Source organism: Strix aluco, chromosome 5, assembly GCF_031877795.1.
Source record: "Strix aluco isolate bStrAlu1 chromosome 5, bStrAlu1.hap1, whole genome shotgun sequence".
NCBI lineage: Eukaryota > Metazoa > Chordata > Aves > Strigiformes > Strigidae > Strix > Strix aluco.
Genome location: NC_133935.1, coordinates 19,076,835 through 19,148,699, shown reverse-complemented (window position 1 = coordinate 19,148,699; position 71,865 = coordinate 19,076,835). Strand labels below are relative to the sequence as shown.

Here is a 71,865-nt window from a genome sequence, read left to right as displayed (position 1 = left end):
TCCCATGCTCATATTGAAGGCACCCACGAACACGCCGTGCTTGCGAATTTAGGGAGTGCCGCAGCAGTCACGTTCTCTGGCACACGTTTTTTGGGAAGGACCTGGTGGCACAGGGCTGCGGAGAGCAGGGGGGCGCTGAACTCCCCAAAGAGGCTGGGGTGCCACACTGGGTTTTTTCCTGCTCGCCGTTGGCAGGCAGTGCGGGGGGCCGGGCGCTGCTGCCTGCCACGGGGCCTGCACACCCCCGTCCCCCAAGCAGAGCATTCAGCGGGGGTCTGTCGGGGGTGTCCGATCCCAGCTTCTGCCTCCCCTCCCGCTTGGAAACCCCCACGTGGTGTCCCCCCGCCGAGAGGCCACCGTGCCCAGCACCTGGAACCAACTGTGACTCTGTGACATCAGCCTCGTTGCCAAGGGCACCGTGGGCAACGTGAGCCCTGCGGCCACTCTGTCAGCTGCTGCGCTGGTGGCAGCAAGCCCTCGCTTCTTGCAGTTGGCACATGCCACTGGCAACGATGCGTCTACTCCTCCTCCTCATCCTGCTGGCCCTGCGCTGGCCTGCACACGGCGCATGGGAGAGCTGTGGGTAAGTGGGCCGAGGCTCTGGGAGGGAGCCTGGGCAACCTGATGGGGTTCCCTGGAGGGTGCCTGCTTGTCCCCCGTGGCCACACCACGGCTTCCCCAGCCTCACGCGCGAGCCTCGGTTCCTTGCAGCACCCGGGCTGCTGGCACAACTTGCCTGCGGGGCTAAAGCAGAAACGGGGGCGGACGCCCGCCCGCCCCACGGGGTCCCCTGGCCTCGCTGTCCATTCAGCGCCTCGTGGGGAGGGCAGACGGCTGACCTTCAGCCGGAACAGCAGCGAGCCATCGAGCAGGACGGTGATGAGTTTCTGGTTACAGGACCTGCGGGCTCCGGCCCATGGATGCTTACTACGGCGCTTACTACGGCACGTCACGCGTTGTGGGTGGCACAGGTGCCCAGCCAGGGGCCTGGCCCTGGATCGTCAGCATCCAGGATCCCTGGGAAGCAGGCACGGGGCATGTGTGCGGAGGGTCCCTCATCAGCCCACAGTGGGTCCTCACAGCAGCCCACTGCTTCCTCGAGGCCAGGTAAGGAGGGTCAGGCACGGGGATATCCCCCCAGCACTCGCAGGTGCCCCATCCGCAGCACCACGTGCTACTCCCGTCCCCTTTCTTTGTGGTACGCCAAGTGCCTGGGCACTGCAGAGCCTGGCTGAGAGACTGCTTGGGAGAGGGCTGGGCTCTTGCCACGGCTTCCTAGCAGCCTCCAGCTCGACACGCCTTGAGCCCAAGGCGTGCTAGGGCAGTCGCACCCTCCGTAGCACTGCTTTCCTCTCCCCCGTGTGAAGCAAAGGGCAGGGAACTGCTGGACTGCTGCAGCACGTGGCTCGGCTCCCTCTGAGCCCTCTCCCCATCTGCCTTCCAGGCACATCGCCATGTGGCGCGTGGTGGTTGGGGCCAACCACTTGACTCAGCCGGGCCCGGAGACCCAAGTACGCAGTATTAAGCGGCTGCTGGTTCACCCACGCTACAGCAACATCACCAAGAGGAACGACATTGCGCTGCTGCACTTGGACCAGCCTGTGCAGTGCGGCTACTATGTACAGCTTGCCTGCGTGCCCGACGCCTCGCTGAGAGTGTCAGAGCTGACAAACTGCTACATCAGTGGCTGGGGGGCCACGACGGCGAGATGTGAGTTCACAAAGAGCGCTCGCGTCCCGAGCGTGAGCTCGGCACACGGGGGAGGCGGGCTGGGCTTCCTGACAGCAGAGGCGAGAGCCACAGTCTGGCTGTGGGGACGTATGCCCACGGAGACATGGGCCTGGCCCAGGGCCCAAGGCGAGACAGAAGGGCAACACCAGTACAATGTCTCTCACCATGCAAAGCCAAGCCCCAGCAAAGGGGTTCACCCAGACAGGGCAGGAGACCTGGCAACGAGCTGCCGCGTGTTAATTCCTTTCTGTCCTTGCAGCCGCAGGAACAACGGATGTCCTGCAGGAGGCCAAGGTCCACCTCATCGACCCCAACCTCTGCAACAGCAGCCGGTGGTACCGAGGGGCCGTCCACCCCTACAACCTGTGCGCTGGCTATCCGCAGGGCGGCATCGACACCTGCCAGGTAGGAGCCTGCGACAAGGCAGCGCCCAGCGGCACACGCAGCCCCGGCACAGCCGCCCAAACGCACCCCGGCGTGGGCTTTGCCCACCAAGTCGCCCTCCCACCCCTGGGTCCCCACCGCTGCTGGGGCTCCCCTTCCCCAGCTGCATGTCCTTGCCCAGGGCCCCACTTGTCCCAGAGGCCCACGACTCTGCCCAGAAAGCCCATCCAGCGCTCCTGGCAGCTGCGAGCTCCAGCTCCCAGGCCTGGAACATCCCTCTTCCACACAGCCAGCATCGCTGTGCAGAGATGAGCGCCAGTCCTACCCCACGGGCCCACGACCCTCTCCCAGACAAGGTCCTGGAGGCCCCAGCACCTGAGCAGAGCCTCTCCGTGCAGCGCATACAGCTCTGGCAGGTGCTGGCAGAGAGAAGGAGCCGGCCCTACTGCTGCCAGCGGCCACCCGACACCACCTTGACCCTCATTCCTCTGCTGCAGGGTGACAGCGGTGGTCCTCTCGTCTGCAAAGACAAGACTGCTGACTACTTCTGGCTTGTTGGGGTGACCAGCTGGGGCAGAGGCTGTGCCAGAGCAAAACGGCCCGGAATCTACACCTCCACTCAGCACTTCTATGACTGGATCCTGGTACAGATGGGACTCTACTCAACAGCAAGGGCTGCTCCAACATCATGGCCATGGAGTCCTTTTATCACCACCTCAACCCCCTTGCAGAGGCCCAGCCCAACACCAGCACAGTCGGGCTGGTTTAGCTCCTGCCCCTTTCCACTCCAGAAGCTGCTGCAATTCTTTAGCCGGCTGCAGGAGCTCCTGCAGATCCTAAAGGGGAAGAAGGCTTGAGCAGCAGGAGGAATGGGATCCAGCGCAGGCTGCAGTGTACCACGGCCATCTCCTGCTGGGGCACTCACTGCCTGCGCACCCAAAGGCAGCCTCAGTGTCAAAGGCCTGCTCCGTCCTGCCCACGCTCCTCTGAGCGCACACAAACGCTCAAGATGACTTACTTCTTCAAATAAAGGTTCCAATTTTCACAGCTAACCACGCTGCAGTCCAATTCAGTCTCCTGTGCAAGGCAAGGACTTCCATGCCTGCCACCTGCAAAATGAGGCCGCAGGCAGCCACGTCGGCCACAAAGGCAAAGAGTCACTCCAAAGGGCTGAACCCGAGCCTGGTCCGAGAGGAGGGTGCTCAGAGCCACCACGGCACGGAGAAGACCGACACATCGGGGCCAGAAAGAGGATAGGAAAAATCCATGCCACACGCAGACAGCTCTGGGGCACGTGCGCACGCACACACTCCCGGGAGACGCACGTCTGGAACACAGAGCGCAACGCGCAGTGTTCACACACACACACCCCCCGAGCGTGCGCGCGCACACGCAACACACGCGCACAGGCAGCGCGTGCACACGCTGCAGCACACACGCACGCGGAATGCACACACCCACACGCCCCGCACGCACGCACCCCGCGTGCACCCACCCCTGCGCCCACCTGCAAGCTCACAGCGTGCACCCAGCGATGCGTGCGCTCATAGAACGCACCTCCCACGGGGGCACACGCAAACTCCTTCACAGGACATGCTGCAGACAACAGTTGAGCCTTTGCACCACCAAAATGAGGCTTTGGAAGCCAGAGCTAACGCTTAGGAAAGGAAAAGGGAGGCTTCAGACGCTGTCAGTGGAGCTTTGGACCCTAAATGGCTGCGCTCTGCCCAAGAAGTGAGGGTTTAGACGCTAAAAATGAAAGTCTGGGCTCTACAAAAAGGCTCTGGGTAATAAAAGACAACTTGGGACCCTAGAAATAAGGGTCTGCCTTCTAAAATTGAGGCTTTGGACCTTCAAAGTCAGACTTTGGGCTTTCCAAATGATGCTCTGGACCCCTGAAACCAGTCTGTGGCCTTTAAAAGCTGGGGTTTGGAACATATAAATGAGGGTTTGTACCCAAAAAATGAGGCTTTGGGTTCCATGAGAGGGGTTTGGAGCATAAAAAGGAGGGTTTTGGACACTCAAGATGGCAGCTTGGACCCTCAGAATGGCTGGCCGCATCCTAAAAATGCTGCTTTGGAGCCTGACAATGAGATATTGGAGAGTCAAAATGCCGCTTTGGACTCTAGAAAGGAGACTTTGCAAACTACAGTTGAGCCTTTGGACTGTAAAAATGAGGCTTTGGAAGCCGAAACTAAGACTTAGGAAAGGAAAATTGAGGCTTTGGACACTATCAGTGGGGCTTTGGACCCTAAACTGATGCTTTCTGCCCTACAAGTGAGGGTTTAGATGCTGAAAGTGAACCTGTGGGCCTGAACAATGGCAGGGACTCCCTCGGGACCCTCATGTTTACCTTGACTGGCAGGGGCACAGGCACTGGCTGGGCAGGGCACCGCCAGGCTCACACGTGTAGGAGGGGTGGGGTTTTGGGTGAATTTGGGGGATTTAGGGGGCAGTACTGGTGAGGAATGCAACACTGTGGTCGGTGACCGTGGTGTGGATGGGCTGGCGGAGGCCGATGGGGCGCAGGGCCAAGTGGGCCACGTCCAGCCGCAGGTCGTACACCTGCCCCCTCTCTGCGTTCAAAGATGAGGCGGGGGGGGGGCGGGAGGGGCTGAAATTGGGGTGTCCTTCCCCTGTGATGAGAAACTAACCGCTGGTCGTTACAGTAAACGTGTATTCGTATGGTCAAAGTGTACAAATACAATACCTGCACCGTGATCTGTTGTGGCAGACAGGCAACTCGACGTCGGCCTGTTAGCTCTGCGCAGCCCCTGAGAAGCAGCAAGGCTTGGATGAGAAACAGGCCTTGGGAGAAAGATAAGGAACTGCCGAGTTGTGCCAAGGTGGCAGGGAAAAACAACGGACAGCTGCAACACTGAACTGGGAAAAGTTACCGCCGCGTGAACAGCGCGTGAACGAGAAGATGATTGGTCTGCGCAGCGCGTGTTAGAGTGGTCTTATGCTGCTAGGAGAAAAGGTTGATAGCTGCCTAATTGCTGATTTGCTAATTATGAAGTAAGAGCTTTGACCAGAGCATAAGTATGTCCTATTGTAATAATAAAGGGTCTTTCCTTCTGCACTTCATGGAGAGTCCGTGCCTCAATTGCCACAAATGGTGCCCCGTGTGAGGAGGGCGATTAGTGTGACCTGCTTGGATCACTCCGGTGGCAAACTCCTCAGAACTTCAGAGCTGCTGTGAGGAAGCAGAAGCCAGCATTAATCACCGTTGCAGGGTGAGCAAGGTGAGCTGTGGGGAAGCGATGGGCAGGTCAATACCCTCGGAAGAAAAGTCAGTGGTTGCACTGATGGAAAGACTGTTAGCTAAACATAAAGCGCATATTAGCTCGCATGCCTTGAAGAGAATTTTAAAGTGAGTAGCAGCCGCGGTTACTATATTCACTGTTCCGATATGGGACAAAGCAGGAGGAAGACTGTGGGAGTGTGCAACGTGAGGGAATCGGGTTGCGGCAGCACTCTTACTGACATGCAGATCTCTTTTTGAGATAATAAAAAGACAAGATAAGGAACGCGGCCAGTTTGTTAAGACAGAGGATGAGGACACAGAGGGCGAGGACACATGTCCTGAACCCCTGCAGCAAGCTTTATGTGCTGGGTCTTTTGACTGTGATAATCTTTCAGACCCTGACACTGTAAATCCTAAAAGAAAACCTGGCCTGTGTCCTCCCTTAGCTGGGGATGATCTGTGAGTAAAAGCAAGGCAAGAAACCTTGGCGCAAGGGGATACAGACATGGCGAGAAAGATTGTTGCTCCTGGAATTTGGGAGCTGGGATGTCAGCCACGTTGGGAAGGACTGCAATTTTCTGTTTTTAAGGAACTGCAGAAAAGCATTAGTGGGGATGGGCTTCGAAAATCATTTACAACAGGTATACTGGAGGCAATCGCTCATGGATATCAATTGATCCATGGGATTGGCTGGCACTTTTAAAAATGGTATTAACGCCGGCACAGTATTCTATCTGCAAAACCGAGTGTGTGGATCTCTGTACTCAGCATTCGCGCCCCCACACCTGCAAGCGCGGAGTTGGTGGCGGTGGCCCCGGGCCTCCCCGAGCCCCCCACTGCGGGGCGACCGCCTGCGGCCGAGCCCGGCACCGCGCTCTCGGCCCGCGCCCGCCCGCCCCCCGCCCCGAACACCAGAAGCGGCAGTTTTTTACAGAAGGTGCTGACACTGGGATGCGGCGTCCCTTGTCAGCGATGTACCATTGCAAGCCTTAACTGTGTTTACTGATGGATCTGGAAAAACGGGAAAATCAGTCATAGTATGGCAAGATCTGCACACTCAGATTTGGCAATCAGACATTACTCAGTCCCCGGGATCGCCACAGATCGTTGAGCTAGCTGCAGTAGTCTGTGTATTTCAACACTGGGACACCCCAAATAACATTGTTACTGATTCTGCTTATGTTGCCAATCTTGTACAGCGTATAGAAAATTTGTGCTTGAAGGACGCTAATAATCCACTGTTATATTCATTAATGCACACCCTTTTACGATTATTAAATAATCGCAAGACTTCTTGTTTTATTGTACATATCCGAGCGCATACTGCACTACCTGGACCTTTGGCTGAAGGCAGTCGACGAGCAGACGCGTCGACTCTGGTAGCACAGGTGGTACCTAATGTCTTTGAGCAAGCTCGGCTTTCACATGCATTTTCCCACCAAAACACCAGGGCAATACAAAACCAGTTTGCTTTATCAAGGCGTCAGGCTAAAGTCATCATTGCCACTTCCCTGAGTGCCAGAAGGACTCCCTCTCTTCAACAGCTAGTGGTGTCAACCCTCGGGGACTCGCCTCCTCAGAATTATGGCAATCCGATGTCACTCACTTCGTGGCATTTGGAACGTTAAAATATGTACATGTGTCTGTTGATACCTTTTCTGGAGCAGCGTTTGCGTCCTGCCATACAGGTGAAAAAGCACGCGATGTGCAAAGACACTTTTTAGCTGCATTTGCTTCCTTGGGCGTGCCACGACAGATTAAGACAGACAATGGGCCTGCTTATGTTTCTGTTTCTCTTTTTTCTTTCTTTCAACAGTGGGGAGTCAAGCATCTGACCGGCATTCCCCACTCACCGACCGGACGGGCCGTTGTGGAGCGTACGCATGGCACGCTAAAGCGTCTATTACAACAACAGAAAGGGGGAGAGGGAGGGTATCAATCTACACCTCACGAAAGGCTAAATAAGGCATTATATGCCATGAACTTTTTAAACATTTCCCCTGTCTCACAGGTGCCACCAGTATTGCGTCACTTCTCGTCGCAGATACCAGATCAACAACAAGTCCAGGGCAAGGCTCAAGTGTTAGCAAAAAACCTGGAAAGCGGTAACTGGGAAGGACCAGATCCTTTAATAACCTGGGGAAGAGGTTATGTTTGTGTCTCCACAGGTCACGGTCCCCGGAGGTTACCGGCAAGGTGTGTGCGACCACACCTGAGGCGTGAGAGGCAGCTTTTGGTGGACGCTCAGGAGCCGGCTGTGGGTGCTGTGGGTGCCCCTGTACCGACAGTTTGCGGTCTCTTCGACTGATCATTTAAGCAGAATGTATGGGTAATGCTTGCTGCTGCAATAGGACAAAATACACTATGTCTGCCCTTAATCACACTACAGTTGCCAACTCTTTTAAGAGAAAATGCTGACAGTAATTGCAACTCCTTAATGAAATATATAGGCTTACTAGTCACTAGTGAAAGATGTAGCTTAGACAAAATGCAGTTATTAATAAGGATGAAATGCTGTAAGAATGTGTGTATTCAACTGTCTTTGTCTAGCAATATTAAGAATTAAGAGCTCAAGCCTTTAACCTTATTAGAAACTGCCTTGGTTTTCCCCCGTGAGTGGTGGCCAGGCTCTGGGTGGAACCCAACAGGAGGATGAAATCAGATGTTTCCGCTCCAAGAAAAGTGCCAGTTATTTTGGCCTGCTGTGGTGGTGCAATTCTTACCTCCCCCCGCCCCTCTTTGTTGGGCTGCTTGGTGCTAGGTGCGATTCCACCCACATCCCCCGAGCTATACACCAATCTGTGGAGATAAGGACTGACAATGTTAACGAGCCTGGCTCCTGCCCCTCCCGATTGCTCGGAATCAGTTAAAATGGCCCATCAACTCCTAAGGGCCTGGCACACCTGTGCCTGGGATGTGGTCAAATGGGAACAATAGCACAGTCGCACATTAATCAAATTCTTGTGTAACTGCTGGAAGGCACCAGAAGGTATTTGACAAAAGTCAATTATCTTGGACCCTATAAATGGCGACCACCAGGGAGACCCTTTTGAGCTCTCCTGGATCGCAGGGGGCCTGTGACCAGCAATCTCCCCTGAGCTGGGACGCCTCTCAGGTACCAAACCCTTAAGGTGTCGTCTGCTCCAGACAGAAGGTCAGGGCGAAGTCCCCCACTCGAGTCTCAATTATCGCCTGTTGAGGAATGCCAAGGCACTGTGAGTATTTGCTCTAAACTCCAGAGGGAAATTTTCTTTGAGCTAGCTTCTCTTTACTGGGGGGGGGGGGGGGGGGGGGGGGGGGTGTACACGCACCCTTGTTTGTGTGTGTGTGTACATACCCTTGTTTGTGTGTGTGTGTGTGTGTACATGTACCCTTGTTTCTGTGTGTGTGTGTGTGTGTGTGTACATACCCTTGTTTCTGTGTGTGTGTGTGTACATACCCTTGTTTCTGTGTGTGTGTACATGTACCCTTGTTTGTGTGTGTGTGTGTGTGTACGTACCCTTGTTTGTGTGTGTGTGTGTGTGTACGTACCCTTGTTTGTGTGTGTGTGTGTACATACCCTTGTTTGTGTGTGTGTGTGTGTGTACATGTACCCTTGTTTCTGTGTGTGTGTGTGTGTGTGTGTACATACCCTTGTTTCTGTGTGTGTGTACATGTACCCTTGTTTGTGTGTGTGTGTGTGTGTACGTACCCTTGTTTGTGTGTGTGTGTGTGTGTACGTACCCTTGTTTGTGTGTGTGTGTGTACGTACCCTTGTTTCTGTGTTTGTCTGTTCTGTGTGAATCTTGTCATTTTAGAATCTGAATAAATCGCTTTTCTTTCTTTTAGTATTTATTATTATTTTATAACAATAAATTGCTGTTAGTTATTAATAAACCTAGATTTCTTACTAAATATTACCGTGTCAATACTTTCATCCGCGACACCTGCTGATTTAGATAGATGAGGCTGGACCTGCTTGCAGCGACTTTGGATGCCTCACCTATGGGTGGACGCACCACGTAGGATTTCCAGTTTGCAAGGAAAGGTACTCCGAATCCTCGCTGCATCCAGGGTTCCCCAGCAATTGCGGATCTGAATATTAGTACCCCATTAAGTAAGTGTGCTATTCCATATTTTCCTTACCCTTTATTTTCGTAGTATTTAGTCATATCCCTTAATTATGGGCAGTGAAATTAGCCTACTTTTTTTAAGTAGTAACTGTAAATGCTGTATTGTTTCTAGCCTTCTGTAGAACTATTTTGAATATGCTGTGTTTTTTGAAGTTTGCCTAACCCTTAATTGATAAAGTCTTGAAACAAGTCTTGCAGGTGCAGCTGCAAAACAAAGAAAGGGGAGATGTGGGAGGCATTGGCCTGTCAGCCTTGCACAGCCTCTGAGAAATAGCTTGGCTTTGATGAAAAACAGGCCTTGGAAGAAAAATAAGAGGCTGCTGAGCTATGCCAAGGTGGCAGGGAAAAACAACGGACAGCTGCAACACTGAACTGTGGAAAAGTACTGAACTGTGAGAAGTTACTGCCCCAAGAACAGCGCATGAACGAGAGGGTGATTGGTCCGCACAGCGTGTGTTAGAGTGGTCTTATGCTCATAGGAGAAAAGGTTGATAGCTGTCTGATTGCTGATTTGTTAACTATGAAGAGCTTTACTGACAGCATCCGAGAGCATAAGTATGTACCAATGCAACAATACACTCTTTTTTCTTTCAAGACTTCATGGAGAGTCCATGCTGCAGTTGCCACAGTAAAGCACCGCCAAAGCACGAAGGTGGGCACGGAAATGGGAAGTTTCCAGAAAAGAGCCTCCTACTAAAAGGCAGAGGCCAGGAGAGGTAACAGGAGTGCAGATGCAGTCCGCCTAAGTGCCAAATAAGAGAGGCTGGAAGCTTTTTTATTCTGTTGTTGTTTATTGAGGTGGATCCACCTCCATGGGCTTGACACCGTCCTCTGGTGCGCTGCCACACCTGGGCAGCTGGTAGGGAGCCAGTGGATCCACCTCCATGGGCTCCACGCCGTCGTTTGATGGGCTGTCACGCCTGGGCAGCTGGTAGGGAGCTGGTGGATCCACCTCCATGGGATGCACGCTGTCCTCTGGTGCACTGTCACGCCTGGGCAGCTTGTAAGGAATCGGTGGATCCACCTCCATGGGCTCCACGCCGTTGTTTGGTGCACTGTCACGCCTGGGCCTCACACCATGTCTCGGCAGATAGTCACGGCGGGGCCCCATGCTGTTCCCCCGTGTGTCCACAGCTGTGTGATGGCCAACGCTGGTTGCATGAGAGCAGACAGTGGTTCTCATGGCACGAAGGCTGGTGTTCCTCCTCCACTGAAGGTCCTCTTTCAGACGCCTGGGAGGTGCCTTCCTCTTTGGCGGTGGTGGGAAGCTTCTCTCTGCTGCCACCGACAAAGGTGGGTGGCCACCTGCCTCGCTGCTCTGGCTGCTCCCTGGCAGGCACACACGCTTGGGCCCCACGCTGTTCTCCGCTGGGCCTGCATCCAGGTGCCGCTTGCCGCCAGAGCGAGTAGCGGGGTCGATCGCACCTGTGGCACGAGGGGTGATGTTCCTCCTCCACTGCCACTGCCTCCTCATCCAGGGAGGTTGCGGGACACGGCTCTGTGATGCCACCGACAAAGGTGGGCAGCCATCTGCCTCGCTGCTCCAGCTGCTCCCTGGCAGGCACACACGCTTGGGCCCCACGCCATACCCTGGTGGGCCTGCAGCCAGGTGCCGCTTGCTGATAGCGCGAGTAGCGGGGACGATCGCACCCGTGGCACGAGGGGTGATGACGTTCCTCCTCCACTGCCACTGCCTCCTCATCCAGGGAGGTTGCGGGATGCGGCTCTGACGCAAAGGTGGGCGGCCATCTGCCTCGCTGAACACACGCTTGGGCCCCACGCCGTACCCTGGTGGGCCTGCAGCCAGGTGCCGCTTGCCAATCACGCCCATGGCACGAGGGGGGATGTTGTTCCTCCTCCTCCACGGACTGCCCTCCTTCAGGCTCCTGGCAGGTGCCTCCCTCTTTGGCGGCGGTGGGATCGGTCTCTGCGCTGTCCCACGCAAAGGTGGGCAGCCATCTGCCTCGCTGCTCTGGCTCCTCTCCTGTCCAAGCATGCTTGGCTTCTGAGGGCCTGTAAGCTCGGCAACTGGTGGGCCAGCTGCAGGGTCCCTCTTTTATAGGGCCCCATGAGGTGGCTGGTGACAGAAGCCATTGTGATGTCGATTGTGACGGCGGCCAATGGGTGTGGCCAACTGTGGCGGGGCTGGCCGTGGCAGGCCTGTGGCCTGAGAGATGCCCAAATGTGGGAGAAGGAGGAGGGTTGCGGGCGCTGAGGGCCCCTTTCCTGGGGCTCACTCCCACCTGCCATGGTGCTTGACCAAGAGAAAGGCTGCCCCTTGGGCACAGGGACTGCCCTCCACCTCCCCTCGTGAGCCCTGGGCTCCAGCCCCCTCCTCATCCCGTGCCTGGGTTCCCCTCGACGAGACGGTGGCAACCATGGTCCAGGAGGGTCGGGGGTCCTCAGCGACCCTCCACCGAGCCAATGCCTGGGACGTGGCACAGCCCCCCGTGCTCGGCAGTGCCTGAGAGGGGGCAAAGCATCCAGACATCCCGCCGGCGGGCAAGGGAGGCCCAGCCGGCCTGCGCAAGGTCTGCCAGCTCTCCGCAAAGAATTGCTGATTGCCAACTCCAATATTCAAATAAAGATAAGCTCTGACACACAAATAACTGTTTAAAAAAGTTGGTGTTGTAGAAGAAGCAGCGTACATAGGTAATTGCATGAGTGCCATATATAATTAAAGGGCTAGGCTCTAAGATGCTATGGTGCAAATCTGCTTCTGTGTTACACTCTGTCAGTTTGCATGGCACCGAGAACAGAACTGTTTGTTTCAGCACCACATTATGCACTTGCATGATCTCATGAATTAGGGATAGTCAACTGCAAAATTCCTACAGACTTTGTGGCATGCTTGACCCAAACCATGTGTGTACAATCCTGAACATTTTTTCATGGTTGCAGGTAAATTTGGAAAAAGAGTAAAGATTAAGCGTGAGCAAACCAATTGTTTTCTGAAATTTTCTTTCAGTATCTGTTTTTCTTTGAATTATTCTTTGAATAACTTCTTAAAGTCATGTGTATGTAAAGCAATACAGAGAAAGCTGTGTTTACGGAGAACAAGGATTTTTGATACAAAAGAAAAAGGAAATACAGGTGAAGATAAATCCCTTTTTTTTTTTTTTTTCATATAGGAGAATATTTAAGACTAAAATAGTGGTAGGAGCACGTCACGTGGTTAGTGCTACGAAAACAATCAGCCAATAAATACTGCTATCTATCCCACTAGGATAACCAGGTGACTGTTACTGTCAGTTTGGTTCTGCAAATGTTCTGAAACAGTTGCAGCATCTCTTCTAGAGTTCTAGACTACATTCTACTTTTTTTTTTTCAGTAACTCAACCGAAGCTTCCCTTTCCTCAATGTCAGTTTAAAAAAAAAGTATCTATTATTCCCAGTTTTAGACTAGGAGGAGGTTGTTTAATTAAGACAGACTCCTTTTCAATTCTATTCCCATCTCGTAACATACACCACAAGTGGAGCTTATAAAATTTCAGTAAGGTCCTGTTAAATCCATTCCTGTGACAAGAGAGATTTCTGCAAGAGATACTCCTGCTACTAAAGAACATACGTTGTGTGCAAAAAATCAGTCCAAACATAATCAGTGAAGAGTTATCTTTGAAAAATTCATCTAAGAGACATGACTAATGTTGCAGTAAAATAAACAGGAGCACACGTTTTGCTTTGCCTAAGCATTAGTTTTACACGCCGGAAGATTACTGTTTTCTGTGGGAATTGTATCACCGCCCCATTTTCTCCATCATTACTGCCAGGATGCCACCGCAAACCAGCTAGATCCTTGAACCGCTGAGATTTTCTTTCTTTCTTTCTTTCTTTGCATGGTAGCTCATTTCAGATGTCTTTAAATGTTAGTAAACAGAAATTGAAAAACCAGTAAGAGGCTCTCGCAGCCATTAAGGCACTGTAGGTTTTCTTCCTATCCAATCTCTCTTTGACTTTCTGGCAAATTTCAGTTAAGGATATGATTGCTGTTTCCTCTTTGGAGACAACTAGTACTTTCAGGAACTTGTAGAGAACCAATGAAAAATCTGATCCAATTGGAGATGTACATGGCAAATGAAGAAAATGAAGCAAATAACGATAACCCTTCTGAAACGCTAAACAAGCAGGACTCATCCTCCTGGCATTACAGAACAGACTTCCACTAACACGTGTTTCAAGGCATCGCTCAAAATACTGATCTGGGTTTAAGACCATTTCACAACGTCATTAGGCCCCACCAAATTGGAAAGCTGCAGTAACTTTAAGCCACAGCCATACCCGTGCGCATGCACGCCTGTGAAAGTATCGCACACGCTAAATCGCACGGAAGCCGTGACAACGTGCAACTTAGTAATGTGCAGTATCTCCACCAGAGCAAGCAGGTGGGAGCTTCAGGGAAGAAGGGTAGGGTGCATTCAGGAAGAGAACGACGTGCTGCTCAGGGGAAGGGAAATGGTTCAGGCAAAGGTGTGCATGCTACTGCTTTGGAGACCTGTGAATTGGGGAATTACTGCTTCATCCATTCAGGAGAAAAAGAAAAATCCAGACAAGAGCACCACCTTCCCGTTTCCGGGGTAAAGGACCTAATTTTCCTACTTATGCAGTGAGGTAGGTCACTTAGGAACTAACTTGACTTTACAGAACCTTTCTGAACAAAGCAAATCTCACACCGATATGTGCAGATCACGATTTCCCCCTGACCCTCAAAATACTGCATTTTTCATAGAATTACAACGACAAATTTTGCCAACTGGTATTGAGAACTAAAATTCTCTAAAGGCAATAAACCAGTCCAAGTGGTTCTCACATTTCTAAAAGCAAGTCACCTTCCTAACCCCGGCTGAGAGCGCCTCCAAAAGAATTCCTGCAGCTCGGCCTCCTGTGGCATAACCCTTCTGCCAGTCGCCAGTCCCCTTCCTACTGCCCTTTCTCCACTGGCTCCTGTAGCTGACTTTTAGTAGCTTCCGTGACAGGAAATCGTGTATTTACTATATTCACAGGCTTCTAAACACCACTGCACCCCCAGTTCCCCCACTGGGACCCCCAAATCCCTCCTCCACATCCCTACTTTCCCCTGCAGGAGCTTTGGGGGGTCCCAGCACTGTCACCCCCCCACACCCCCCAACTGCCCCACACACTGTGTCCCTGCTGTCCCCACCACCACCTGCAGGGTTTTTTGGCGGTGTGATACCACACCCCTATCTCTGCACCCCCAAACTCTCAAGGATACATGGGAAGGGGGGGCATCCCAATGCCCCCCACAACCACTCCCCTCAGATCTGGGGAGCCTGTTGTCATCCGTGTGTCCCCCCCACCCCCCAGGAAGGGGACCACACCGGGCTGATGAGGAAAGCCACCAACAGCCTCCACTGGTACATCCACGGCATCGACCAGGATGGAGGACACAGGGACACCCCGGGGAGCCCATGGGGACACCCCCCCACCCCACATTCCTTCATCTCTTTTCCATCTTTGAAATACTCTACTGTCCTCTTGATAGCACCTGCTATGTCATTCATTTGACAAGAAGCCTACTGGTGGGATTCCGAGTCTTGTATCTTTCTTTCTGGAAGTCTGTTTTGGATGTAACCATAATTGTACATCTTTTGCTTGACTGATCAGCATTTTTGTCCTAAGAGCAACCATTAACATTTTTGCTACCTTTCTTTTCAGCAGTACCCGATCCACACGGTCGGAAGTGCCCCAAGCAGAAGAATCAGCTCAACACAAACAGAAGACCTTGGACCCAAATGCAAAACTATGGTAATGCTTACATGTAGTGTATAAACTGAAAATGTTTGGATTATTGTGGAATTAATAATTTGAACTAATGGAATTAAGCTGGAATTAACAGAACACCAGAGATTTAATAATATTCACTTTCAAGCCCCTTTTACAGAACATGGTTAGTCACAGTTAGGCAGCGTCCTCTGGTGCAAAATCAACTGCCCAGCACAAAAACATAATGCTGCCCCGCGCCTTGTGCTTTCTTCACAAGCAGGGATAAGACAGGAGATTGGCTTATCGACTCATTTAATCTAAAAGCAACTGATGTCTTTGGGTAGATTTTCAACACAGGAACATCCCTTTGTTCAAGTCAAGAACGTCCATGGGGGGATCGCCCCATTCGGAAGGTCCTGTGAGCCTCCTGGGAACGCTGCAAGATTACAAATGAGCTTTAAACGACTAGAGGGGGAGTCTGTATTGAGTACTAGCTGGTATTTCAGAGGTGGTGTGGGATTCACCCGACGCATTCATTGGTCCTTCAGCTAACATCATACTGAATTCACCTATCAGGCTCAGAGAGTCCTTCCTGCAATTGCAGCTGAAAGTAAGAAACAACGTCTATGTGTTTTCTTCAGACAAATATACGTCAGGATCCCATAATGCACGAAACTGGAGGAAAAGAAATCCACATGCAAAAACGTTCTCTCACTTTAAAACAACCATTCAGGTAACTGCTTGATACAATTCCATCTTTTTAGTAAAAGCAACAGGTCCCCCCCCACCTGTGTTTCAGACCCCCCAGACGGCCCCGCTGTCAGTGCTGCTCTGAGCTGACCCAGGGCAGTTCCACACGCAGCATTAGGCCATTCTGATTATATTAGGATGAAATGATTTTTTTTCCTGTTGCTTCTAGAAGTGTTGATAGTGTACTTCTGAAAATGTTGCTGAAAGAGCATGTTGTTTTAATCTAATAAATTACGCACAAAACGTTCTGTGTCTCTATTTTGACAGCAGAGCCAAGAAGACATGCAAGTCAATAAAAAAGGAGCACGCTAATGTACACAGGAGAAAGAGATGAAGCGAGTACTTCAATTTATAAGGAAAATCTAAACTCAAACAAGGGAATTATCAACTGGAAAATCCAAAGGTGATAAAATTACAAATTCTGAAAATAAGATGTAGGAAGTGCACTATAACATTTCAAATTTCAATAGCCTTCAATAGATGTACTAAGTTTAATCTGTTATGAAAAATTGACAGTTGAAGTTATTTTTATAGACTATGTTTTAAGGCATAATTCCTAATATGAATAAATACTATTGGTTTGACTTAGCTTTCAGAGGTTTCAGAGGACTTTTAATGTAAACAACAATAGTGATCCATTCTAGAAAGTAGCTGTTTTGGTGTAAAAGCCAGATTTTTAGACGGTTTAGCTGTTTGACGGATGTTTGGGGGCTCAGTCTGAGTTTAATCTTGAGATTTTGCCATTTTAGCAGGGCAGCAGAACCGTGTTAGGAACTAAATGAGCTTCACCACAAAACTCCCAGAATTAACTGAAATAGTTTTTACACACATTTTGAACTAAAGGATAGAAGATTGGGTAAAGACCAAGATCAAAGTGAGAGGAAGACTGGTAAGAAGGATACTGTAATATTGCTTTCTGAAGAAGCAAACCTCACACCCAGTTGTTACATAAAGATAGAAATTACATCTGTCTCAGGTGTTTTTCCCTTTTCGCATCTACCTGACCTTTGGTCATTCTTAGAACATAATCAGTTTTGGAGGAGAGCCCTTCAAACTTCTTTCTGTAGCACTGGGATCCAGCACTTATCTGGGTGGCACCTGTAACTGTGAATGTAAAAGTGTTTTTCTTCCTTGGAGCCTTTTCTTCATTGTGACTGTTCAGAACGTGGGGATGGATCAGATACCTTCCAGGGTGCCTTCGAGCTGAAATGATTCTACCGTTCTATGAGAAATACAGTCATACAGTTCTCTACCCTACTTTATGGAGAGTATCTTGCATAAACCTCAGGTGGTAATGATGTAATTTTTATTCTATTTAGAAATCTAATTTTTAATAATTTACATTTATAAAGGCTCTAGTTGTAAAAGGAACAACCTTTAGAAAACTCTTTTCTCTTCGGATATTATTAATAGCAGGAATAATTAATAAATACACATTGTTTTATAGAGCACAGGTGCTCTAGGAACAATACTGAAGACCAGTAACCATGATGACCGAAGACTGCATCAGCAAACAGTGGTGTCCAAAGAGGAATTAGAACGGCACGATAAGAACTAGCCGAAACTGTGGAATATAATGGACTTTTGAAATGGATGATGAATTAAGAGTTGAGAGTTCCTGGAAAATCACCAAAGACTCTTTGTATTGTATGTTATATCGTATATATAGAGGGTGCTTTTTGTTAGCTGTTGCCACTCACTGAGGTGATGGCCCAACTCTGAGTTGTTAATAAAGCAAGCCTAGAGACACCCACAGTCTGGTAAAATCCTTTAACACTAGTGACTGTAAACATGCATGCAGTTGGGCCTCACTTTCCTTAACTGAGAGAAGAAAAATCTAGAGTACCTGGTTTAGCTGAGAGTTAGAAAATGTAAAAAAACAGACAAGAAATATCTTTTTAAAATCAAGGACTAAACGTGTTGAAAATGTTTCCTCCCCCCTAACTAGACATCGCAGTTTCAAATTGCAGTACATGATGCCTTGCGGCAACATGTTCTATGTCGTCTGCCTGAGGCCATTTAAAATCTTCCTCGGAGGGATATTGTGTTCAGTTAGATAAGGCCTGGCTTAGCCGTTATCTAAGAGTGCAGCGACAAGTTCTCAGGTGAACACCCTTTTTGTCTGACAGTGGAAATGAGGAATAGAGTTGGCTTCTTTGGGAAAATCCTGTCAGAGCTCAAATGACCAAATGGGGTGACTTTTCCATGGACGGGAGGTGCAGGGTGAGCTGGGCCATAGTCGCAGGCCCATTCAGTGCTGCACAACTTGAGGCTCCCAGCATCTGAATGGTTGTAGGATTATCTACACTGTCCTCCTTTTCTTTTGAATGTGATCTCAGAAAACCAGCATCTGAAGAGATGCTTTATAGAATCTGTGTGCCTTTCCAAACTGGGATCATAAAGAACTAGCACCTCCTGATGCAATTTCACCCACCTCCCCACCCCAAAAAGCCACCCCAACAAGCCAAAGACAAAAGAAAATAATTCTCTAGCATCTTAACATGCTGATACGCCCAGCACAGGATTGGGCTGAGTGAAAGGCCCAGCTCAAGGGAAAGACAGAGAAAAGCAGGAGGAGGACGTGGCCATGAGGGCGACACTTGGCTGGTCCCGGACTGTTGTGGAACCACAACCTCAGTACATTATTCTCCTGCCTCTTCACTGGAGCTTCCCGTAGAGAAATTACAAATCTTGTTCTCTTGAGTCATCAACTGCTCAGCCCAGAAAGTCATAGATACTAAGAAATACCTCATCTCTGTACAATACATGGGTCAACGAGATATTAACAGTTCTTGTGAGGTGTTAACTACTCTCCACTGAAATCAGAGGAACAGACTGGGATCAGTGCTTTGTGTCATCAAATCCTCATCTAAGATTTCCTTTTCACAGCCTCAACAGCACTAAGATCCACAAAAATATTAAAAACACACACGCGTTTTCCAGATCATGGGTGCACCCCCCATTATATTTCTTAATCCTCTTCTATCTGGTTGTCTCTGTCATTAGGGCCCCAAAGAGGAGTCAAAGGAAATTGAGGATATTCTACATTTCATGCAGTGGGGCCCTACAGATTGCATTTCTGTGTTTTCACATACTCACTGCATGACAAATCCCCCACACTTGTTGAACCTATCACAACTTGAAAATAAGTCCTGAGATAACGAGCCAAACATCCGAGGCAGAGGGCTACTGAAGGAGAGCTGGACTTGCCCTGGTATTACATGTGCACGTACACTGTCTGCTGCTGAACTGAAAGGCCAAAGGGAAAGAAATGCTTTGTTGCTTTCACCTTATACCTGTTAAAATATACTAATGTTTTTCCAGACGGTGTTTCTCAAAGGTCATCAGACATCTCCTGTAGGTGCATCGTATCAGATCGCAAACAGATTAACAGTGGTACCACCTGTATTTTATTAAAAGTTTGCAAAGCTTCCAGCCTGACACCCGGCGTTCCTGAACAAACTTACATGGCTAAATTTAAACCATTAACTCCCAGCATCTCAGCAGCACTGATATTTTAATGAAGCTATTTATTAATTAAGGTAGCAAAAAATCCATCTCAAGTCAACAAAAATTGGTTGTCGTAAAATAAAACTGAGCAAAACTTCCCTGGGAATTGTAGAGATTGCTTAAAACAGAAGGGTCTTGACAATTTCCTCCTAATGAAGACATTTGTTGAAAAAAAGTGTCCTTGTAGAGCAAGACGTTATGTAAACATATTTATTTTTGAAAACAATCGAATCTGTAAATTATTTAACTGTCTCTGCAGTCACTAGGGGTCAGTGCAGTCACAGGAACGGGCTCCAACACCGCCCCAGAGTGACCCTTCGGTAGCCAGCGCTTTACTCCAGCTCTCCAGAGCCAAAGCCTCTCTGCAGTGTTCTGCAACGGCTTTAAATTAAGAGAAAAGGCTGCAGGAGGCTTGTTCTGCTTCCTCATGGCCAACTCAGGGGAGAGGAACAGAGACTTATATTCAAAATTGCTGAAGAGCTATTTTTGGTCTCTTAAAACACAGTGGTGACATCACCCTACTTCTCCCTCATCCTACACGTTCTCCAAAAGGCATTTCTGTTCCCTCCTGAGCTGGAGAGCCCTCACCACAGCTTCTCCTCAGGGAAACAGTCTTTGAAAAGAGGTGTTCCCAGACTGGGAGTCTCCTTTCACCTTTCCAGTCTGGATATATATTAGATCATTTTAACTGCCTCTGCTTTTTACATTCTGGGTTTTTTTACAGGTGAAAATAATGATAGAAATATGCTACTGGTGTATGTAATATTTGAGGCACCTGGGAGTACAACTACTATGCTTAAAATACAAGGCAAGTCCTGTTGCTTCTTTCCTCTTTTTCTTTCCTAAGAAAAAGGCACTTAGGCAGAACTAACTATTGAACTTCACAGGGCCTTTTGAGAAGGTAAGGTGAACATCCAAGGCACCTCACTTGGTTTAAAAACACATATGCAAAATACACTTTTAGGGTTTTTATGACACATTTTGCTTCCCCTGGACAAAAGCAATGTCTTCAAACATTGGTATTCTTGTTGCTGCTCTTCATGCAAGGATCTGAAAAATACGATAACCAAATTACTTAAAATGGGATCTTTGGGAGAGGGAGTTGTTCAACGTTTTGTCAAGTGACAATCATGTATTCCTCAGTGAAAATGTCCCATGACAGTAGCACTGAGATTCCTGGTACACTAACAATAAAGTTTCCTCCAGGTCAGGCAGCTGCAATGTTTCAAGTCTGGAAGCTGGCAGATGGTCAGCCTTTCTTATCTTGAGGCCACAGACACCTGCTGGTTGATTTAAGGTGTTAGAAAAACTATCAGCATGACTTGAAGTTGCTGTAGAATAAACAGCTGCAACAGTTGAACTCTCCTGATTTCCTGTTGTTTTATTTGCCCTGGAGTGCACTGCACTATTTTAAAGTGAGCACCTCAGGGATTCACAGCAGACTCTCCTGCCCTCATTCCAGCATGTCTGATCCAACACTTGGTTTGCCTGAAAAAGCTGTTTTAAAAGCCATTACTTTAAAATCCCTAGGGTGGTACACACTAGCCTTATTTAAAAGCCAAGGAATAGCAGTGCATAAGATCTACTCTAATAGACTCACAACCACTTCTTATTAGGGCACATAATGGAAATAGGTTTCACTTTACCACATTGTATCATTCATCTCTCAAGAATTTGATATATGACTCCACTCTCATCAGAGCTGCTCTAGAGAAATCATCACCTACATGATGATTGATAGGATAAAACCAGAGAGAAAGAGGTCTTTCCAAATATGTTATCATGGAAATGCAGTTTTGTTTCCTAAACTGAAAGAAGAATGGGAGGAGAGAGCGACAAATACAGCTTTCAGATGAAGGTCACTGCAGCATACTCCTTATCTCAATAGCTCTATTGAAACCTCTTTGCTTTGGGAGTGGGTGACCTTAGGGAAAGCCTTCTGAAAACTCTCTCTTGCCCTCCCTGGCAAACTCCTCCGTCAGCTGACTTACTGATGGGTGCTGTTTCAGTGGCAGTCAGGCTCTTATTTGAAAGATTAGACAAAAGTCTGCATAACTTCTTCCGAGGCCAGTAAGAGGGATGATTAAAATATAAAAGTGCCGACATCAGAGTGAGTGTGCATGATAGAAAAGAGGAGTTTGCAGAGTTCTTCAGATTAATCTTAAAGGTATATAGTGCATAACTTTAGGAGAGGAAATAATGTGAGTTGTTTGTTACACCTCCTAGGTTCTGCAACCTGGTGCTGCAGAAGTCTCAGTTGTAAGGCTTGCAAAAGGAGCTGGGTTTGGGTATCTGCTGCTCTAGAAATAGATCCTCTTACTCCCAGTGTCTATTTGCATCTTAATACTTGTGAGCAGAATGTGTAACATGCACAAGTTGTAGCTAATGGTATATGGATATATTCCAGTTGTATCAACACACACACAAATAGCTTTTCTCCCCTCAACCAGAAGTATAATTTGTTAAAAAGAAACAATGCTTAATAGGAACAGTCTTGATCCAAAAGGCTACAAGCATATCATGGGGTTTAATGAAGGGTGATGGTGAAGACTGAGTATAGTATTGCCAGTGAGGATGGATTCGTTAGTGAATAAACTATTCGTTTCTGGGGTAATGATTAGCAGCTGTTAAGAGATGAACTGAACGGATCCTTCCTTAAATAATTATAAGGCTGCTGAGAATGTTGCAGGATTTAGGATATTAGAGAGCATGGATATGGTGAAGTGGATGAGGTATTTATTCAGGAAGGCAAATGCACAACAGATTTGTTTCTCCCCCATATAGTCTTCAGAACTCCCTCTCCGCTCTTCACCTTTTAAACAGTCCTGGCCCACCAGCCTTACTAAAACATTTCTATTTTTAAAATTTTAGATTGAACAGTATTAACCATTTAAGACGCTAATAACATCTCTTGCCCGAGAAACACTGCAAGTCTTTCAGTGCAGTCTGTTCCTTCACATTCAGGTAGGAAGTCCCTGTTTTAGAAGGTCTTTAACTGATAACCACATAAATGGTGCCAAGCGCTTTTTCAGCTCAGCTCTGGTTTTAGCCTGGCCGACATTAGGAACCTCTGTATTTCTGCTTGGGTTCCAAGGGCTGGAATTAACTGTGTTCATGTTACTGAGAAACACCCACAGAATAGTAAATGGAAAGAGGAGGAAATTTCAGATGCACCAGTTTAAGATGACAGAAATGCATGAATGCATGTTCAAGCACAGTCTATAAAGACATTGGGATTATGAAACTATTAACTCTCCTTAAATACAAACTGGCCATCTCCTAGTTAAAAAAAAAGCCAACACACACAAATGGAAAATGATGCTGTTTAATTAAGCTATGCTGACTTTTACTGTGGTTATTTTACCGACACTATTTTTGTAGAGTAGTAGAGGGATGTTAGATTTGTCACTAGTCTCTTCAAGGAATCCTTCACTCTCTCAGTATCTCCGTTTTGCCTTAGTTCTTCAGCATCTGTTTGTCCTCTGGTTTTCGAGCAAATCAATGTATATTATAGATTCCTGCTCTTAAACCTTCATAGGAATTTTTTTCACATCTATATTATACAAGAAATAACATAACTCAACGGTTTGTTGTCAAGTATTTGCAATTTGTTCTCTGTCTTCTACCAATGGGAGAGTAACGGGACTTACATGTGCTTATGTTTAGTAAAACCACTGAAGCTTGGACAAGAGTTTCTACTCTAATGTGTTTTCCTCTCGTATCCAACTAGAATGTCCCCAGCAGTAACTTGTACTCATTAGCCGTTGTCTTTTCAATGGCACTCCTTCTAAAAAGGGAGTCCCCATCTTCTTTGCAGCCACCCTTTAAACACTAGAAGCAGAGCAGCTGCACAGGCTGACACCAGAGGACCTGTCTCTGCTGACCTCAGGGACTGCCTGAGTGACTGACAAGCTTAGAGAGATCTACTGGGTGAGTCACCTGCAGAGAGCAATGCCCGGCTCAATCTCTCACACTCAAACTGCAAATTAGCACCGGCTAAAGGATGCTGGGTTTTGAATCCTAGTCCACACGCCTGGATTCTGTTTCTCTAGCTCAACCAAGAGGTAAGTCCCTGCACCCGTGGGATCCTGGAAAATGGAGATGAGAATACTCTTCATGATACTCATGAATAAATCACCCTACTTAATAACCAAGCAGTATCTGAAACTGTAGCCGCCGCCTCCGAGAGGCAGAGGTGCTAGCGGAATTTAATTGCACTGATATTTAATTAACAATTAGAGTATCTTATTCAGCTGAAAAAGTACAAATGTTAAGCAAGCAGCATGGGATGACGGCTGAAATTACAGCCTGGGAACAAATCTCAGGACAAACCTAGGAGAAGAGTTGTTACCTGACCAAATAAGGAAGTTTAAAAAAAAAAACCAACCTGAAGCCACACATGCACAAAGTTAACTTACAGCTTCCAAACAAAGAACACCATAAAATCCTGCTGTATACTCCTGAAAAAAAGAAGTCTCTCTCATGAAAGCAAGATTACTGCATGACAGAGTGAAAAATATTTGGGCTGATTTCAGGGTTTGGACCATCAGATAAATTTCCTCTAACAGCACTGAGTAACTGGGTTTAAAGCACTTGTTATGGTCACTACGGCTTGTAGCAACCCAGCTACCATATTTTCAGAGAGCTGCATGGGTATTTAGCCACATACCTCCTATTAAAGCTACATTGTCTTAAATAAAAGAGTCATTGTGTGTCTAACTACCCATGCAGCTCCTCGAGAAATTTTAGGAGACTATATTCACCTTACACTCTCCCCTTTTCCATGAAGCAGGGAAGGAGGAAGCATCCTTCTTGAGCAATACTGCTTGCAAACTAAGTTTCATGCATTGCAGTAGTGGCATTCGCTACTGGCAGACGCCTTACTACTTAAAAAGTTACAGTCTTCACAGTGCTATAGAGGTACTCGAGGTGGCTACAATTAAACTGTGCAAGTTTATTACATATGCAGGTTTTCACCAGCTGAGAATCTAGCTCATAGCTTTTCAGTGACAAGATCTATAAAATTAGCAACAGGAAGAATGGGAAACTCAGTATTGAGTAGGCTGTTTGTGAATGGCCACACTGAACGCCTTGTGCTTTATCACTCATTATTTATTTTAGTGTGATGTGACTTCGCTCACATGGATATTTTAAAAATGTGTTTTACTCCCTAAATTCCTTCACAAACATTTTAAAGCACATTGCATGTTACCTACAGGAGGGAGTGTTCCAAAATAAACAAAGATCCCCTACATAAAAACCAAAAGCACCTTCAAAGAAATCTTTCCTATGGCTCCATCTCAGCTGTTGTCAAATGGGAAGGAAAAGCAAAAGGAGCAGCAACAAGTTTTCTAGCAGAACTTGGAGAACTAGTTCAGGTTCAACATGTACCGCTTCAGCCTGAACTTGGCTCTGTATCAAATCCTGTTCAAATTTAAGTAGCAGGCTCACTTTCCTAGTGACTTTCACCCAACACTTATCTTTTACAGTAAAGCTACAGTTCTAAAGTAGCCTTTCACCTTTGTTGTATTATGCACAGTTTTAGTTGCCTACGTAACAGTCAGTCTGTATTGTTTCCACTCCTGGTTAGTATGACCAAAAGTTTTGCTTTCTTCTTTTGGCAGTGCAGAAGAAGTACACTTGATTTTGTTTCCAATTTCCTAAGAGAGGGCTGTGATCAGAGATAATAATCACTTGACAAAAGATTCAGAAAATTCATTTACATTGCTTCAGCCCTTTTCTCCCACCTCCAAGGACATTCATCGCTACACTCCTCTGACCACCATTTTCATTATTAAGCAGCTTAGTGAGGATATTACTCTGATTTAGAGAATGCTTTACTGGAAGCAAGTTCCAAAGAGTCTCCTTCCTCCTGCATTCAATGTGTTAAGCATTCACTATCAGCTCTGGGATTTACCAAGAACTCAGAAAAGTCTGTTCTCCCTTTCCATCAAAGACTACAAAAGGTAGGGCTTTCTAGAGTTACAGCGAACTGGTTGCAGGAAACCCCTTTATCAAGAATGAACTCTGCTTCACTGAAAGTAGATTCTCCCTATCGTCATTTTAAAAGTTCTCACAATCGTCTAGCCAGCATTAAAGGGAGTCCACTAGTGACTATGCAAGCAGCATTTTCTATGCTCTGTCCTCTCCCAGGAAACTGAAGGCTTTTATCTGTTGTCAGCCAAGAAATACTCACTAGACTGAAAGTCGACTGTACACTTTTTGGAAAGCAGCACGGCTGGAGGGAAAGGCTGAACAGCACTGAGATTTCTAAAGTTCTGCACTTCACGCTGGGGGGCCCTCGAGGGCTGTTCATTACAGTACAGTATAAAACTAGCAATATGAAGACCTGTTTATTCTCCATCTAAGTTGTTGAGGCAATTAATACTTTTATCTTCCTATGTGCTTCATTGATGGGGTACATAAAAGGAGAAGTGGAATGAATTCACATATAGTTTAAATAAAAAAAATCCATCTATAAAGTTACAGTCCCAGGAAGAGGTAGGGCAGTCTACATGTTAGTCTCTTGCTTAGTGAATAATACAAAAGACTTCTACATGAGTAGAAATAAACACCAAGTCGCTGAGCTGCAGAGTAACAGTTCCAGATCCATGTCTACATTATCACTTTAGACCCAGCCTTGCAGAGAGACCTTCACTCAGGACATTCTACCTCAGACCATTACATGGTAACAAGATTTGCACAGCACAGTTAGGAACCAAGTATTTGGCCAGTAGGTTCTTCCTGCAGCCATGACTAACTAGAGCTGCAGATCACACACCACAGAAACATCTAAACGCCTAATCACATTATTTATGCCTCAAAGAATTAATTTTACTTCCTGTTTCTTGCCTCAAGAAATTGTGGACATTGAAAGAAACCCTAAAGCAAAAGCAGACAATTCATAGATACTGTTGCACACATGTGGACGCCACATCGAGGACAATTCTCACAGCAGCAAGATCACTGTAGTTTTGCTGCTAGAACATCGCAGCCCTGCGCTTCAGAGCTGAGCTCTTCTCTTACTGTGCTCCTCAGGCAGGGGCGACCTCGAAAGACACGGCATAGCCAGGAGGACCACATGCAGAAGTCGTCAGGTTAGAGAACGTAGAGCGACACAGCAGAGCCCACTTCATACAGCGTGGCACACGTAGAAAGATCTCATGCCCACTAGAAAACCCTGCATAAGCCTCTGGAGCCTAAAATTTATACCAGAATCCTGCATTTCAGCAGCATCACACTGAAGTGACACAGATACAGTATACCAGTCACCAAAACCTAACTCAAGCGTTAAGAAGATGATTCATGAACAAAAAGTTCTGCTTAACAGTATCCACTGCTTTCTAGGATCACTGCAACAAAATGTGTTTCTCCAGACTGTAGAGCGTATTCAGTGTCATTATCCATATACATTACACAACAGTCCCCAGAAACATTAAGAACCTGCTGTCATCCCTCAAGGGAAGGAACCAGTAGCTTAACAAAAAGCATACTTGCACTTATGGGGACTACCTGCCAAATTTACAGGCACACAAAGACCACCATTCTTCCCTCCACTTCCCCCCAACACTTGTAACTGAACATTTTTTTTTCCCCACCCAGTTTTCAGCTATCTTAAAATGGCACACTATTTTCATGGCCATGTTGAAGTGACCAGAATTCTTTTATTTCTCAAGACATGTACGATTTTAGCTGTGTAACTCTTTCATCTCTTTAAGAGCTGGTCATTTGCTCAGGTGATAGAGCAAATCATGTAACACTAAGCATTAAAGAATGACTTCTTGAGCTCACGCTTGTCCCTGGTTTCACACTAGGATAAAATATTCCTGAAGTTTGGCAGGTGAGAGCATAATTAAAAGAAACCTTGCAGAAAGTAGTATTATTTCCTAAATACCTGAAATAATTAAATATTCCCATACAAAATAGCAGAGAACACCGCCTAGAAACTTCTCTTTGAAGAGTGGACTGAGCCATCCCAGAAAGGGGTTACCATATCTAGTCATCGTCGATTAAACAAGAGCTCCTCAGGGAAAACAGAGTGCTTCAAAGATGGAAAACTTATCTGGCAACAAACTCCTACTGCATCAGTTTTCAGTCATCTCAGAAAACAATAACACAGTACATCTGAAAGCTTCACAGCAATCTTCTCTCTGTACACCTCCCTTTCATTACATTGCTGCAGACAGCAAGCAGAAGAAGGAAGATCTTTCAGACTAAAATGACATTTATTAATAGAAAAAGACCAAATATACATTACTTAAGAGGAACCAGGTGGGTGAAAGTACAATAAAGACATAAATGTGACTGCTAGATATACAGTAAGAACTGTGAGCTCCCACAGACTGTGGGCTTCTTTGCACAATTGCCATTGTCTTCTTTTCTCACAGCATAAAGAAAACTTAAAAAAAAAAAAGAGGAAGTTCATTTATACCACCTGGAAATCCTTTGTATTTCAGTAGACTTGAGGTACCTGAGAATGAACCCCTCCCTGTATTCAGCCGCTCAAAACCCGTCAGTGTTTCCCCCACACCCTGGAACACCCATCCCAGGCAGTATATTCCTGAAGGCAGCCCCTGAACTGCCTTATTTACAAGCAGTTGTCACGAACACCACGCTCATCTCTCTCACTGTTCATTTTTGTTCCCCTCTCGCTCTTGCTTTCTATTCTCTCACTCAAGCTTTACCTGTAGCTGAGAGAATACATAATAGATGTGTTAGAACAACTTTAACACCATTGGAAGCACTTTCATATTTGTATGTGATGTTGATACTGTCCCACACATTTGTCTGCCAGTCTTCAAGGCAAAAATGACTGACTATGCATAACCACACGTACAAACACTGATATGCGAGACATCCTAAAGGATACTCACATAAACTACAGAATTGTAAGAACTTTGTTCTGTAACGCTCATCTTTTCCAAATATTTCAGCCCATTACTTGTCATTCTCCTTTGCTTCATCTTCTCTTCTTTTTCAGTTAGATTTTTTAAAAAAAAAAATACTTGTTTATGGAGAAAGTTAGCATTACTTCCTTGCTTACCTTGCACGTGTCAATTCCCTGACTGGGCAACTGATCAAAAGAAAAGAACAATTATTTGTGGTTTACTTTATCAACTACAACAAAGAAGCTCCATGAACAATGCCCCAAGCTGGAGATGCCAAAACCACAAAGCTCTCTAAAAGAAGATGAGATCTAGCTATGTCTGTGCTCTTTTTTTTCAGCTCCTCTCCAACTACTCTAAATTACATTTTTGCTTCAAAAGAATATGGTGGTAGGCTTTAGTTAATTTTAAGTCTTTTTTTTCCTCTAAATCTGAAGGTATAAATACAGTGGAAAAGCCAAAACAGCATTTATGTCACACTATGTCTTTCAAAGCTCTCACCCCCTTCATCATTCTGTAATATGGTTCATGTAACCCCCGTGAGTTGCCCCTTCCTAATTACCCAGGAAGAACAGCACAAATACACAAATAGCAGATGGGAAGCCCAGAATGGAAGCAAGCATACAGAGAACATCAGGAGAGTGTCTTTATCTTTCCATTTCTCCCTCCCCATTTCAGTGTAAGGACTATGGGAACACACAGACTATGGGAAAATAGTGACTGCGAACAAACAGCAGCAGAACAAACAGCATTGTCCTTGGTCAGCTCCATGAGACAGCGGGTCTCCACAAGAGCACAGCTCCACCCAGACAACGGTTGTCCATGTTTGGATGCACTGCCTAGCCACACTGCCATCAAAGGAGCAATAGCATTTACTTGTGTTTTACATTGGAGCAGAACTATTTATTATTTGGTTTATGTTATTTTTTGTTTCCCTTCAAACAATGGGCCCTGTCAAGAACGGGTTAAAAACAATCACACCTACACAACCTCCCTAGAGCCTTGCCAGCTAAAGGGGTGAGCCTCTGCCTCCTCAAGCACAGGAGACCACTAGATGAAGCTGGCCAGCTCAGAGTTCCCTGCTATGGGCTCAATATTTTTTGACAGATGCTAAGCTTCCACATGAAGCTGAACATCATGCTATCATGCAAAAAGGCAAGAAAAAACTTCAGCAAGGTCATACTACAAAGCTAATGGATATGAACATTTCTCCCAGTTCTCACACAGAACTGAGGTGTTTCAGTAATTATCAGTATCCATTCCTCTCTTTAGAGCTTCCCTGCAAGCAATCAGAACTAGATGCGATCTCTGCACAAAATGAATGAACTAATGACAAAGACTCCTCAGCATGATAACACGTAGTGCATCGGCGGTATTAAGATCAGGCTTTAATGCCCAAAGCCAGTCTCACAGCCATGTTCGAGCCATAATGGAACTAGAACAAATACCAGTGCTACACAACATCAGCTGTCCAAGGAGTTGGGTCCCCACCCAAAATAAAACTAAAGAACAACACAAAGATTAAACAGGTTAATTCTCTTCCTTTATCAATAGAAAAATAAGTGTTTCTTCTCTCTATTTAAAGCTATTCATAAACAAACAAACAACACATTCATCTGTAGAAACTTCCATTCAGGTCAGAGAAAACCCTTTCTAAACATTACAGTTACACCTCTTCAGCACTTCCTATAAAATAAATACTACCTATAAAATGAAGGTAGTATTATAAATTAAAAAAACCAACCAAACAAACAAAACAAACAGAAAAACTACAGGAGGCATATCCCATTGAATTTGGGCAATACCTTCCTAGCAACTGTTTCTGACCCAACACCTACCACAAAAGGCTTTTTCCTTCTTCAGGTGTTCGCTAGCAGAAATCACTGCTCTTCTAATTTAAGATTGTTTCTCTAGAACAAGTGCACTTTCCACTCAACTTTCTCCCCCAAAAGGAAACACCTTAACGGTAAACTGCAGTGGCCAAGAATTTTACATGTGGAATACCCCTGGAGGGACCAGAGTTCAAATCAAATCTTTACAGAACCAAAATATCTAGGCTGCCTATAGGAGATGCAGACACTTCAGAAGGACACTCAAACTCACCACCTTAGTTTTCCCCTTCAAGTGAAACCCCAAGAAATTGAAGAAACCTGTGATCCATACACCAGCTGCTTATCCAAGCACCAGCACACACAGACCTTGCTAAGCAGACCCTTTGCTTGCACTCAGCTATCAAGCATCTCAGGGCCTGTCTGCACTTCCACATCAGTGAATATCCCCAACATACTGGTGCTATGTCTGATGGCTGCTGGTGGAATCAAAGGAGGCTCCTCTTCTGAGGTCAGAGAAGATTGGAATATGGGCAAAAACAAGTGAAGAAGAAAGGCCAGTGGTGGATTTGGACATGGTTGCGACAAATACACAGCATAGTGCTTACACAGTTGGAAAAGCAAAACAGGCCTCAACACCCCCTGCTATCATCTCACTAGTTCCTAGACACTGTACCCCACTCCCCCATGGCAGAGTAGCAGAGTCCTTTAGCTGATGGGCTCAGCTAAGCCAAGCAGAGAACAGCTAGAAATAACACTGCCAAGTGATGAGAACTGGCTGTAAATTCAAACACCATTTTGATTCATTAATCTCCAACAGCTAAAGACAAACCTAAAGCAAAATCAACATGATTGTAGACTAAGCACTCGTATCCTGGGGCTATTTTTCAGCCTGCTGAGAGAGAATGATCAGAAACACACACTTCATTGGGAGCAGCCAGATTAGTGCTGCTTCAGCAAGTCTACAGTTAGTGCCCATTAACTAACCTGTTTTAGAAGCTGGTAACACCAGAATTAACCTTAGCTTCAATTTGAACTGAAACCTGTCCACCTCCTGATGATACTGCACCTGCCCTACAAGCCAGTGCAAGTTTATGTCTAGTGTTTCGGTGGTGGTGTCCCAGTGATGAGCTGTGTCTCATTGCCCATTAAGGGGCACAAGCTTTCAAGACTTCCCTGGGAAAGCAGCAGAGCAGAGGTACTGTTTTGCTGGCTCAGCACACAGTGGCCAGTTGAAATCCTACCAGGTGACTGCAGGGAAGCCAGGAGCCCACTACAACTGGCAGCACGAGGAGCTGAGAGCCATCAGCAGCAAGCCAGCCAAGGAAGACACAGAGCAACACCACAGTCCCAGAGTCACACCCACCAAGGCAAGCTTAGTGCTTCAGCAGCAACAGTCTGGACCAACTTAATATGAATGGTTTATGCATTCACATTTCTGAGTAGCTTGTTAGGTCACCAATACCAACATTCGATAGAATTATGTCCCTTAAGTAAATTGATGACATGCAAAGATAAAGGAAAAAAAACAAAACCACAAGCAAACAACTAAAAAAAAACTCCACCTTCAACCACCATTTGTTTAACTCCATCCATCTGAAATCTGTCTCCAGCAGCCCCACCTTCTACTGTTCACTGTTATCTCTCACCATATACCTGCCCACATAATGTGATATATCAGTAAATATTGAGAACATTTACTACAAAATTCAGCTTTCCAGTATTGAATTTCATGTTATTTTTAGCTGATATTCTTCAGGGCCTACATGCATATATACAAGTTATTGCTGACAAAAATCTCTCTCTAGTGAAATATGGTACATTACACAGATAAGATCCTCCACATTTGTAAGAAAAATCCAAAGTCTGAAGAAAATTATTTTGATAAGTTTTTCTCTGTTCTGGGGATAATATTTGAATATCACACCAATATTTTCTCTGTAGCAGTTTCACAGTTTCAGTCAGATTTTGTATGTTGATGCAGAAAGGTTCAGGTACAGTAGTTGGTACATGTGATAGACAGTAAACTGTTTGTTCATCAAATTCCATTGAAGATACTGGGAGCTCGTGACATGTTATTCCATAAACTATGTTGGCCTAAGCTTAATCTTAACTATTACACTGTGTAACGACTAACTGACTGTAAGTGCTTATCTAAGTTGAAATGCTGAAGCAAGGACTCCTACTAGGCAAAAGACTGAAAAGAGGGAGAAAGGGAAGAAGGACAAAGGGGAGAAAGACAAAGGGAAAAAAAAAAAAAAAAAAAAAAAAAAAAAAAAGGGGGTAGTGTCTATATTCTGTAAAATATAAACAAAGACTTTGTGAGCCACTCTCAGGAAAGTAGGAAATACGAGAAGCTGGTGACGTGAGGAAGACCCGGATGGAGCGACCCCCTAGCTGCAAAGTGCGCAGACGCAGGATACACCTCTCAGAGAGACCCGATAACGGAAGGCGGAGGATATAAAAAAGACGGACCCTCGGGAAGTGGGCGCGCGCCGTTGGTGGAGCAGGGACTCCCCGGCCGCCCAGCGCTGTTTTGCTTATTGCCGCTTGCTAAAATAAATAATTGAAATTTAATTTGTCCTAACTTGCATCATTTTGGCAAGATAGTCTATAACAGTACATAACTTTTCATCCATATACAAAAAGTTCCTCAAAACTGCCTTCAAAAATCTGTTTAAAGGTTCACTCTCCTTTAATCATTACATTGTAATAGTCTAACATTCTAACAAGAGTCATGAAGCACTCTGTCAAATAAAATACAATAAATGTCCTTCTGGACAAAGTTTTTCTTTTTAATGGCTTCCAACACAATTCATCTGAGAAAAAGCTACAAGGTAAGAAAACGACAGACTAAAATATCACACTTTTTCCATTCACATCAGCACATTGCTTATTGTTAGCATTGTTGTATGACTCCAGCAACACACTCCCTCATAAGTATCAGCCCCTCAGAGACACCCCACTTAGTAAAAGAACTATCTCCAAACAAACACAGACAGCCAACAGTGCCAGAAGGTCAGCTGGTAGATGGGACAGGTGTTAAAGCCCAGATCTGAGCATATAAGCTTCCCCATACCCCTAAAACACAGAGTTCAGTCTGTGACACAGGCATCATGAAAATACTGGACTGTGCTAAGATTAATGTGCATCCCTCTATGGATAAGAGCTGATCCAATAAAGCTAATAGTCGTATTCTCCCCAACCAGAAAACCTCCAAGCTATCTCACCAACACAGAAACTCTAAGTACTTCACTAGAATTCGCATTCATCTACGCGGTTACAGGTGTGCCTGTGTACAACTATGACAGGCAGACACACACACCTAGCTGTACACATTTCACAATGCACAGAATTGCAGGAGGAGAATACAAGCAGAGAAACCGTAGAGAGAGATTATAAGCTTTCTTAAATCAACTGATATACTGGAAAAGGATGCAAGTTTTTGGGTACACTGTAAACCAATCTAAATCCAGACTGCTGTCTGTCATCCCACCTCTCCACTTCCACAGCTGTGTCTGTGGCTCTGCTTCTCCCCTGCACCACCAGCAGCTTTCAGGAGCCTGCACATATTCCAACAGTCAGGAAACAGATCTAGCTCAACACCAATTCAGCACAGACTCTCAGCAAAAGCAGAAAAATCACCTCAGCCTGGGTTAGACCGGTTTAATTGCCACAGAACTACTCTATGAAAATACAGTTTAAGTAAGCGAGAAGGATCTGATCTGTGTAAGGTACAGGATTTACCTTGGGGATATTGAAAGAAACCATCTCATCCTCTTCTCTCCTCACAACATGTTCTTTCTTCTTCCCTTGGGTCAATATTTCTGATCACAGAGCTACATGATCACACACTTGAACTGACTTATCGAGTCAAAATTGACACAGCAAAGACTTAAACTGAAAAGAGTAACCTAAACAATTTACAGGAATTGTGCACTGAGCAGAAAGCTCGTTACCCACTTGGAACAGACAAGCAAAGTTTGGAAGGGGGGAAAAACAGGACAAGATTGCCACCTTCTGCTGAAAAGGGACAGGCATTTACAAGCAAATATCCCCTGAGGAACACAGGGGCAGCAGCTGAAAAGGGGGAAGAAACGACGACAGCAAAGTCCATATCGAGTACATAGACAACTTCTTTCAGCCAGCAATCAGCATTTAGACTGTTGGATTTTAGAAGTTTATCAAACACATGCTCTCCCAGAAGTGTTTTCTAAAACACATCACCCTACCATTAACTGTGCAGACAAGATTAAAATACAAGATGCATGTATGAAAACACACAGCCCATGTATTTATATTTATAAAGCCCATCTCCATAAAATCAGTGATACCCTCTAACAGACTAAAAGTATTCAGGTATCACCTCATTTACATTACAGAGAATATTTATTCCTTTAGAACATACCAGCAGCTTCCAAAACTAAGCAAACAAACCCAAAACACACACCCCCCACCCTATATGATTCTAAGAACACAGATTTCACTTTTTCAATATGCTACCTGGATAACACATATGCACACCAAAAAGAGAGCCCCAACTAACAATATTTAATTGGGTTTGGGGCATTTCTATAACCCAAGCACTACACAGAACTGTTTTAAAGTTAATAGAATACACACAGCAGAAGAAAGCATTACCTTGAAGCAAACTCTTCCCAAATTCTACACATTCTGAAACATAACAGGTTTTAATCACTGCTACATGGTGGAAGCCATGTAGGTGAAATGCAACAGTCACATCTTAGAAAGAATGTTACGTAAATAGCCGGCAAAAACCAAAAGAACCTTGTTTTCTAGGAAAATGTATTACTCACAGAGTAGCCAACCCAATCTGTCTCCTCAGTTCTGTCTTTCAGGAAACACAAATAAAGAAAGAGAATACTGGAAACTAGAATTCATAAACTCAAGCAAAAGAGCAGAAGCACTATGAAACTATTGCTCTCATCACATTTCAGAACTCTTTTATTTTTTTTTCCCCCTCTATTTGAGCTCTAGTCACTGTAAGAATCACGACCTGACCACCTCCCTTCAACCATCACTAACAGCCCTTGTTTCTCAGGCACCCACTGCCTCTTCTCTTCAGTAGTTTACCTGATTGAAACAATCAAGATAAGCTTGATTAGTCTCCATTTCCATTTAACATTAGAATTGCACCTGAGGAAAAACTTCTGTGCTTGAAGACCTGTTAATTTTCTCCCAGAAGTTGTAGGTGATTTAAAGACAGCTATCACCTCTCCATTAAAAACCTTCCATCCCACCTGTAGGCAAATACACCTAGCCTTGCAATACCAAAGCACGCAGCAGAAACAGATTTTTTTAAATATTGGCTAATTAGCCATCTAAACTTGGAAAAAATAAAGGCCAGTGTTTTCCTCACACCAAATAGATAGTATCAACTTGAGAGAAAAGCACAGGAAGCAGCATACAAACAACAGTTGTCCTGATTCTAGGATCACAGCAGTGTTGTGAGGATCATAAAGTGTTAAAAGCCACGATGACCTTCTGCAAATAAAAAGGGCATGACCAGAGGTTTAAAAAAACTCTCAAGAAATTTGCTTGAAAACTTTTTTTTTTCTTTTTGGCTTTACCACCACAACTTCTTACAGAAGCATCTGATTTTCAAAGACCTTGGAATGTTAGCACAAGTACTGTCACACAAATATTCAACAAATAAATCAAGTCATTTTTAAATTTCCATAGCATGAAGGTATTTGATTAGGGTAGATAAGTCTGTCCTGCTAAAAGTACCTTTGTGTCTGAACAGCAAACGCTGCTTTTGTTCTGTTTGTTGAAACTTCAGGAGAAGAGTTCAGTTTGGGTTTCTTCAAAGTATCTTGCAAGAGAAAAATCTATTCTCCTTCAACAAAGGCCCTACAGACAGACAACCCAGAAAAGTACAGAAGTGATGTACGTGCTAATCTCAGAGAAAGGCTCTGATACGACAAGACATCAAGGCAGGTGGGAAGCAAGCTTTTTTCCAAAGATGTATTCGACTTTACAAAAGCATTATGGTTTTACCTTAAACTTTCTGCAGGCTGGGATGTTAGCGGGGCACTGTCATCTAAACGCCGCGGGGCAGAGCAGCCTCAGGGTATTTCGGCAGCTTTAGGACCCGGCTGGTGATGGACTCTGTCGGCCCAAAATGCCACATGGCAGTGAGCTGTGGGGAGTGCTCGAAACCATCTGCCGCCGTTAACCGTGTGTGCGAAGGGCTCCCGGTACCAGCCGAAGTCACAGAACCATCCGGGTTGGAACAGACCTTGAAGATCATCTCGTCCAGCCATCAGTCAAGCGACACTTGTCCGGCTCCTCGGCACCACCCGGGTGAGAACGAGCGGACAGGAGGGTGATGGGCTCTTCTCCTCTCTCCCCTCTCGGAGCGGAGGGCGGCCTGTCCCCGGGAACGTCCCCCGGCTGGAGCAGGGACAGGGCTGCTGGGGGGGGCCGCCTTTGGCGGGCCCCGCCCGCGGGCAGCTCGGCCCGGCCCGGCCCGGCCCCGCTGTAAAGGGCTCCCTCAGCGCCGGGCTCCCCCCGCCTCACCTGCCCGCGCCCTCCCTCCTGTGAGGCGGGGAGCAGCGCGGGCACCCTCCAGCTCGGGCCACGGGAACACCCGCCCGGCACGGGCGCGCCTCAGCCCGTTCCGTGACCGACCCCGGCCCCAGCGGTCCGGCGAGCGCGGCCCGTCAGTCCCGCTGAGGGGGGGGTGGATCCGCCGCCAACAGCCGCCGCCGGCAGCGGCGGGTCCGCGCCCTGAAGAAGAGGAGCGGGGGGGGGGCGGCGGCGGCGCGTCTGCCCGAGGGGCTTTTCCCGCGCAGCCCCGTGAGGGGCCTGGCGGGGCCCTGGGGGGAACCTCCCTCTCGCCGGGGAAAGCTCCTCTCCAGAAGAACTGCCCGGCCTCTGCCAGGGGCAGGCAGGGAGCGGGCGCGGCTGGAGGCTCTGGGGCTCAGCCCCGGGCGTCGCAGCCCCTGGTTTTGGGGCGGTTCTGGGGGCGGTTCTGGGCTGGGCTGGGCTCCGCGCTGGGGTGTCCCGGCACCCTCACAGCGGCCTGGCTGGCTGCGGGCTGCCGCCGGCTGAGGCTTTACGCTGGGATGAGGGTACGTATCCGCCTTAAACGGGGGGGATGTGGCTTTCTCTGAGTGTTCCTAATCAGGTTACTGTGCGGGGAATAATTTTGCAAGCTCTCTTTTTCAAAACCCCAGTTTTTTTCTTGAGAAGTGAGGGTTGACAATTGGATGCTGAAAAGACTTCTAAAAGTAGCTGAACTGCTGGGCCGGTTTTGCTGGAGCTGTCTAAGCAAAGTGAAGTTCATCTCCTTTCCCTTTCCCCTTCCAGCCGGTGTATCTTGAACCTGCGGCAGTAAGTCAAGGGGTAACACACAAGTATTCTTTCCGAGTAACTGCTCTGCCCGTGGGGTGACACTGATGAGCAATCTTTAGTTTGTAGGTCAGGCTGCATTTGATTCTGTGCTTGTTTGTCACTGCCCTGGAGTCGTTCAGGGAAGAGCTGGTTACTGAGTGTGTAGTGCTAGTTCGTACTCGTTGTTGACCTTGACCTTTGGGCTTCTGCACATTTTGTCTTGAATAATGCTTTTTCAGTAGCAGTCTAGCTGCCGTCTAGCAGTTCCTGTCTCCTCGGTGAATTCTGTTCCAAGCTCCTTGTTTTCATGATGCCTGGGTCAATCCCAGCGTTTCTGCATCCTGCTGCATTAATTTCTGTAGTCATTTGCTTTGGGTGGAAGAGTCAGGATGGTTCCACTGTAAAAATGTGCAGATGGGGTCAGAGTTGGGCTTTGCTAAGGTTTGCACAGAAAATGGGTTATATTGCACTTCCCCTTAGTTCATTTGTATGGTTGAAGCATAATTCTTCATCTAAGCTGAAGCAAGAGATTGCTTTGGAATGTTTCTTATGCCAGCAGATCTTTGATCAACAAACCAAGAATCAACAGCTTGTATGGATTTTAAAACCCTTCACAGCTGTATTGGGTCTGTGTGTAGCAGGGGAGGGGCTCCTGTGAGTGACTCTTTATGGGGGGGTGTAGTGATAGGATGAGGGGTAATGGTTTAAACTGGAAGAGGGCAGATTTAGGTTAGATGTAAGGATGAAATTCTTCCCTGTGAGGGTGGTGAGGCCCTGGCACAAGTTGCCCAGAGAAGCTGTGGACCCTTCAAGGCCAGGCTGGACAGGACTTTGGGCAACCTGGGCTAGTGGAAGGTGTCCCTGCCCATGGTAGGGAGATGGGACTGGATGGTCTTTAAGGTCGATTCCAGCCCAAACCATTCTATGATACTGTGACTAACCCATGTAATATTTGAGGCTGTCTGTCTGTGAAGTAGAAAAAGAGCCAGTTTGAATAATGGCATCATTAATCCCTTTAGCCTTAGGGTCTGCGTGTGGACTCTGACCAGTGTGATGAGTTGTACAGACCTCTTAATGCGTCTCTCCCCCTTTTGCTACTGGTGTTTCTGTAGAGACCCTTGATCCGTTAAGTACAGTGCTTCCCTCCTGTCCCGCTCTTTTCTCTCCTGGTTTCAGCTGGTAATGTAAAGTAGGGTTTCTTCTCCATTTTTGCCTTTCTAAAGCAAGGGTTCTGTGGTGTAAAGAAAATATGAATGCTGCCTTTAATTTAATGTTGTCCTGTCATGTCAGTCCTGTGCTGCTTCTGATGGCAAATAAGCCTAAACATGGAGGGCAAACGGAGGGTTGGAGGCACAAATTATGCCTTGCTGTAACTGGAGTTCCAGGGGCTCCAAACCCAGGTGCCTGGTGTCCCGCCCAGCCTAAGCCAGGTTTGAGCACCCTCTGCATACGGAGCTTAACTTGTGCCGCTTTATATGCTGAGAGACGTCTCTTGGATTTAGACCGAACAGATGTATGTACAGCTAAGCCTCTGAACTCTACAAATTGAACACTGTGCTAAGTGCATGAGGCTCTCCTAGCAAAATTAGCTGCAGATTGGTTGATATTTTCATTCATACTCTTCCATAAACAAAAACAAGGCGATGCTGAATTTACTGCATCAACTCTTTAACAGACCACTTGGTTGTATGTCCTTCCTCTACAATCAGCTACAATGCCCTTTCAGAATCGGAAGCACAGCAAATACATTTAACTCAAAGAAGCCAGTGTTAAATGGTCTTATTTAATGTTAGCAGGAAGCTGATGGGAATATCCTTAAATGAAAACTGATACGAAACTGAAATGTGTCCAAAACTTCTGCTGTATGTAGTGTCACCCTTGGTGGATTTCAAACCTTTTCATTTCCTGGTGACCAGTTCTAACTGTCCAGAGCAATGCAAATAAGTTGTATTAAGATGGCAGCAACTTAGATCTTTTCTTACATCCACAGATATTTTTGAAAAAGTAGTTGTGACTTATAACTTAGATCAAGTTATCTAAAAATCATAAGCAGGACAATTTTTTTCTCATTTATATTAATGCTGGGTAAAAGAACAGACATTGATTTGGAAACCTGTAAACTGAAGGGGGATATCTGGGATATTGAAATATCAAATCTGGGATATTGAAAGACGGGGAAGAACTGAATCACAGGTATAAGAAGACTGTCAAATTTGTTAACCTCTTGGGTTTTTAGGGCAAACTTATGAGTTTTCTTTACAGGCTGGTTGTTCTTGGTAATCTGAATCACTTAGTCAACGAATGGATTTCAGAACTTGGTGAGAGCAAGGGAACGATTTTTTATATGTTCTAATCAAAACAGCTGAAGCCTTTTTATTTCTTTCAGAGGCCATACTACTAGGATTTATGTTGAAGTTCAACCGTTAACTTTTCTTCTTGAGTAGAGCTGTAGTAACTGCCATTGAAATAAGGTATAAAAGATACTTCAGACCAAGATCTTGAAGTCTTTGGGGCACTGAATAAATGGGTGAAGTGGCTCTATCAGTTGACTTGCTGCAGTTAACAAAGGTGAGTTAGATGGTCAATGGCACTAATGGTGCCCCAAACAGCCTACAGCACCCAATCTAGTTTGAAATGGTTACACTAGACTTGCCCTTTGTATAGCTCTTAGATTGTGTTAATTTACATGTGTCTGCTGTGGGGAAGATTAATAATGGGTCTTAATTTCTGTAAATTAATGAAAGGACTGCTAAGTTACTTTTTTTTTTTTTTTGAGTTGCAAGCACTCACTTCAGAAAAACTGTAGCAGTCTATTAGACTAACGACTCAGTAGGGAGTGAGAAGACATTGTTTATGGAGGGTGTTGTAGTCTTTCTGAAAAACTCTGCTGCCTGAACTTGCACATAGATCAATGTGTATCTTATCTTCTAAAGTAAACTCTTCTACCCACAGAATCTTCCCCCTTCAGCAGTAGCAAATGTTGGTGGCAAAATATTTACATTTGCATCTTACTGGCTCGGAGTACACACTAAAGGTAGAACTTTCATTGTCTGGTGATAGTTCTGATGTTTGAAAGTGACTTCCAACAATAACAGAAGAAATGGAGTCTCTTTGCAGGTGCTGACAGAGATGCTGTTTCTGTTGCTCCTAGACATGTAGAAAGATCTTTTCAGTCATTCTTTGAAAAACCAAAACGTCAGGAGAAAATAAAAAACCCTAAGAGCGATTGAGCTCTCTCCTTGATAGTTGTGCAACTTCTACAAAAAGAATATTCATGGTAAGACTCATATTGGTAGTGGATGTCTTACAAGCCAAAATTTAAAAAGCAATTGTTTCTGAGCACCTTCTAAAATACTGTTTCCTGCAGCATAAGAAGTCAAGCTTTTGGTTCCTTTCCCAGTGACTGTACATCACATCTGAATCTTTGTGGTACACTTCTCCCCTGCCCGTGGTTTGAGAATGAGTCAGCTGTATCAGAAAGCAAGGTTGTCCCTAGGAGCCTTGCTTTAATCTTAGGTCTAGTGAGGGGCTTGGAAATAAGGTAATGGCATGCAGGAAAGGAAGGGGCAGCCTGGAAACTAAGGCAGTTGAAGGTGATGTGGAAAGGCTCTGTCAGCGCCTTTGCCGTGCTGTCCCTCTGGATGTACTTTAGAACCTCTAGTTCATTCTCCCCTGGTCATGTTCCTCTCTGCCCACTCAGCCTGAGACGTTGCGGAAGGGACGCACGCTGTCAGCTTTACATAGAGTTAATAGGGGCTGCGCTGTGAACGTATAAAACTGCTTTGTAAAATCACCCTCGGGTGATGTATTGCACACCTTGTGTGTGAAACTGAACTCCTGAGAAGTGTTTCTCTTAGCCTGGTCTTCCTCGTGCAGACATTTTGAAAGACTTCATGTGCACAGCGAATGAGCCTTTGCTGGAATGACTGTCACCTGAGAACAGACTCTCAGTGGGCTGTGGCACAGTTCTAACAGGAGGTCTACAACACTGAAAACTGTCCCATAAGGTATCTGACAGCCCCTCAGGCATTGTAGAAAATCAAAATAAGGAAGGCTAGTGCGCACTGTCCGATGTGGACAGAACTTTTTAGATTTCTCTGGATGTTAACCAGTAGAAGGAGAGCTACAGAAATCTCTTCCTTTTCTTCCTCACTGCCAAGGTAAGTGCCTTACAAGCACTGACACTGATGGCTCATTGTGCACTGTTGGTTCATTACAACACAGGATCAGCCTCTCAATCTCTTGGCTAAGTAACTTTTTAAAGCCAGTATTAGTACCATAGTAGTGCCATACTGCTTGCAGCTTACTAACAATTTTTTTGGTTCGGAAGCAACTCAGTCTGTATACTAAGTAGTTCAGCAGTGTAAATTCTGCAGTTTATCACAGTTTAGGAAGAACATGAAAGTAACAAAAAATATTTTCTTACAGAGTCATCCGCTCCTTTACAGGCAGTTGAAGATGGTTATGTACCAGTTGTCAAGTTTGGGTTTGATGGCGTTGAGGTAAGCGTTTTGCTTTTTTTCTTTAAGTGAGAAATATTTTTTTCTTCCTTTGGAATAGGATAACTTCTCCAGGGACCTGTGACCATGCTATTTTACAAGGTTATTGGTACCTTAGAGTGTACTTAGGAAACTGTAATTAAACAGCCTGACCACAGCCTATCCCAGGAGAAGACGCTGCAGTAAAATGGGAGCTGATAGGAAAATGAGCCCCCAGGAAGCCTGGCAGGCCTGGGAACGTCAGGGCCGCCTCTTTCTAAACCTGTGCTGTAGAGCAGGGTAGTGTGCTTGAGCAGCACTTACCTCACAAGGACTGTGCAGAGTGGGAGTAGAGGCAGTGTTCTTGCTAACTCCTCCCAGCTCTGACAAGCTGGCTTTCTACAGAGGGATGGGTATGGTGTAGTCACTGTGTGAATCACATCAGCAGACTAAATGCTTTGTTGCAAATCAAAAATGAAGTGGTCATGAGACAAGCAATCTGGAAAATGACAAGTAGAAGTACTCATGTGACTCCTGCCTGGGTTTGTCAGCTGCAGAAATCCTTGTATCTTGACTGCCTCTTATACAGTGAATGGAGACCTGCGTGCTGTAGTACCTAAGCAAGTTATTGCTTGGTGTCACTTGCATGAAGACACTTATTTTGTGACCTTCTTGTGGGCTTTGTCTGGTGCAGACATTCACAGAATAACTTTCTTGCCTCAGACTGTGCTATGAACCAGATGCTTCAGGATCAAGAGGGCTTACTGCATAGAGAAAATGCTCTCTCCTTTGCTGAAGTACAGCTGAGGTGGTTGAACTTACGTCATAATTCTATGATCAATTTTAAGTTCCCTTTTAATGGAAGTTCTAAGTTTAGAGGAATCTTTTTCAACCTAAAAACCACTTCCTTTCCGTAGCTTAAAAAGAGGGGGGGATATAATGAAGGTTTTGTAAATAAAATATGGAACTTCTAGCAATTTTCTTAAGTTTTTTGGCAAATAAATCTCTTGGGAGATGTATCTGTAGTCACATAGTTCTAAATACAGATGTTAACCACTCTTTTTTAGACTTGACTAACTGTCCCCCACTAGTGTGCAGTTTGCAAACAGTGCAGCTGACACTTTTTTTCCTCTTTAAGATGGATCTGGTGTTTACAAGACTGTCTGTGCAAACTGTTTCTGATAATCTTGGTCTCAGAGATGACTGGCATCTGAGAAGCCTGGATACAAGATGTATACGGAGCTTAAATGGTGAGCGTATTTACACATCTTTAAAAAGAAAGTGTTACTGAAATTGGTATAGAATGCACATTAGACAACTCCAGGTTCTGTACAAGGTGCATAAACTGATCTCCTGTGTACTTGAGATCTGAGGAGGTGGCGAGTGGGCTTAAATTTAGATGTTTCAAGGAGTTGTGTGTTTAGATAGACCTGTATTTCATGTTTCTTGGATCAGGGTGTGTGCACTGTTCCAGTTTGCCACAGAGACTGCTTCAGATGAATAGGCAGAGCACTTGGTAGAGAAGAATGTGTGGTAGTTCATAAAAAAAAAATAAAGATATTTAAAATACCTGAAGCCTAACTTGCTCATTGTTGAGCAGGGACTGGTTGAATTGTTCCTGGCTGTCGAAAGAAACCTGGCTTTCAGAATCCTCTAGAAAGGGCCATATTAAAAATGGTTGGCAATAGTCTATAAACTGTGACAAAGCTGTTGAGGGCACCAGTTACCTGAAGGGATACTGAATGTTGTGTGTAATCTGTAATTTTTAACGTACTACAAAGCAAGTAATCCACACTTGTTTTCATAGATTTGAACGACAAATTGTAAGCTATTGATCCAGCATAGCATAAAACAGACCTGTACCTGTTACTAGGAACTTCTGTACTTCAACTTTTTTCTTAGAGTTACCGATGAAATGTTACATCTGGTGACAAATGAAGAGAACTTCCAGCTCACGCTCTGTGCAGTTAAACTGTGGGCAAAACGTAAGATGATTGTTCATAATCTTTAAGCTTTTCAGAGGCACCTCAAGACCATTAGAAGTACTTCATCTTTGGATAGCCGTTTAAATGACAGTTTTCAAACAAAAACCTGTTTTTTTAGTTTAGATTCAAGGTCTGTCTGTGGGGTAGAGTGGGGAGAAGAGGGGAGTGCCTACAAGACAAGGTGCTTTACTGCTTTTCAGGAACCTGACTACAGATGATAAAAAAGCCAAGTTAAGTATAAAAGCTTGATCTGTAAGGAATAAGAAAGTATTGTTTGTGCATGTGGCTAGAGCAAGTGCTAGAAGAATGGCAGAATTTTTTTCTTAAGGGAGGTTGGAGTGAAGCAGTAGCTGTAGCAGTGTAGGCAAATTTCAGAGTAGCAGTATTTTGGGAAGTGGTGTGGTAATGGTTCTTTCTCTCATAATTGTTAAGGACCAACAATTTTGGCCTCATTGCACTGCAATAACAACTGACTTTGAGGCTGAAGTGTACTGAGTATTCTATAGATTGGGAAGTTGGTGCTGCAAATTTGAAGGAATATCCTTGGGTATGGAAAGACTGCAGGCTAACTCCAGTGTATCTGCTCTAGGACATGGCATTTACTGCAACCTGCTGGGATTTCTTGGTGGGGTTTCCTGGACAATGCTGGTAGCAAGAACATGTCCACTCTATTCCAAAACTTTGGCTTCTGCTCTTGTGAACAAGTGTCCTGATCCAATGTCGGGGGAGGTTTTGATACGATCCCAAGAGCGAGATTAAGACACAAACGAGGTCAAATGCCATATACCCAAAACAGGTTTTTTATTATTAAAGAAGTGAAGAGGGGTAGCGATAGGACAGAATGGAAGGAAAAGGCAGAAATAAAGCAAGGATGCGGGATAGGGCTGCAAGAATAGTCACCACCATGGATCCAGCGACGTCCCGTTGGTCCTCAGTCTTCAGTTCTTCGGTGGTGGGTGCACACGAATCAAGCTTCAATGGTAGATGCACACTGAGAAAATTTTCTGCTGCCTTTTTAAGTTCATCCTGCTGATTAACATATCTGCTCACCTTTAGTTTTTTTTTCTCTGGTCCAACAGGTTTTGTTGCATCTGGCTTCAGGGCAGGAACCTTTGCCTCTTGTCAGTTCATTAGCCATGCATGTATGGGGTCTGGCCTACACAATAGGGCCACAAACGGCTACAGGATGGGGCAACTCAGCACACGTCTGCCCCTTTGAGGCTTGTCTAAAGAGTCCGGACAATGCAACCGCAAAGAAGTGGGGGGGTGCATCCTTCAATACACTCCCGCTTCTCTGGGCAACATCCCCCAGACCAATCACAGGCCGCAGCAGCTTCTCTTGGAGGTTTGCACAGACACAAGCAAGCTTTGAGGCAGTCATAGGACATTTCAGTCTCTCACACCACCCCGTGGCTCAAAGATTGCTTTAGGACCCATGGTGGCTTTAGGAAAGGAGAGCTGTTTAGAAAAGGCCAGAAAAGAGCATTTTATAATTCATCCAATGACATAATAATCAATTGTATAGAATATGAATTCATCCAATGAAGTTGTAATCAATTATATAAAATATGAAACAATATATAGCAAAGAGAAGAAACATTAACATGACAAAATCATATAGCAAAAGAAAACAGGGAAAAAATCTGTCCATACAATTCTCACAATTGAAGGTTTTGGCTGGTACACCACATGGATATATTTTAACATTGTCAAGTGATGAGGTGGCCATAAATTGCATATTTGTTACAACATGTTGAATTAATTGAATAAAGCAGAGAATAGTACATGGCAAAACCAGTAATAAGACCAAACCATGCAACAAATAAAACAACATTAATACTAACAATGGTTAACAATACTCTAAACAAACATATAATAAAAGTAACAGTATCAATTAACAATAGTCTAACCTAACATATAACAAAGGTAACAATAACAGTATCAATTAACAGTATTTTAACCTAACGTGTTTAACTAAAATGTGTCCCAGGCTGGGCCTAAAGACATGCTCCCAGCCCTTGGGGATTGCGGGGAGAAGGTGGTTGTCCACAAAAACAAGTACGACTATGAAACGAGTTACATGGACACTTACAAGACCAACACATACATATCACAAGCGAAAGCATAACAAGAGCTACCAGAGTAACCGTCACAGAATTAAGTATCAAAAGGCTATGTTGTCAGTTGTGGAGCTGAAGATGGTGGTCTGGCTTGCTGGAGCTTGGGCCTGCCTACGGAGCAGGAAAATCTATTTCCACGCTCCCAGCCCAGAGTGCACGTGTAATTTAGACCTGGGTACTTTCATTTCATCTTCATGGGTAGTTCACTGCTATGCTTATCCCCAATAAGGTAGTGGGTTGTTATACCACCCTGTGACTGGAGTGGTGGCCATTGTAAAGAACACATGCATTTATACAACCTGTATGATAGATGGTGCCTTTTTACATGTGGCACGAATCTGTTTAATGCCATCGGGCGAAGCGGTAGAGACAAATTGCATGTTCGATACAACGCTTTGAATCAGTTGTATGAAGCATGGAATCAAACAAGGTAAAAACACTACCATAGCCAAGCCACATAACATAAAATAAGATATGTTTAACCCACGGAGCACCTGGAAGCCATGAGAAGGGATCGAATTCCCAACCTTTCCAGGTCTGAACAGGGACATGGGCTAGTTTCCTAATCCCAGAAGTTACTTGTTTGACCACCTGACCATTGTCATCAATTTTTAAACAACAGTTTGAATCATTTAATTTACCACAAACACCCCCTTCTTCAGCTAACAGGTAATCGAGAACCATACGATGTTGGAACATTGCAGTTCGCATTTGCGTGGCCTGGTCTGCTAATAGATCCAGGGCACGAGCGGTCTCATTGGTGATAATTTCTAAGACAGCTTGTAATTGAATAATGCGATTCAAATTATAAATAGGTTCTCGAGCACCGCTAATCACTTCATTGGGGTTCCAGGTGGCAGGCCCACTGAAACACCTGCACTATATGGGTTTTATCTGTACTATTGGCATGCAGACAATTTCCAAACAGCACATCAAAGAACCGATCTCACATTACCGCTTTACAACCTTCCACTGTAGGTTCTTGGTATGAACATTTTACCCAACTATTGTGAGTTTTACATGTGTTCGGTTTCACTTCCCTTGGTATTTAGAACAGTCATAGGGTCTGCAACAGGGGTCATAACAATCAAAGCCTGGGGATAAAGCCCATTCCCAAACACTCTCCCCGACTCGTACTCCTCTCTCTTTTGTCCAGTTAAGGCAATAAATACCTTTTCCAGGAAAATGGAGTTGCCAGGGATCAGCATCCTCAGTCCAGAATCTCGTCCCATTATGGACTGTACTCAAGTGGCTGACCCACCATTCTCGGTTAGCACTTAGGAGAGCCAAAGCCTCCCCAGGAGCTGAGGGAGAGGAGAACGGTCACCCAGAGCAGTTTCTGCGATGATAGACAATACATCCTAAAAATATTAATAAGACAATGAACATCAATACTATACAAGAATTTAAATTTACATAAGGATCCCCCGTCGTGGCTCAGGATATTGTTCTCCATGGGGTTTTACCTGCAAGAAGAAAGAAAAGCATTCTCGGTTCATTTTGAGAACTGAAAGTGGGTTATAATTGGAAAGATGGAATAATCCACCTTGTATTAATTTTGTGCTCTTTTCCATGAGCATCTTTGGCTTTCCAAGTATACTGCATGGGGGTGGAGGTGTGCCACCTGCGAGTTGTCCTCCAGGCCGGGCAGGAGGCGACGGACCTCGCCATCCTCCTCAAGGACCTGGAGACCTTGTGCGGCAACATCCGCCAGTTCTGCACAAGTCGTTCTAATTTTTGGGTCGGGAGTCCATCCATCAAGTCCCAGGGAATGCCTTTCTGAAGTCCTAAGTGCCACAGTCCCTGTCAAGTTAGGGGCCTCTCAACAAGTTCTTCTTTTTTTTTCAAAATGGTAAGAGCTATTGTTTATTTTAATTTGCAGAAAGAAGTAGCACTTCTAGAGGTAGTTCTTCATATAAGATTTATGTTGGCAACATTCAGTCCTACCCTGAATTACATGGCAGAGTTTAAGATGGATGGTTACTGGCTTTTCTTATCTAGGGAATGGCCAAATCCTGTATTGCTGACACAACCCAAAGACAGCAATCTTCATTTACCACTATAGGACCCTAGGGTGTGTAAACATTGAATTCAGAAGCCTTTAAACATTTTTCTAACCTAAGTTGATGCTAAGCACAGTTGTTTTAACATCCCAGGTGAACCCCTCAGACCGGTACCGTGTAATGGGGATCCTCGCCCCAGGCTCTCCACAGCAGAGTTCTACGCACAAGGGATCTGCATCAATGCCAGTGGTAATGGGAGAGGAGTTCAAACATGGTAAAGTCCTTCCTGTGCTTGTTAACTGGTTAAAAAGTATAATTCTTGCTATATGAAACCACATTATCTGAGTTGATACCTAAGCACAACTCAGAAGTGAAACGATCCTGTCAGCATAGTGCTTTTTGCCATCAGGACCCCAGGTGGTGGCACAGTGCCCCCAGTCTGCCCGGTGACCTGATGCTGGGGACAGGGGGTGGCCTGGGGGTCCCCCACTGTCCCCATGTCACCCCCCAGTGTTCTGGGACCTTTCTCTGGGGACAGGGGTTGGCCTGGGGGTTCTCCGCTGTCCCCATGTCCCCCCCTGCACAGTGTTCCCAAGTGTCCCAGGACCTCTCTATGGGGCTGTGGGGTTGCTTGGGGGTCCCCCAGTGTGTCCCCCAGTGTCTCCCAGTGTCCTGGGACCCCTCTATGGGGACAGGAGTTGGCCTGGGGGTCTACCAGTGTCCCCATGTGACTTAGAGGTCCCCATGTGTTCCTCGGATCCCTCTATGGGGATGGGGGGTGGCCTGGGGGTCCCTCACTGTTCCCATGTCCCCTCAGCAGTGTCACGGGACCCCTTCTATGGAGACAGGGGGTGGCCTGGGGGTCTCCCAGTGTCCCAGGACCCCTCTATGGGGACACAAAGTGTGGCCTGGGGATCCCCAAAGTGTCCCTGGGGGTCACACAGTGTGCCCATGTGTCCCCCCCCCAGGCCATCCAGTGTCCCCAAGTGTCCTAGGACCCCTCTATGGGGACAGGGGGTGGAGGGGTCCCTCAGTGTCCCTGGGGATCACCCAGTGTCCGCCTGTGTTCCCCGCCAGTGTCCCCCAGTGTCCTGGGACCCTTCTATGGGGACATAGAGGGTGGCCTGGGGGTCCCCCACTGTCCCTGTGGCCCCTCCCAGTGTCCCGCGATCCCTGTATGGTGACATAGACGGTGGTCTGGGGGTCCCCAGAGTGTCCCTGGATGTCCCCCAGTTTCCCCATTTCCCCCCCCCAGTATCTCCCAGTATCCCCCAGTGTGCTGGGTAGGACCTCTCCGGGAGGGGATGACAGGTGTATGACCTGGGTGCCCCTCAATGTCCCCTAAGGGTCCTGGGACCCCCTTCCCCGACTGTCCCCCCCGGGGACCCCCTGTTAATACACACGCTGTTAATAACCCAACAAACTCCCAGTGCCTCCCAGTTCATCCCAGTGCCCCTCAGTGCAGCTCTGTCCCTCCACGTCCTAGGGCTCTTGCACATGCACCAGGGCTCTGCAATTGTGCAAATGGGGGTTTGCACAAGTCCCAGGTGTTGCACCTGCATTTGCACGAGCCCCAAACGTGGCACGTGCTTTTGTACAAGCCTGAGCATTGCACAGGCCTTTGCACAGGCTCCAAACTTTGCACAAGCATTTGCACAAGCTCCAAACTTTGCACGTGCCTCTGCTCACATGTTTGTACAAGTCCCAAACGTTGCACAAGCCTTTCCCCCAGCCCCAAAGCTTGCACAAGCCTTTACACAAGCCCCAACCTTTACACACCCACTTGCAGAAGCCCCACCATTATCCAACCCTTTGACCCCCACCCAGGGGAGGGCAGGTGTTGGGGTGGACCCAGGGTGGGACCAGCTCCATTAAAACCAGCAGCTCCCAGTTCCCCGCTCCTCTTCCTCCAGCTCCCAGTGCCCCTCCCCGCTCCCACTGATCCCCCCAGTCCCAGTCCCCCCCTGCCATGCCCCTTCACTTCACCCCGCTCCAGGTCCCCACAGAGACCATGGCGGTGCTGCAGTGGGTCTGCTCCTGCCTCGCCCTCAGTGAGTAGCTGGGCGGTTGGGGATTTGGCAATTTGGGGAGGGGGGGTGTTTCCCAAATCCCCCTGACCCCCCTTGGCCACCCCCACACCTGCTGGGAGGAGGAGAGTCTTTCCACCTAACTCGGTTGCTTTGTCTAAGTACAGAGTATGAATTGTCCGTTGCTCATGCAGAGAGACACAGGCACCTCCAAGACAGAGTCAGATCTTAGGCTGGCTGAAATCTGTAAGATTAAGTGGGAAGATCAGCAAAATCTTCATATAATTTCTTTTACGCTTACCTAAGATATGCTTTGAAGTTCAGCTCCATGAAGTTGCCTGTTTCTAGAAGACATATTCAAAAGGATGCAGGCATTCTCTAAAATGACTCAGACTGAAATGAAAGAGATCTGTTGTGCTCCTTCCCCTAGCTAACAAAAACTCCTGCTTTATGTTTTCTGAAGTGAGAGATCTCTACCCCTGATGCAGATCGTCCATCAGAAAGGGGACAACACACTGATCTTCGAAGCACGGTTTGAGAGTGGGAATTTGCAGAAGGTGGTCAAAGTGTAAGTGTCTAATCTTTTTTTCTTTTATTAAGGTGGAGTTATCAGAATTCTTATTATCAGCAGCCTGCTATCAGTTTCTGAGCAGGATGTGTTACTCCGGGTGTGTAACTTGTTTTACATTAGTCGAGTAAGCTTCAAGAGTAGTTTCAGGTAGCCTTCACCTGAAATGGTGTAATAGCCATTCCATAGCACTGAATATTTTCTATAGGTGATAATCACCCACACAAACTCAACACCTTTTCTTAAGCACTTTCTTTTAAAGCATAATGTGGAGAATGTTTTTAGAAGTCCTAGTTATTAAAAGTCCTAAAGAAGACAGCAGTTGCATTACTGACACACTCAGTGAGATTAGGCATCTTTTCCTGGCAGCTGTGTAGACTTTGATTTATGACAGTGTAAATCGGATTTCCACCTGATTCTCTGTGGGATGCTTTGTCATGATAGTCCACATTATTTGACACTGCATCATACGACAGTGCTAACCAGCATCACAGCTCTTTGTCTTCTTTCTGCCTACAGCAATGAATTTGAGTACCAGCTGACCTTGCGCACCGACCTCTACACAAGCAGACACACGCAGTGGTACTACTTCCAAGTAAACCATATGCAGGCAGGGATGCCATATCGCTTCACTATTGTCAACTTTACCAAGCACAACAGCCTATATAAATGTGGCTTGTGGCCACTGTTATACTCAGAAGCCAATGCTAAGAAACACAAGGTTGGCTGACGAAGGACTGGAGATGAAATCAAGTATTACAAAAACAATGCAGGCCAAGGTAGACGTCAGTACTTCTCACTCACTTGGACGTTCCCATTCCCTCATGACCAGGACACCTGCTACTTTGCCCACTGCTATCCTTACACCTACTCCAACCTGCAGGAGTACCTGGTGGCCATCTCTAAAGATCCAGTGAAGTCCAAATTCTGCAAGATTCACATCTTGTGCCATTCACTGGCAGGAAACACAGTGTGTGTTTTAACTATCACCAGCCCCCCCAGAAGTGGCAAGGGCACCAAGAAGAAGGCTGTGATACTAACCGCAAGGGTGCATCTGGGAGAAACTAACAGTTCCTGGATAATGAAGGGCTTTCTGGATTACATTCTTGGTAATTCAGACAAAGCTCAACTCCTGCGGGACAATTTTGTCTTCAAAGTGGTACCCATGTTGAACCCAGATGGTGTGACTGTGGGAAATCACCACTGCTCTTTAACTGGTCAGGACCTGAACTGCAAATATGGATCTAACATGAAAAAATTTTATCCTTCCATTTGGTATACCCGAAACATGATCAAAAGGTAACCTCATTTTCTTTCCCTTTAGAATAGATGATTTTCCTTTCCACTGTCTCTTTGTTAGTGTGACTTCTCTATGTCCCTTACTGTTGCGGTATTGTTTACATCTTTGCCCTGTACCCAACCCTTTCTGACCATTTTGTTTACATTCAGTTGCATTTCAGAGTGGGTTATTTTTTTCTTCAGTATTGTGCAGGTTTTCCTTTAATATACTTTCTCCATTTCTGGTAATAACTTGTATCTCCAAAGTAAAAGAGTTTTCATCAAAATGTTTTCAGCATATTTCTCCCCACTATCCTCTGCCAAAATCTACTTGTCAAATTCCTTATTTCTTTCATTTTCTTCTTTTCTGGCATACAGCCATGTCCCAGAATGAAGCTGGGTTCAGAATAGATCCCAGAAGTCTATTTGACAAGATTGCCAAGTTTGCTCTATGTTTTGCTACAAATATATTTGATTTCTTATGCAGACTTCCAGTCACAGACACATTGATACTCTGGATTTAAAAGTAAGCCTTCAGGTATTAAACTATAAATAAACTATAAACTATAAATATACCTTCAGCTAATAAACTAAATCCCTCTGGTTTAACTTCTGTAACAAATTAATACAAACAAGATTTTTGTGCAGAAAGCCAGTGTCAGTACATTTAATGTTTTTCATCTAGTTACAGCCTATTTTTAAGAAGATCTGTGTTCTTTCAAATGAATGTTTTGGCAGGTAGATCCCTAGCTTACAGAGGATGAGCACTGTGCCTCTCCTTCTTTTCCATGAGAATTCCTCTCTCTGTCTTACTATATAGAGACAGCCCGCACTTGTGAGTGCCCTGTAATTAATACTAATGATGTCTGCTGATGTGCTACTGACCTTCAGTCTCATATTCAGCTACTGTCAGCTGAGACAGATACGTTTATTACTGCTTCCTTCTTCATTCCACCATGGATTTCCAACTTCTGCCCAGAGTAAAGCCCCAGGTGACATGCTGTGGTGCCATTGCATCTTCCCTGTAGAGCTCTGCTTTGACATGAATTGGGTGGTGCGGGTGTGGGTTGCTAAATACCAATGTGTCTACCTGCAAATTTTCCTTAAAAAATTAATTAAGCAATAATACATTGCAGAATCTTGTCACATCATAAAAATGGATGTCTCCAGTTTGATAAAGGAAAGCATAATCACTGCCATTTATGTTTCAGTCTCATAATTTTATAGCATCAACATTTTATAGCATCAGCATTTTATAGCATTCAACACATACAATAGTGAAAGAGCAGCAGATAAGAATAGTGGGTTCCAGCTGTACAACATGCTCATGTATACATCTACAGAGCTGGATATATATAACTGAGCCTGAGAGTTAGAACAAACACATGGACAAAGGCTGATGATGCATACACTCATATCTTATTTCTGCGCAGTAACAAGTGTTGTATTCTGGAGGGAACTGAGCAGTTTGGCTTTCATCTAGCACACTAAAGGTTTAACTTAGAGCTCAGAATATAAAACTATTATTGATTTCTTGTTCTTTAGGTTACACATGAGCTTCAGTGTAATGTATTAGACTAGTTTCTGAGGTGGAGAAAAAAACCCACTTTTAATAAAGTCTGTATCATCCATATTACAGAGTGATGGGGGAACATGATGTTCTCCTGTATTGTGATATCCATGGTCACAACAGGAAACAAAATGTCTTCATGTATGGTTGTGAGAGAAAGCAGCAAGCAAAAGCACCATACATGCATCCACGTGTCTTCCCACTCCTGCTGAGCAAGAGCTGCCCAGATAAGGTAAGCAAATGTCTAGCTAGAAATGTTCTCACCTGAAAATTCAAGCACTGTCTGGGATCCCTAATTTTTTGTTAAGGTATCACATTTACTAAAAGACCACACTTCACCCAGTAAAATAATCTTCAATTGGCTACAACTAGAAATGGTACAAATATGAAATTTTAACTCCTTTGAAATTCCAGCACTCCAAAGAGTATCCTGCTGAACTGGGACATAAAGTTAGCATTTTTTGAAGATTTTTTAAAAGAATGAAGAAAAAAGGAATATCAAAGTAACATTATTTTAACAATGTCAAAAACTAACATTAAATATTGTGTACTCCTATATTAAATGCAGGTTTAAAATACAATATTGTAGAATTAAAAACAAACAAGTAAGCAAATAAGAAACTAAAGAAGAAAAATGTTTCTCCAGGTTGAATCCTTTTGAAAACTTATTTTGAAAATTCTGTCAAAATCACCATGTTTGTGTAAGATAGTTCAGGGAAAAAAAAGAAAAGGTTTAGTAGGAAATGATGGCTTTTAACATATGTCATTTTCCAGCAAAATCTGACTGCAATAAGCTTCTTTTGAACCAGAGAGGTTGCAAAGGCTCAGGAATAAAACAACACACAACCTAACCTACTAGATGTCATTGCATACTTGCAGCTAATGCCGTTTTCCTCCAATATCAATAATGAGGTGGTTGTGAGCTCCAGATCCATATGTATCAAACTGTTGGTCTATTAACTCATGAGAGAAGAGTTAGTCCAACTTTTTAGTAAATATGCATGTTCGTATATAACAGGATTTATGGTAACTCAGCTGGTCAGCTCTCTATATAGGATCATTCAGAACCAGTAAGTACAGCCACATAAAAAATTATTTGCAGACGTCTCAGAAATCCTTAGAGTAAAATAAGCTTTTAATCAAAGGCCTCTTATTTCACCTATATCTCCATTATATCAGTAATAAAAGTATGCTCTGAACTATGTTATGCAATATTCAAGTAGAGTGAAAACTCACAATTGTTTACCTCGTGCATAAGATTTAAAAAAACATGCAGGGTTAAAATTAAATTATTGCATCTTCCTATTTACTTCAAAATGTAATGCTGTACCTGTTTTAAGTTCTCATTCCCAGACTGCTGTTTCAGGGTCCAAAAGAGCAAAAAAGGCACAGGTCGAGTGGTAATGTGGAAGATGGGCATCAACAACAGCTACACTTTGGAAGCCTCTATCTGTGGCTCTAAGTTGGGTGAGACAATTCCCTGTAGCTATGTAGTAGGAGTCATCAAACAAGACCTTTACTTTTGTTTTTTCATGGAAAATGGTAGCTTGAGCTACCATCCCCTTGTTGGTGTTCTGTCTTATTGGGTAGACATGAATGATGATTTAAGAAAAGAGTTGAAAAAAACCACTAAAACTAGGGCATTCACCTAGGAACCTTTCAGGCCACCGCTAGCATTATTGCATATGTACAACAACATTAGTAGATGGCAAATTAAAAGCAGTAACTAAAGCCAGTTGTATTTTTAGGAAATTTTGTAATAGGTTATAGTTATAGTTAACCTCCTCTGCGTGGATAGATGTGTTCATATAGGCAGAATAATGATCTGTAATCATCTGTATAAAATTCCGACAGTCATAGACCTTCTAGCATCTGTCAGTGAAAGGTATGTCAGTTTGCAGTCAGCCACAATCCTGAAATATCACAGATACCTAGCAGTCAGCAGGATGACTGACATTTTTGTTTCTGTCTTGCTCCTACTGATACTGCAGGCTGCAGACAAAGCACCCATTTCAGTGTGAAGACTTGGAGTCAATAGGACAGCATTTCTGTGATGCTCTTTTGAACTGCTGTGTTCATAACAAGGAGGTAAGGGAAGTCCCCCCTAGGCTTTTCTCCTGCCTCAGTTCATCCACCTGTGACAAAGCATATACTCTATAGGGTTGTAGCAATAATGAAACTGATAATGGCTTTCTTTAAGCAGTAAACTAAATTTGTGGTGTTTGTTATTATTATCTGTGCCTGAAGGAACATGAGAAAGTGGTGAAACAGCAAGCCAGGGTGAACTCCAAGGTCCTCAATTCTGATATGTTAGACTGGGATTCCAGGTAACTTAGAACTATTCAGATATGCCGTAATTTATTACATGTTTTCTGCACCTCATAAAGACTGCCAAAGTAAATGTTAGAAATATTACTAGAATTAGACTTGTAATTGTCACACTCTTTGATTTAACACTCCTTAAAAGATTGCATACAAATCTTGTATCCAAGCCTTAATAGCCAGTTCACTAGAAGTAGAGCTCTGTATCTACCCCAGGTGGCCTTCCTGGGGAGAAATGAAACTGTGTTGGTACAGAGCTTGGTCTACTGCATCACTTAAATCAATATGCTTTTTTTTCAGCCTTACCTTTTGCAGAGCAATCTAGCCAAATATAAGTTATATTGATTGGTTTTGTGTAAGTCTAATTTCGTTAACCATGGAAGATGCCAGTCTGATTCCATTTAGCCAAAGGGGCTAAGTTCAGGGTAACTGGTAGCAGTGCAAGAACCTGTACGCTGACCAAACAATACACCTGTTAAACATGATCAGCTCCTTCTGTGCCAGTGCTGACTGTGAGTGACTGCAAGATCAGTTGTGCAGGTGCTTTGTGAGAGGTGGACATTTATGTGTTATGAAGAGCTGTGGCCCTATGGTCATTTATTAGGGAATAAAACTTTTGTACATTTCTTTTTTGGGGAAACCAGAAGGTTGGATCTATCTCATCAAACTATGCCCAGAGTATAGAAATCAAGAGCTGAGCTTCACAACTGATGCTGAACTGCAAGGAAATAAAAAGAGACACAAGATCTTGATGCATTATCAGAGAACTAGGAGAAGGCTTGCTGGGAACAAAGAGAATGATGTTATGTGAGAGGATTTAGGAGGAGAGTGAGAAGGTGTGTGAAGCAGAACTAAAAGAAACCTAGGTAGAAGCAGGAGGTGCCATCTGGATAGATCACATCTCTTTCAATAACCAAGCTTTCTCTAAAACGATGATGCCCACTTTTTGCAGGTTAGATGTAGGTCTGTAAAATTAAAATGTGGATCTGGAAGACAGGCATGTGGAAAACACATTTATATCTCTACAACTAGGGCTACTACAGAAAACACCTGCTAATGGTTGGAATGAAGATTGCAAAATACTGTTTGCAGTCACCAAATTCAGAAATTAAACAAAACAATTCTCATCTTTCACAGCAGCCAAACTTCTGACACCCGATCTCCTGTGACCTTGTTGCACACCAGATAAAACTATGCACCAAGGTATGCCGTGACTTTTTCTTGTCTGTTTACATCTCTGTCCTGAATTCCACTGGGAAAGAATCACCAGAGTTTAACAGGCTGCATTTTGAAGAACCTTAGGATTAAGTCAGTCAGAATAGTAACTAACAAATCAATAGTCTGTACAGTCCAAATGAACAGCGCAGAGCAATAGTATTAATTTTCCCTATAGCTTAACCCAGATTGTCCAGAAGGTGGTGTTTTTGTTCCGGAAGAAGGTGGCTTTCTACCGGTCAGGTTCTGCAGTACAGCTGAGTAAGCAGACCTAGGGTCAGGGTGAGCAGGAGGAGGGCACCAGCTTTAAGCTCAAGAAGTATGATGCCCATGTGCACTGGCGTCAGCCATACTTTGCAGATACCCAGTTCAGGGTGTTCAGGGGTTGTGTTCTCCCCTCATGGATGCAGGCAAGTCATCACACTGCTGTTAAGTGCTGTCAGCATCAGACTACCCCATTGCCTACTTCTAAGCTCACAGGCAAATGTAGCCCCAGATTTAAGAAAGTGCTTTCACTGGAGGGCAATGAGACATTTTATTTTCCTGAAACCTGTATTTACATGTTTTGTGGAAAAGAATGGGTTGAAACATGGGTTTTGTCCTTGTTTACCTGGTGTTTATTTTTTTGGTGCCTGTGATTACCATATTACTTAAGACATTTCCTGTAGATAAGCAAAACAGACTTTTGTGAGTGTATTACTTTTAGAAAGCTTGTGGATGAATTTTAGCCAACAATAATAGTTCCTGTAAATTGTTGCTTCCTGTTTGTGACATAAATACAGTAAATAACCAACAACAAAAGGGGAAACTAGTACCAAGAGTGTGTACAACTGAAGTGGCCCCTGTAACACTTTGCAAAACATGCAGATAGGCATTTCAGATGACTGGGCTGATTGACAAATTGCGTGATTTGGAGTTTTAGATCTAGTTTCAGAGATGACAGTTTGAAACATGATGCAGTCAGATAAGCTCTGGTGAGTGCACTTGTGGTGAGGGAAGCTGCCACAGATCCCTTCATGTGCTCTGTCCCTCCCTGGAGGCATTTGTCCCTGGAGGAGTTACATGGAGCACACATGTTTGTGCAAAGTCCTACGGTTCCACTTAGTCCCTCTGTCACCCAGAGTTTAAGCAAAGCTACTGGGTTTTGTATTTCGGGAAGGTGAAGTCCAGACAGACTTTCCACTCACCCAACCTGCTCGGGGAGTAGTAGTTCTGATGGAAGGGCTGTGAGGGTGCTATTGACATCTAATGTTTATCCACAGCTTGAAATTTCTTCCCCTGTTCTGTTCAGTGCTAAAGAACCAAGCAGGAATTTCCACAACTGATGCTATGGTATTTCCAGGACTATGTTGTTACAGAAGGTCAACCATAGTTGCATGAAAAATCTCTTTTGCACGGTACAAGGACTGGCAGCAGAGGGTTGGTCAAAGTACGCAGGGGAGGGATGAGTATTGAGATATTTTTTCCTTAATGTACCCTCTGTCTTGTTTGTTCTTATAATGCTGCCTTTGGGATTGAGTTTATTTATATGTGAATGATAAATCCACATGGGCACATTTCCTGGCTCTGGATTTAAAAAAAAATATTCCTGAAAACTTTAGAATGAAAATGGTAAATGGACCCTAAAGTTAGTAGCATTTTCTGGTTAACACCAAGTATCCTGGACCTTTTAGTACTTCTCAGCCCTTCATGCTTTCTTGCCCCACCTTCTCTCATCTAGCTGGCCAGTGCATGGGGATGTGAGATGGGACTGACAGCTCTGAGGACTGGCAACTTGAGAAAAATTTATCTAAAGCTCTGAGCCTTTCCATGTCATTTGCTAAAAATAGCCTTGTTTGTGTCTAAACACTCACCATGCCAGTCAGTGGGATTGATTCCATTTTTTTCTGATGTCCATAAGCACTGTTTCAGTGTGGTCTATAAATGGTACATAAAAGCAAGGCAGGCAGGTTTGCCTGATGTGTGTGACTAAGCTGTAGATTGAGCAGGCTGCCACATAACTCTCATAACTGCTTTATTGCAAAACATCTGTGCATGGTGTTCATCCCAGGGACTGGGATTAAAGGCCATACAATGAGATTTATCTAGATGACGTGAGAAAAGTGGAACCCTGTTGGATAATTGTGATTTCAGGGGACTTTCAAGCTCAGAAAAATAATTGGAGGGGCGTAACACTGCTTTAGATAACTGAAGTCCAAACAAATACAGAAGACTACTGGAGAAAGTTAGGGTATTGTTTCTCGTCCTTTTAGTTTAGTCTTTAAAACTGGTAGACTGGCTTGGTAATATACAAAAAAGAAACATCCAAGAGCCAAGAACGGCAGGGGTGCATTCCTAGAAACACTTGAGAATACAGTATCCACACAAGATCATTTGTTAAAGCTTAATTACTTCAGGATCTCTACTAAATAATTCATTAGCATATTCCTCATCCCAACAGGCTTTTCACACGATGTGATGAGCCATTTAACAATCACTTTCTGTCCTCCCTTGTTTCCTCCTGCCACATTCCTTGCTGTGTATTCCTTCCACTTGTATACCTCTGATGTTCAGCCCCTGCTGTGACCTGGTTTAACACACTAATCTGATAGGAAGGAAACCCAGCAAAAAGAATGACATGGTTCTCTGCTGGGTTAATGAGTTAAATCAGGTCACCCAGGATTTTTTTTTTTTTTTGAGCATCAGAGTCAGTTTAAGCAATGGAGAAAAATACTAGCTAGGAGCAGGGACCAAAGTGGCAGAGTTTGGAGTGGGAGAGGCTGGACCAAGGACAAAGGAAAAGAGACTTTCTCCTTCAGTAGCAGGAAGCCCTTAGGAGATCTCAGCAGTCTGTGAAACCACAGCTTTAGGTGATTAGTCGAACCTCTCTATTTTAAAAGTGAGTGCACTTTAGAAATTAGTCACTAATTTAATAAAGAGGAGTCTTCTGCAAGCAGAGATCCCTCTGGGTACTGAGCCTGTCCCATCATGTGCCTGTCTTAGGAGAGGATGAGCATGTTCAGGACTGAACACAGCTTTGGCCACCTAAGAGCCTGATTCTGTAAGGCTATGCCTGCCAATACCTATGAACACACATTGCAAAACTATTAGTTAAGTGGAGCTTCACTAGGTCCTGTTGTGTAATTTCTGTGCTGAAACATAGACAAAGGCATCTTTCATGCAATGAAAATGTATGAATTGCATCTTTCATGCAATGAATTAAAGTGCTTTTGCTGAGTGTATACTAGGAGCAAAACACGTCAGAGTGATACCGTTGCTGTGTAAAGAAAGAAAATAACAGCAGTTTATCAAATGAGTTTGAAAGAACAGTACATCACAACTCCTGCAAGAAGTTTCTTTTGTTCTTTTCCCAAGTGGATCTACTTCAGTGACTAATTAAGGTTACTAGATCAAAAGACTTACCAAATTTCTGTGGTTGTTCTCAATGGAAGTTCTTAAAGGCATTTGAAAAAGGTGAATAGCAAGGAATATCACAGGTTCAGTAGAGTTTTTGACAGAAATTCATGCTGGAGCTGTATGTACCCCTCAACGGCACTTTGCTGATGTTCAGCCTAGAAAACTATATGGCCCCCAGGTGTAAAATAGGAACACTGTTATTGTTGCCTAGAGAAAGCAAACTGTCATTCGGAAAGAAGTCACATTAATATCGTGATGGGTGATATTCTTTTTATGTACATAAACATCATAATGCTGGCTGCTTTATTAATGTTTCATTGGTTCGATAGGTAGAACAGTACTTCCCAAACTTTTTGCATTTTATGCCAGTCTTTCTTTTCAGAAGCCCCAACAGCGGAAAAACAGAGCAGTGGCAATTAATACTACTGAGAAAGCATGGCTGTCCAGGTTTCCAGACTAAAAATAAACAAGCGATATTGAGCAGGAAGTGAGGTTCCTTGTCAATATGATATGTTTGTGTCCAGGTTCATAAATATTTGCTGAACAGAACAGCATAAGGAATTCAATCTTGAGCAGCTTGCTTGCATGTGTTCCTTCTGGCATTGTGATGATCATGTTTATTTGCAACTAGTTTGGGTTTTTTTTTATTTTGTAACTATAATATTCCCTCATGAATCAAAATGGTTACATACTATTTTCTGTGCAGAAAAAAACCCAAAACATCAGGAAAACATTTTCACAGCATTGCTAAGAACAGAAGTCATAAAAGCAAAAATGTATTTTTCATCCCAGTAGAAACATGTTGTGCTCTTTTTTTCTGACTGAAAACTGATATATGACAACTTAATTCAACTACTGTAACTTTAGACAAAAAATTTTGTCACCAAAAGCTGCTGACCTAGAATGCCCATTGCTCTTTATTGTCTGTTTAATCTATGAATCAACACCAACATGTCTGGGGCAGGAAAAAATGGTAAAATTATGTCTCATGAAAATATTTTTTGATACATTTAGATCTTTCTGTCAAGGAATATGCCTTGGAGCTGGAGATTATACCAGCTGTTCTTCAGTATCCAAAACTACTAACACTTCACTCCCTCAGCTGGACCTGTTTCACTTCTAGTTTCATTGAACAAGATTTTTACCAAGTCCATTAAAACATTTTCTGTTGAGTTTTCCAGTCCAGTAGAGTGCTGTGAAGAGGAGAGAAAGGGAAAGGTCGCAGGACGTTCTAGGGAAACAGGCAATAAATTTTTTAATTAACTTGGGGTCATTACCAAGGCCCAGCTCTGAAATACTTGTGCTGGCAGTATTTGTAAAGCTGCATCATGCCCCTTCCTACCATTCAGAGTGTATGATTCAGTACTCTGCATTAGCTGGCCTAGCAATTACCATGAGATTAAGTTTACTAAAGCGTCATTGTCAGAATAGTTGGTATAAGATCTAATCTTTTTTAAAAACATGACTTCTCCATTATTGCTGTTCGGCATCCTACATAACTGTTCGGAAAATGTGAGCCTCATTGTAGTTGACAAACACTTAAAAATCCTAGGTTAAAATGGTGGAGTCTAATGTTATGTTCCTACTTCCATGAAAAGGAATTTAACAAGTATTTTTTACAATGTTGAGCACCCAACAGCTTGCAAAGTGAACCAAGTTGATGAGTTTTCTGAGTTTTTGAAAATCAGGCCAAATACCAAATGCCTAGCTTGCTTTCTGGTTTTTTAAAAAAAAAAAAAGAAAGAAAGAAAAAGGAAAAGCCTGATCTTTACATGTTAACTGTTTTCCCACTAGTTACTGAACCCTTACCAAGCTTCCCCTGTCCTAATCTGGTGTACACTCCTTGAACAAGCCATGAAGTGCCTTATCATAAAGATGGTAATACCTTCTTTTTGTCATTGTATCTTTTGGAACTTAATAATATTAATAATTTGTTCATGTTTCTATTCTGTTTCACAGACTCAAGGCATTGAAACTCAAGATAAGATATTTCAGGTACTTGACCCAGTGAAAAAAGGTAAACTTTATACAATAAGCCATTTTTTTTCTATAATCTCAAACCTCATTAAAGAGTCCTTTGGCTGGGATTTCAGTCAGTCCCAGCATTTGGAAGAGCTCATTTTTCTTTAGTTTAAACTGTCTTCACATTATTACACTCTGCTTTACTGATTGGGAACAGTCTCATTGGAGAAAAACTGAACCCGAGGCAAATTCCAGAGAGGTGAAAAAATATTTGTTCCTATTGGCAGTAGGGCACACACATTTGTAATAATGTGATGATTTGGTACAGAGAGACTAGAGGAGAAACATTCATTGAAGTCAAACAATGCAGCCCAAATCCTATGGAAAATTTGGATCAACCGGAACTTTTTGGTTTCAGTGCAGACAAAATGAAAGAAGCAATATGGAGGCTAAGGAAGCAGAACAAGAGGACTTGTGTCATTGCAAGCACAAGGAAATCTGGGAAAGATTTAGGTGTCAAAGTGAACAAGTAGCTCAACATGAGTTATCTTCATACTGTGCCACAAGGACAAATAGAGTTTTTGCCTGTGTGAAAATAGGAGAGAAAAGCCATCTTGACTTCAGACTAACACTGAATTACTTTGACTACTTCTGGTGTCATCATTATTTTAAAGAATGTTTAAAAAAAGAAGAATGCAAAAGAGAACCCATTAAAGTATGTGAGAACTGGAGACAACCTCTTGTTGTGACACTTAAGAGAATTCAACCACTTTATGATGAAATGAGACTTTATGGGATGAAAATTGTCTCCTAAAATACAAGGATATTCTTCAGTAGAGTATCTGAAAGTAGCAGAGATAGCTTCAGTCCATGAAAAGAAAGCATGAGAAGCTGTGACTGGAATTGATGACAGACAAACTTGCATTAGAAATAAGAGATGCATGTTTTGGCAGGGAGTCAGAACACCCGTTACTGCAAACTCCAGGAGATGTAGGGGGTTCTCTGTCCTGCTTCAGTAAAACACACAGTCTGCAACAGGGCCCACAGAAAACTGAATGAAACTGCTAGCCTATTTTTCATGGTAGGTGAAACAGTTATGAAATGATCTGTGGTTCCTTCAGGCCTTAAAAATCTGGTTTTCATAAACTTATAATTTTGATGTTTCACATTAAAACAGAATAGGCTTTTTACAGTAATGTAGAGTTTATTCCATCCAGGAGTTTAAGGTTAGGGTTTGGTAGAGTTTTTGGTAGAGTTTTAATAGAAAACATTGCTGTGGACTGAGTACTGAAAAGCAATGGGATTTGTTATGCTTAGTGTCAGACTTTGGGCTTCACAGATACCCAGAAAGCCATGAAACAGCCCACTATCAAGCATACAAAATCAACAAGTTAATCTGTGAAGAAAGTATCAAAGTAGAAATGTCCTGAATAGAAAGCTACCTGCCCTCATCCCACAGTGCCATAAGTCAGCATTGATTTTAGCCATTATTATAATTTTTATTTATTCCAATAAACACCTTCGAGCAGTGTTAATTACAACATCGTGTCACATTTCTTAGATTCTTACAGCATACATTATTGGCAAAATTTTGCAAAGCTAATATACATTTCTTTTCAGTTTTGACATCTCCTACACAGTTAAACAAGCCTCATGAAATACTGTGAGAATTGCAAAAAGTAAAAAAAAAAGGTTCTTCTCATTGATATAAGTGCTTTAAAATCTTTTCCAGATGTGATGTCAGCAAATTATACAGAACAGTACTTCAGCCATTGTTTTCGTGAGCAGAGATCTAGAATTCCTGAGTAAGGACCGGATGGGAAATATTAAAGTAGTCATACATATTATCTGAGTTTTAATATAGATCTGCGAGTTTTACAGATTCATAGGGAGCTATCACAGATCAGTTAAACAGTGGAATGTGAGAACATATTCTCTGTCTACTTTAAGGATACTGGAATTTATTCTCAGGACGATCCTTATTCATGTGATTTTCACACTTTGGGTGCTGAAAAATCTAACACTGTCATGCTGTAGAGATACGTTTTAGTAATGACTTTGTGTTTGGTTCTGAATTCCTGTCTTGTTTTTCTCAGACGTGCACCCAGAGCTATTCTACCTTATGACTACTTTGGTTTTGTCTTGGAGAACTTAACCAGAAAAAAATAAAGTATCATGGGAGCTAGAAAACTAACAGATGGGTATCTGGTTTGTGAAAGGGTTTGTAGGAAGGATGTGCCTGTGATAGGAGAGGACTGGATTCATTGATTCGCAGGAGGGGATCCTGTTTTCTTAGTCTATTTTTTGAAACTATGTAAATAAAACTGGAAGGTTTTCCTGTGTTTTGCCTTCCCTACTTTATTTTGGCCAGGTGGGTTAAATATTATTAATGATGTTCAGCATCAACTATATAAAGTACCTCTTTGTTGAGAATAAAAGGAGCTTCAAAATGTTGTAAATATTATTTGTGTCCAAGGGACATGCCTCCCCACACACTGTCAGACCTGGTTCATCTCACCCATTGATCATGGGCCTTACCCGGTAGTTTGCTGCCTCACTGTACCTGTACATGTACAGATGAGGAATCTGCAGTGCAGCACTAAAGCCAGCTGCAGCTAACCTGGTCCACGGCCAGCTGGCAAGATGCATCTGCCGGGTCAGGTCATGCTGAGAGAATGGGCAGGGCCTGGGCTGCAGCAGTGATTTTGCCCCTTGAGGAGATGTGGTCTTCACCTGCTGTCAGTGCCGGGGCTGTGCCTGTCACACCAGCCAACACGCTGGAGATCCAAGTCTTTAGAAAGAAGATACGTGAGCCACCTGCAGTATGGAGGGAGAGGTGAAGTTAAAAGTGACTCTCCCTTTGCCAACCTGAGTCTGGGCACAAATCATTACAGCTGTAATTAGCTTCTGTGGGACAGGCAGTCCAGTTAAATACAGTTTAAGTACAGTTTAAGTAACGGTACAGTTGAGTACATTTAAGTGTTATGTCTGCTAAGAGCTTGCCTGCCAAAGACGAGATTAATAAAGAATGCATTTTGTAAATGCTTTTGTAATCTTGGGTGACATTAAAGCACTTTCTTCCCCAGCTGCAGCTGTTTGTGCCTAGTTACTGTGTACCCAGGGTAAAAGTGTATAGATCATGTTCTTCTAGGCTTTCCTGACATTGACATTGCTTAGAGGAAGGGGGGGAAAAAAAAAAAATACAAAAGCTGACTCTTAATACTTTGTTACTGTGGTTTTTAGGTCCAACTGGAGTACTGTCTCACAGCCTGTAAAACACTTGATACCAGCTTTTCCTCCCTCCTACTGCTCTTTGGGAGGTGTCTTATCAGCAGGGTGTGTAGTGAAGGCAGGTGCTAGATATGTACCTGAGAGGAAACAATTTCTAGCCCAAAGGTTGCTGTCACTCAGGTACTTTCATCTCACCTGCACTGGACACCTGTTCAGCTGCTGCCTGAATGCAGTGGCACCACCACTCAGGAGGCTGCCACACTACTTAACTTCCAGCTTTCCTGGGTGCTAGCACTGCTCGTGTCCCAGGGCACCTTGCTCTGACACAGCCAGCCACCCTCCAGTGAGCACTAGCAGCTGCGCAGCTCAAGAACACGTATCGGCTGTCAAGATCAGTTGGGTAGCACCAGCTCTTCTCTTCCTCTCCCTCTCATGTTGTTTGACCAGTGGGGCTCAACATAGTATTCATGCTCTGGAGATGTCTGGTATGACTCTAGTCCAGTGTCATTTGAATGGCAAAAACTTGCTTTCCTGGGAGCCAACTCTAGGAGTGAGGACATGTTCTTCAGCTGAGCTGCATGCTTACCAAAACAAAATAATCATGATGTGGCCTTTGGCACATTCACTTCCTGATTTACAGTTTTATGCATAGTGAAGCAGTTTCAGTGGGAGCTACCTAGAGTGTCTTTATCCCTTTATGCCTTTATTAGGAAATAGATGAAGAAGGGGAGGTGGGCATGTGAGTTGGAGTCTGCTCAATATGAAGAAAGTCTTAATCCCCACAACTAGTCATCTGAGTAAATGGGTTGATGTCCAGCAATGTCTGCTTTCTGTAACTCTACTTACTGTAACAGTGAGTAACTGTATCAGCCTCAGCCACTTACTGAGTCTGAACTGGCCAAGACAAAATTTGGATGTTTCATTGTGATTTTTTTTTTCCTTCTTCACTCTATTTGGAAGTTTCCCTAAGATTCTCAAGGAGATGAATTATTCACCAAGCAGCTGAAGCCACCATTCCTTGATCATAGTAGAAAAACTGGAGAATCATAAGCCACAAAAATCATTCCAACCAACAAATAAAATACATGTTACACTCAAAAACATTTGACATAAAATCTGTACACAAATAGTCAGACTGTGGAACTCTTTGCTAAAGGATGTCACGGATGCAAAACACGTACATGGATTCAGGTGAACATGTACCTTGTAGCTAGACCACTGGGAGTTTTTGAATAGACACATACTGCTGGGAAATCTCCTCAGCTGAAAAGAGAATCTAGGATAGTGCTTGGGAAAACTATTGGATATGCTTGTCCTCTTCCTGCTCTCCCCTGGCCATCCACGCACGGTCATGTTGGAGGCAGGGCGCTGTGACAGATGGTCCCTTAGCCTAAACCAGTATGGCCATTCATGTGTTCTTACATAGCTCGGTAATATTTTATTTATTACAGTCATATACCTGCATGGTTTGCATTTTCTTAATGTGTACAGCATTGTACAGACATTTGGGAGAAGAGATGAAAAATACACTGCTTAAGACAGGTACTGAGTTTTGGCTCCTTTAAATCTCCTAGCACTTGGGATTGCCCAGTAAGCCAGTCCGTGAGCTTCCTTTCTCTACCTTGTCTCTGTCTCTACAGCATGCTCCATTTTAATCTGTACACTGGAACCTATTGCTGCAAAATCAGGGCCATCAAGTTTTGAGCATTTGAGAGGGGCTGAGCTAGTATTGCCAATAATAAATAAAACCTAAATTATTTGTATCTGCAAGAAGAAACAATTGGCCAAATACTTAAAATACTTAAAATGTATAGCTGGAAGGAAATATCCCATACAGCCCCTCTGTTGTGCACTGTATAAGAAATGAGGAAAACTCATACCGTATTACAGCAAGACAAATGTAGTAATAAAGACAAAAAATTAGAGACATAGGCACAAGTCATCATTACAAGTCCTCCCAGAGACAAGTGGGTCAGCTTTGTGTCAGGGCTAAAACTGCATCCAGGTATGGTGAAGAAGGGCACCTTCCAAGCTAAAGGCTGCAGCCAGCCGGGCACCAGTCCTGGGGAATGAGTTCTGGGAACCTTACATCTGATACTCCGTGGGATGAGGGTTCAGTCTCGTGGAAGCGCACACGCAGACAGCACAAAGCCATTTAGCTTTGCACTGCCTTGGACTCTGGCTTTTAGGTTGCCAGCAACCTCCTCAGGACGGCTACAAGAAGAAAAGCGTAGCGTTGGTTCTGTTTCACTGAGATATATTTTTAGTTGTCAGCAGATTACAGATGAGAAAAAAAATAGTCATGTTACAATTTCTTCTACACAGAAGTGCTTTCTAAACAATGTAGAAGAATATGAACTCCAAACTCTCTTCTCACCAGTCTAAGGACTCCCACAGGAATCCCTTAAATCTGGTACAATGGGGCAGAACTAGCTACAGCTGAGAGGGTTTTTGAGTAACTAGAGGAAACAGAGTTCTGCTGTGGAGATTCCCTCAGGAATGGGGAACTGGGTCATGACCAGCTTCTGGGAAGCAAGTATAGTAGCTTTTAAAACAGCAGGCTAAAACAACCAAAACACTTTGGAAAGTCCCAGCTCATCTCATGCTTTACTTGTGATTGCTAATATTACTAGGACTGCTGACAGCGTTGCTGTGTGTGCTTCAACTGCACCACAAGAGACAAGAGCTGCAGAGTAGTTCATTCCACTGTAAAGCCAAGTGAACATCTCCTTAACGCACACAAGGTATTACATTTCTATTTCAAGAAACAATTCCAAGAAGGAACAATTGCACAGGAATTTAGTGGAAGCTGGCTCCTGGGAAGAGCTCTGCTTTCCCGCTCACAGACACCAGGCTCCAGCAGCCCAAACAGTCCATCCCGTCTCTCCTACCTCCAGGCACACACACGTAGAAGCCCCGCTCTCCTTCTCCTCTCACTTCCCGTTCTTCCTCCATGAGACATGTTGATGATCATCCCCCTGCTTACCCCACCCCCACCCCCATCACACCTATCCTCCCCAACTGCTCCATCATCAGATAGACTTCAAGCAAGCCACAGGGGCAGCCAGGGGACACCTGTAAAATGTCCCTAGGAAGGAGAACAGCAGGGCATATTGCATCCTGCTCATTCTTCAAGCACAACCTTCCCTGCCCAAATGCCTCGAAGGAGAAGGCAAGGGAACTACCTGGCAGAAAGGCAGCCAAAGATGTGGAAGGAGGCCTCCAGAATAAGAAGGTCAGTGGTACCAAGGGCCAGTCTTGAGCCAGAGGTTGTACCTCTCCCTGCTGGCAGCCTTGGCATCCCAGGAGGCATTACAAGCAGCAGAGACTGAGACCCTGCAGGGGAGGAGACACAAGCCTCCGCAGGAAACACTCAGGAAACACTGAGGAGACTTTTGCCATAGGTGCACAATCAGGCAACCAGTTCTGGCCAGGAAGATGCCACAACCCTAAATGTTGTATTTATTGCTCTGAGCAGTGCTGAGAAGTCCGGGGAGATGGAGGTGTGCGCAAAGGCTAAAGCCAGGATGTGTGGCCATCTGTCACACTCATGAAAGCTGAAGCGTAGGAGATGGGAAGGGAATCAGACACCTATCTAGGAGGACAGTGGCTCGAGAGAGAAGTGCAGTGGCATGATGGAACAGACCCACTGTAGCAAACAGGACCTCAATGCAAAGTGAGGATGTTTGTGAAGGAGCTGCTTGTGACTCCTGCCCACATGTGGCAGCAAAACGGCAACCTCCACCGTGGTGCTGAGGTCAGCTAAGGAACTGGCTGGTCACCACATCCAAATCATATACATTTTTCCATTCTGAATGACAAAAAAAAGTGAGTGGTGTGAGGCGAAACTGCATGACTGCCCCTCTTGAGAGCACAAACATGCCTCATGCCAATGCATGTTTCTTCTCTGGAACACGGGCCTCGCCTTGGTGGTCTCGGCTCATACCTCATTTTCCAGCCAGCAGCCCCAATTTTAGATGATAGCCATATTCAGCCCAAAGACTTCCTTCTGTGTCCCTGCCATTCACCACATTCAGCTCAGCAGCTATGGCGTGCTAGGCTTTATTTGCTGCAAGCCTTCTGCCCCTGTCCCTGATTTCTCCCACCACAACCCCTGCCCAAGCCATCTGTGATCTGAATCACCTCAATCCAGATTCTTGTCCTTCTCAATGCTAAAATTAGTCCACGCACACAGGCCAGATAGTAAGGCACCTCCCCACTGCCACCTGCCTGATGGCTCTATCCATTGAGCTTCTCAGGGCTTCCTCCTATATTTCCTTTCACCTGCCTCTTGTGCTCTTGGATGCGAGTGTCAATATTAAAGGCTCACAATATATGTACCGCCTGAAGGTTTCCAGACCATGCCTAAATGTGGAATTAGTAGGTGGGACTCTGGGAACAGCTTCATGGCTAGGTGTCCCACATGTATCACCCCCCAACACACACCTAACAGACCCACCACCAAGGCTGCTTATAGGACAGGACAAATGATTCTGGACCTGGCCAGGAGGACTAAAGGAAGGAGAGTTTCGCCCTTCAAATCACTTAAGGTTTCACAGGTTTCCTGTTGCAGCAGGCAGCTTGCCACTTTGCACTGCGCCTACACAGGCAGTGTCGGTGGGTGAGGGGGAGCTCGGGCAAAGCTGGGTCTGGGAGCAGCGTTCAAAGTGCAAGACGATGTCAAAGTGGTCAGTGAACTCTGACAGTGCTGCGGCACTGGGGTCAGCACTGGGACAGTCAGTCACCTCTACAGAAGTGTCCAAACAAAACAAACTTGTCTTAGCCCCCACGGACACCCAAGCCACCCTAGTAGTCCAGGTTTCCTGGGTGAGCTTAGCCTGGTCAGTTATCATGTCGCTTTCCACAGCCAGGAGAAGCAAGCCTACCCCCGGCTCAAACACTAGTGGCTAGGCTCAGCTTGTTTTTTTCACTCATATTTAGATGACGCAGTATCAGAGAACTACATGAGGCTCCCATGGCCCTGAAAACCAAAACAGAGAGCAGAGGCAGATACCAGTGACACAGCAGGGGCTGTGGTGTCAGAACCCATCCAGCACGGGACCAGACAGCAGCCACAGACCAGCTCAGCTCACTGGGGCAGTACCTCAGCACTTTCCAGCACTGTTTCAGCTCTACACCCAGCCAGACGGGCAGCCCGTAAGTATCCTCCACTGGGTCCCTCACCTTTCTAATGCCGCTAACATCTGGGGAGAGCTGCCAGGAAAAGAAGTGGTGCTGCAGGGTACAAATGTCTGGGAGGGAGCAGGTCCTTCCCCAGCTGTGGCACACTTTTGGGGCAGTTCATCTGTAGTGTGATCTGTGTGCTGCTGGCTGGTTTTCATTTGCCAGCAATCCTTCTTGTCAGTGGCCTTTCTTAACCTGTGGTTTCCCCACAGCCCATCCTGTCTGAGGAGGGGAAAGAGGGATCCTGGGGTGGGGAGGTGGCGGGGGAGGCAGGTAGCTTGAAGGAAAGGTGCCAACTCCAAAGCTGCCTTCCTTTCTCACTGCTCTTTCACAGCATTACTCAGCAGCTGGGGAGAGGGGATGCAGGAAAGCCAAGTCTTCTGGGGGCTCTTCAGTGCAAGAGAAAATGCCCATTCCCTCACCCCTTTGCATTCAGCCTGTTCACCGCAGTGGGGTCTGGCAGCTCCACAGGGATCTGTCCCCTGCGCAGAGGGGCCCAGGCACTCAGTCAGCAGCTCACTGAGCAGAAGGCACAGCCTCAGCCTGGGAAGGTGCTCACCTGCCTATGAGCCAGCAGAGGGAAGGGCCCTGCAGTCCCAGCAGCACAGAGGGTCCCTACAAGCCCCATCTCACACACAGACACCCCAAGGACCTCCTGACCTGTGCACAAGGAGCCCGGGAGGCTGAGACACAGAGCTCTCCCATGGTGAAGTTCAGTGCTTCCACTGATGCCTGCCCAGAAACAAGGGGGCTGAAGCCAGGCTGGGGCTCACTGTGCCATGCTTAGGTTCCTCTTTCTTGCACCTTTGTGGTAGAGATGCAGACTCTCCCATCCAAAGGCACACGCACCTCCTTAGAGGCCGAGGGGCTGCAGATGTCTGGGAAAAGCCCCAGCTGGACACTGGGTGACAGCTGTTTCCTGTTTACCTCCTGCTTCTCAGCCAGGCTGCCTCCAAAACACCCCCAGAACCAAGCTGCTGAGCTCACAAAAGCTGCGT

General features: G+C 45.0%; 2 protein-coding genes, 1 long non-coding RNA gene and 1 pseudogene across 3 annotated transcripts; all 4 read left to right on the top strand.

The window, feature by feature from the left end:
* The first annotated feature begins 512 nt into the window (after positions 1-512).
* Positions 513-3,595, top strand: LOC141923726 (acrosin-like). The gene is made up of 5 exons (XM_074825351.1): positions 513-583; positions 898-1,107; positions 1,445-1,710; positions 1,991-2,136; positions 2,613-3,595. Exons 1-5 carry the CDS (start codon positions 513-515, stop codon positions 2,970-2,972), a joined length of 1,053 nt encoding a protein of 350 aa, XP_074681452.1. The 3' UTR covers positions 2,973-3,595.
* A 12,634-nt stretch (positions 3,596-16,229) lies between these two features.
* On the top strand, positions 16,230-17,699 carry LOC141923725 (uncharacterized). The gene is made up of 2 exons (XR_012623390.1): positions 16,230-16,348; positions 17,393-17,699. It is a non-coding gene; the product is annotated as an uncharacterized LOC141923725 (long non-coding RNA).
* A 20,283-nt stretch (positions 17,700-37,982) lies between these two features.
* LOC141924031 (poly(A) polymerase gamma-like) lies at positions 37,983-49,459 on the top strand (annotated as a pseudogene).
* A 624-nt stretch (positions 49,460-50,083) lies between these two features.
* Positions 50,084-64,261, top strand: LOC141924030 (cytosolic carboxypeptidase 3-like). Its single transcript, XM_074825859.1, is given in 15 exon segments — positions 50,084-50,165; positions 50,572-50,613; positions 50,616-50,709; positions 51,229-52,008; positions 53,627-53,789; positions 54,898-55,024; positions 55,549-55,575; positions 55,578-55,645; positions 55,805-55,884; positions 57,017-57,030; positions 57,033-57,102; positions 61,197-61,266; positions 62,450-62,507; positions 63,410-63,442; positions 64,185-64,261. Coding segments are annotated over 15 exon segments (1,785 nt in total).
* Positions 64,262-71,865: the final 7,604 nt, after the last annotated feature.

Coding starts and splice junctions, on each gene's coding strand:
- LOC141923726 (XM_074825351.1), top strand. CDS start 513: ATGCGTCTACTCCTCCTCCTCATCCTGCTGGCCCTGCGCTGGCCTGCA. Junction 1,711..1,990: donor GGGGGCCACGACGGCGAGAT/GTGAGTTCACAA, acceptor CTGTCCTTGCAG/CCGCAGGAACAACGGATGTC. Junction 2,137..2,612: donor GCGGCATCGACACCTGCCAG/GTAGGAGCCTGC, acceptor CCTCTGCTGCAG/GGTGACAGCGGTGGTCCTCT.